The sequence below is a fragment of the Haliotis rubra genome, unplaced genomic scaffold (genome assembly GCF_003918875.1).
Source record: "Haliotis rubra isolate DU_JTF1 unplaced genomic scaffold, ASM391887v1 Scf32, whole genome shotgun sequence".
Lineage (NCBI taxonomy): Eukaryota > Metazoa > Mollusca > Gastropoda > Lepetellida > Haliotidae > Haliotis > Haliotis rubra.
In genome coordinates, this window is record NW_025766991.1 from 320,851 (window position 1) to 392,939 (window position 72,089).

Sequence of the window (72,089 nt, forward strand, 5' to 3'; positions counted from 1 at the left end):
TTTGTTTCTTAACTTTCACAACCTCTCACAAGATGACTGATGTACAGATTCATCAATTAATTGTGTTTATATTAATTTGTAGATACATTGTATTTCAACAGAGGTACTGAATTTTATCTGATTGTGTCATCACTGTGACATGCACCTAACAAGAAGCCTCTTTTGTGAACCCACGCCACCTAACGTCTTTGCCTAACGTCTTTGCCTGCACAGGCACACATTGCTTTCACTAGCTCTGAACCAAACATGAGGTACAGAACGTGCTTACTGAGTAACTGTTTACTGTGAGTACACATCTGTGTCTGACACGGACCGTGTTTGGGTGCATGTGGTAAGAACCACGAGATAAGCTTGTCGTGATCACCCATGAAAGTTGTCAAATAAAGCTCAACTTCTTTTTCAGCTTTCCACTGCTAGTTTCAAACTTGTAAGTGACATTGTGAACCTTATCTTCCAGAAGTATGTTAAGGTTTGTTAAATGTGTTTCCGGAATTTTGATATTGCGAGGGTCTCTTTAAACAATTGAATAATTTGAACATAATCTTCATTGAGTTAAACACTTATTTGCGGAGAAACAGATATATTAGGCAAAATTGACACACTTACAAAGTCGTCTCCAATATTTTTTCATTAAATTATGATATGTGAATATCAGCGCAGATTATAGTTAAAGTGGTGATAAAGTATATAACATACATACATGCATGCACACACACACACAAATATACACACAGACAGACACACACACATGATACATACATACACACATGCATGCATACATACACACATACACAGAGACACACACAGACAGACACACATACATACAGACAGACAGACATACACACATACACACACACACAGACAGACACATACATACATACACACACACACATAGACACACAGACAGACAGACACACATATACATACATACACAGACACACATACATACATATACACACATACAGACATACATACATACAGCACATACATACGTACATACATACATACATACACACACACATACATACATACACACACATACATACACATACACATACAAACATACACAGACATACATACGTACGTACACACAGACACATACACACATACACACACATACATACATACACACATATATACAGACATACACATACAAACGTACATATATATACATACACACATACGTACACACACATACATACACACATACGTACACATACACACATACATACATACATACATACATACATACATACGTACGTACATACATACACACACACACACACACACACACACACATACATACATACATACATACATACATACATACATACATACATACATACATACATACATACATACATACATACATACATACATACATACATACATACATACATACATACATACATACATACACACACAGACACACATACACATACACATACATACATACTGGCATCCTTGTTATGTTTGGGAACACTTAAAACATTATTGCAGACATTTGCATAGAACCTCGTTAGAAAGCGATAACATCTGTGTGAAGTGAATACGTGGTATATTCACATATTTACTATGCACAGATATACAAGAAGCACGGTCTGCCAGGTCAGCAAACAGTAGTGATGTGGTCTGTGGATCAAGGGTTACACAGTCAAGGTCACGTGACAGCGAGTAAGTCATAAACATAGGTAATGGAAATTAATGGACACTGTGGCAGAGTTCGTTCTGTCAGAATGCAGACGATGGTTAGTAACAAAGTAGATCAGCGCCTTTCAAGTAATGGCAGTCCAGTGACTCTTGACATTTCCATGTACTGACTACATATTCATTAGTCTTTGAAATAAATGGTCAGTTGTCCTGAATCGGTCGCTGTGATACAATATAGGATGCATGCGTATTTTTCACAAGAAATTTAATTAACCTGGATAATTGTTCCTATGTTCCTCAGTGTAATAGTGTTTTTAAGTGACTTTTCATACTAAATTCTATATTGAGGGTAATATGATGAAAATACATTTATGATCATGTATTTTGGGAGGCTGCCAGACGTAGATTTAGAGGGGATTCAGACACTATCGTGGGAAGGACAGTTACAATTTGTTTACTACCCACACTCATCATCTGAAACATTATAACGACAAATGTAAATATAAGACATAAAACCTAGAGAATAACCAGTAGCACAACTATCTGCATATACAGATAACATTGCGCGCGCGTCAGTTGGGTTTGTTCAAACTGCGGATCAGAGTCCAGAGAGAATGGTTGTTACATCAAGGCATTCTCCATTGTCGCTCTTTGATGTTACCTCTGATGGCCGAACCACATTTATTGTCATATCATCTACACAGTTTCTAAATATGTATCCTCTCTCTTGACCGTAATATAGAAATATTTCAGTTGTACGTTTTATATCAAAAGTGTATAACTTTCCATCGTAGCTATTCATGTCCGTGCTTTGTACCCGTCCCCTTTGTGTGTTTATGTACAGTACATTCTTCTCAGCTATACAACATCTCTGAGTACAGTGATGAAATCTTCAGTTTGCACAATTTTCATGCAATTAATACGATCAATCTCAATCTGGATACCTGTCTGGATACGTCCTCATTGTCTAAACCGGGGCGGTTGGTTACCCACGTGGCTAAAGCGTTCGCTCGTCACACCGCAGACCCGGGTTCGAGTCCCCACATGGGTACAATGTGTGAAGCCATTTCTGGTGTCCCCCGCCGTGATATTGTTGAATATTGTTAAACCCGGTGTAAAACCATACTCGCATACTCGCAAGTAACACCGTATGTTAGACGGGGGCTGTGTGGGCCAGGCAGTGAGGTAAACCTTGTTTGCTGTTAGTAACCTGGTCATTCTGTGGCTAGTTCCATAGCGACAAGAATTTTTCGATGGTGAGAGGTACACACTAGTTATTGGCTAACACGTTTACTGATGAGATATTCTACAAGGTATGCATTTTTCTTGCAGTTGGCCTAGGCAAAATTTATTACATGTCCTACCAGTGGGGCTCGGACACCACCCGTGTCATCAGTTTGTAGTTCCTGAGATTTTGAAAGCGTGCCATCTGGCAGACATCTATTTAGATTTTGGAAAGCATTTTGTCGCTTTTATTAACTGATGAACATGAGATAAACAAGACTGCACTTCTACCCGAGACTACTGTGGCGATTCTATTCAGCCTCCTAAATAACAAGGATGTGGTGCGTATTCCTTTGCATGGAGCTCAGGTCACAAATCAGGTGAAGTTACGCAACGTTGGGCGCGGACAGTCCTTGGATGGGTGACCGTGTTTGGCAGCCTGGCTCCCGGGGATGTCCAGGACTTCACTCTTGCCCCACAACAAAGCACATGTGATACGTGTGGTCTCACCTTAGGCAAGTGAGTTTGTTCAAACTTGCCTCTGTTCACCCAGCAGAAAATGGGTCATGTGACTATTAACAGTCTAGCGCTTCACAGGCCACTTCCGTTATCCGGGGAAATGCTATTCCGATTCCGTAATGCTTATTCCGATTCCGTGGTGCGGAATTCAGCGCATTAAAATGCCCGTACTATTACTATTAATAAAAGTTCAGCCTCATGGACAACTAGAAAAAATCAGCCTCTTGGAAAACCAGAAAAATTCAGCCTCACGGACAACAAGAAAAGCGACACAGACATCACCCAAGTAGATTTTTTGGGAAACTTGCTTACGAAATAGATAAACTTCCATACATAAATATGATAATTAACAAAAGGCTGAGGCAAAGGCCAGAGCTTCTATTTGGGGTTTGAAATAAGATAGTAGTTATGTAGGAACAGGGAGTTAACTCTAAATATACTTGTTGAATCACATCATTCGTAACTACTCGTCCCTTTCCGTAACCTGAAGGGACGAGTAGTTACGAATGCCGCTACGTCAGAAGTGTTTTTTTGTAGAATAACTGTTACGAAAATTCTAACAATAACGACGGCAGATAAGATAAATACCCTTCAACGGTTTAATGGTAAAATTAGTCAATATGATATTTTTTTAAAATTTCTGTTTATTCGTTTTCCTTCACTCCGTTGAACAGGAAGATGGCAAGGCTTATGGAGGCGAAGAACGATTTGATATGCCACGAGTGGCGCTTAAAATGTTGAATGCAATATTTTATATGTGAGTAATTATTAAATATGAGGTTGGAAATCTGAGAATACAACCCTGTGAGGAAATGGGTGTCTACCTTTGATGATGGCGATATTTTATTTTGATATTAAAAATATTTTTCGAAACGAAGCGAAGGCTAGAGTTTGCCGTGCTCTTTAGCTAACCTAAAACAGCAATTGGTGGCATTGCTAAGCCTGAACGAGTTGTGCTGCTATTTAGAGACACCAAACTAACCATTTTTTTCTTGATGTCTTTCAGTGGCATTTAGAAGTTGTACATTGATGTCCAAGATATTTTTATGGATTAAACTTCTTTTTTAATTTCTCTCACGACGTTTCGAGACCATTCCAGGTCCCTTCATCAGGCGAACTGGCAGTTAGGACTATGACGTCGTCACTATGACGTCATAACTGAGTTATGACGTCACAATGCAAGTGACATCACAGTACACTAGGGAGAGTACTGTATAAGTGAGTTTGAAGAGTTAATTACATAATGATGAAAATTCATGCTAAATAATAGAGTTGAAAGTTGAATTGTCAATACACAACGACTGCTAATTACACAAAGGTTACTTGATAGCAGGCTTTCCAAAAAGAATAGTAGACTCGTTTTTCTTTTATCTAAAGTTCATCAAAAGTTAATCAAGAGGTCCCACGCACTTGGCAGGTATACACCTTGATCACGATTAATTGCTGGTCAAGAGGTCCCACGCACTTGGCAGGCATACACCTTGATCACGATTAATTGCTGGTTTACTCCTTATCTCGTTGTTATTTCGAAATCGTTGTTATTTCTCGAAAATATCATTCCACATGATAACATGACAGGTTATTTACCTTGTGAACATATACAATGTGCGAGATCCCGATATAGCTGACTTATCATTTTGTTTGCATACTGATGACTTGTGTTCAGCAACCCGGGTGTTAATGGGCCTGAGAGTCTCGCCAATATATTGATCGCCACAGCTGCATGGTATTTGATATACACATCCTCTAGGGTTGGGGCTTCTAATGCTAGATCCTCTACCATTTGCCTCGGAGGAGTAGTTCTTAATTGCTGTACCGCTGATATAACTTTCTCTAGCGGTACAGCAATTAAGACACTCCTCCAAGTTCGATTCAGCACATGACTACAATGTGTTAAGCCCATTTCTGGTGCCCCCCACCGTGATATTGCTGGAATATTTCTAAAACTCACTCACTCACTTTGCATGACGTATGAGGGTCATGTAAACTAATACACTTATGTAATACCATGCAGTTTAAGATTTGATAATTAGCTTATTTACAATGACTTAATATTTCTTGTCAGTAATTTCGTACAGTTAATGTTAGTGTATATTCCCTGTGACGCTGTGTACATTTTTATCCGAGTCCATTCTGAGCATGTTCTCAAATTATTCCTTAAATATCCCATTCCCTGTACTTGAAACAGGTACCTGTTACATACATTCTCTGACACAGTAGAGGAGGCAATGAATCAATGCATTTGTTTTAAAAATAGATGCTTTAAAACAGCTGCAGCAGAACCATATTCCACGGCGGCCATTTTGTAATAGTTTTCTGAATAGTCTACGGGACTAACTGGGTGGAAATTACACGTGTGTCTGTTTAGGAAACAAGTATTTAACAGGCCATATTTGTTCAACATGTTCTCAAATGTTTCGGTTCGTTGGTCAGCTTTCTTATTTTAGTTGCGGTACTCAAAAGAGTTGCTGTACCCAGAAGGGATTGTACGTACGCTTCAATGAGTATTGCTGCAATAAAGATTACAGTTTTTGACAATGATCTATATAATTGTAAAATCACAATTGTTCTGTACATTTTGTAATACTGAAGAGAATGAATTACACTTTTTATTTCTTTGTCCTGTATATAATGATTTAAGGCAAATGTATTTTCCACAATGGCTACAGTCAAATATTAATGTTACAAAACTGTATTCAATACTTTCCTGTAAAGCATCCTTATGCGCTCGCATTGAGAAGAGATTTAGTGTAACGTGTGTGTCGTATGTTGTATATGCTGTACATATTATTCATATTTATTGATTTTGTACATGGGCCAATATTCATATTTATTGATTTTGTACATATTTTCACCTTTCTTTAAGATATAAACCGGATATTTACTAAAGTACCACTGTAGATGAGATACCTTTTATTTCTATTTAAACCCAGATCACAATTCAAAGACAATAGGTATATCTAGATTCTACCATGCCAAGACATGTTTCAAAGTGCAACGCGCAATTACACCTGGGTCAGCGATCTTGGAACTTTCACAGGAGGTAGAATAAGGAACAAATATTACCCTTTGTTAAAGATTATTTACTTTTATTACTGACTGGTTTGAACATAGTGGTTACACAACATGTAGTTTTCCGAACAGAAGTGATGAAAGCCCTCCATTGAAATGTGATTGAATTTCATAACGACCTGTTGCATGTTAATATTACTTGGACTTAACCAAGGCATCATGACAGCTGCTTGTGTTGCTGATGACAGGTTGTAGAAACAGTGAAAACTGTGATGAACGAATGAATATATTTGCATTTGTTTGTTTGTTTGATGTCGTACTCAGCAATATTCTTCTGTAAATAATCGAGTCTGCATCCAGTGGTTGACACCATGAGCACCAATCTGGGACAACAGGGACACGATGATATGCACCAACCAGGTCGGGGAGCCAGACCACCCAATCCCGTTAGAATGTTGTATGGTTTGCCGGAGACTAGTTAGAGCACGGATCTTCAAGAGGTCAGACTATTTTAAACTGTATGTAGCAGGTGGTTGCATTTTCCCCAACATTATACTACATATTAGGAATGGTCATCTCCCGTTATCTTGGACTTCGACCAGGTTGAACATGACTGAAGTTCGTCACACAGTGCTGTCCGTGGTTGCCAGTGTCCACAGTGACAGTTTATATGAACAAATATTCTTACGACAGTGAGTAAGTCAGTGCGTTGGGTTTTACACTTCTTTTAGGAATATTCCAGCAATATCACGGCGGGGGACACGAGAAATGGGTTTCACGCAAAGTACCCATTTTGGGAATCGAAAGTAAATCTTCGGCGTAACTACACTACCCCGACGCCCTATTCTGACAAGCACGACTGACCAACCTAGATCCTCACTAAGTTAGTGCCATGTCAGATATATTAGCCTCTAAACCACATTAACTGGAATTCCAGCTGCGTTTTATACCACATTTATTGTAATCTGATCCAAAGAATCGGTATCTCCGCATAATAAGGGCGTCACAACATGGTACGGGATAGATATAGGAAATATATACTGGCGCTCAAAAACCGGGTCAGTAACATCCGATATTTAACCCCGAATCAATATCTCTCTCCATGATCTTAAAACATACGAGAAAATGACGTTGATATTTATTGAGCTTGTCGGTCACACAGGATTAGAGTCAATTCGTTATTGGTATAGAGGTCTCCAATGTTTGTGCGACATAATTTTGTAGTAAACGTGTTCTCCACTTGAGATGAATACAGCGGGGCAAGCCCATATTGTAAAAGTCGGTGTGTCAACTCGCCGTACAACCAGTCTAGTCACGGTCTAGTACTACCCCCACGGTCTACTTCCCCCGTAATGTCCATTATCCTTCGCCCTTCTGCAAAGTGCGGTGGTCGTCATCTTCTATTTCAATTCTTTGTTTAAGAACTGCTGGCCCGTGAATTATTTTGAAGACATGTGATATATGCTCATATATGCTTGCTACATTATTCATGTATTGAATACATTTTTGTAACTTTGATTTTCAGGCGTTCGCATTGTTATCTGATTCTGGTAGATATGTCCTATGTATTTATCGTAATTTTTGCCTGCTCAGTAATTGTCCATATCTGAATGTAAATCTTTAGTGTACTGTTAGACATCTGATGTCAAGTGCTTTATTGTATACTTACATCTTCCGTAATACCAAATGCAGCCCGGCTTGGAAAAAGCTGCATTTTTCATGGTCAACAATGGTAGGAGTGTCATATATACCCATGATCATTAATTAACAACCACCTGAATCCAAGGGTAATTATTCCAGGTACCTGGGACACTCTGTGGTCAACTTTATCAACAGAAAGTACAGGATCACGACGTCCACACTCCGGTGCAGTGATGACCTAGCACAACATCACTACCACAGACCAATTTGCCGTGACCGGACTGTTCACTTGTTTGTAAACAAACGCGCATATTCGCAAAATAAGAAGAGACTGGCCCAACGCAAGCGATTTGACGCGGTCTTCATCATGTTTCACATTGTTACATGTGGACTCTGTCAATACCGGCCTCTCTTAACACCGGCACTCTGTCTACATCGGCACAAAGTTTCAGTCCCGGCAGAAATGCACGTTATTATCATTTAGAAACTTCTGTAAACATCGGCATCTGTCTATTCAGGATATCGGCATTGTTTTTCAGTCCCAACGAACAAGTTGTTATGAAAACGAATCTGTAAAAACCGGCACATGAAAGACGACGTAACCCTTTGATGCAATTAGGTCCAAATGATGTAACAACACAATTCGCTCTGACTCCCGAGATTATTCAGAAACGGGAAGTGTTAATCAGTATCTTGTTAATCAGTGAGTGGTACGTAACACTTACCCAGAGTAATTAATACATATAGTGGGCAGTTTGACTGTATAAACAAGCAAGTGTTTACATTTTGTTGATTCGCGGGTATTGACTCCCGAGATTATTCAGAAACGGGAAGTGTCAATCAGTTTCTTGTTAATTAGTGAGTGGCACGTGTCACTTACATAGAGGCGAATCGTTTGATGGCGTGTATCGTTCGAAAGCTCTGAACATCAACAATATCACTGTACTCTTGCCGAGAGTATTTTCACATTTGTAAGAAGCGATTTTATTGGATAAAGATTGGTTTCTAACGACGCTTTTTCACTACACTCTGCTTATAAGGGTCGTGATTGGTCAAAATCAGACACGTGACCTAAGCAGCCAATCATATTATGGAAATGGATACCGTCCTCGTAAACGAAAAGTTTTAGATTAAGACAAAAGTTTTTGGGTAAATAATGCTATTCTGAACATATTAAGAAAGACATCGCTACCTATACGTAAATCATGGAACGTATTGGACATATCGTGCTAGGTTATGGCCTATGACAAAAATGCTTCACGCATATATTTTCACATTAAGCATCGTGTGAAAGCCGAGATGTAACTTGTCAGTGACTTGACTTACATTGCATGATCGCTCAAAAGAATGGAAATAGTAATTTTATATGTACGTTTGACAACTTTTATGAATGTTATTGTTGATTTCAATTTATTTAATGATTTCCTCGATGTTTGAAACATCGTTACTTTGCTCTTTGACAATGCTATTGTAGACCCGCTGCCGAAGCATAAACAAGAATCGTTGTTTGCAATAACATTGCGAAAAATAGTTTATAATTTTAATTCTGCCGATAATATATGATCAGTTGAAATTTAATAAGAGATTTCAGACATTTTTATTTGATTTAAACAACATGAATGTGCATTCAGACACTGCCTTGTTTCTTATTCAAACATCTTGTTAATGCTAACGTGACAGTACGACAGCGAACTTCCGTGTGCGCAGGCGTCATAAGCGAACCTAGCTAAACCGGCACTCTGTCAAAACCGGCATTTTTACTTGGTCCCGACTGATGCCGGTATTGACAGAGTGTTACACGTTTTCGGATATTTTCTCAGTGAAACTAAACCATTCTAACAATGATGTTTAATTAGATGTGTAGACTCATCAAACATAAAAGAGCTAAGAAATATGTACATTATATTGAATACGTTGTGTAAGATGTGACGAATCGTCACAATGACCCTTAGGTAACAGCAAAATTGAAACAATACAGTAGTATGGCATATTTACGCCGTAGGCATGTGTATCGTCACAGAGACTGGCAAAGGTAATTTAGAAAACCGCAACAATGAAGTGAGCTGTGATCTCACTAGCTTGGCCGGAAGATAATGGGATACGGACAAGGAAGTGATGGCCGGAGGGTACGTTAACAAGCTGCTTACGCCGTGGTAGTTGCTTTGACACACCGAGAGAAGTGATGGGATATAATTTATGTTTATGGGGTGTGTTTACCTTTGCCAGATATCCATGTAACAAGTGACTTTTATAAAATAACATTTAATATACACATATATGAAATGTATGAATTGCATTCATTTGAAACAGTATAAAAATGTATAAAATAGTATAATACATAATACTCTATAACAGTTACACTGAATTCCAATTCCTTGTTTCATAAGAAAATGGTATTAACAAGTTCATTTTAATTTTAAACTTTAATAACATGGTATTTCTATTGTTTATGGCGAGGTGTAGGCAGCATGAACTTAACTAAGACGTCACAGACTGCCCCTGTTTGATGAGATCGTAAAATGATTCACAATTCATCTGGCTCACTGGTTACATCTGTTATGTGTCCTTTGCGCTTATTCAGTGTAGTTTCGTAACGCACAATGTGACTGATATAATATCAAGTCCGTACCAGACCGTCAAACGTTTCTAGCGGCAGACCCTCGTTTTGAGATTTCCACGATTTCTAGATTTCCGCCTGTCAGAGCACGCTGTACGACAGAGCACGCTGCACGACGTGTTTGTAAGGATTAGAAGGAGCGTAGTGTTGCAATATACAAGTGCTTAGATGTATCAAACAATACTGATTAATATTTATGTATCCAGTTGAATGAATTGGTCTCAAAATCCTGGACTGGTTATTGTACTATGTTGCGCAATAGGACGAAATCCAGTCAACAGGAAACGAGACTGTTGTGTAATCAATGTTTTGACTTGAGGAGACAGGCGGGTGATATCCGCGCGATGGATAGCTAAACCTGGTACTGATATGGTTGCCGGTTTTGGTAAATTCAGTCACCACTAGGAATGTCACGATACATAAGTTTCATGGATCGATACGTATCACGATACCCATTCCCGATTCGATACTTATCACGATACCTATTTTCGCGGCATTATTGCGTAAATTTAGTTACGTATTGAACATTAATATTACATGTTTTATAATTGTCCATGAAAAGATCAAAAAAATTTATTCTCAGAGATTAAAAAGTTCCAATTTCCCATCTTCCAATAATCATTTATAACTCTCATAACATAAAAAACATGATACAATTGAATAATGTAATAAGCATAAACATATTTAAACCGATACTTTCAAAACTAAAGATCGATACAGTTTTGAATGTACCGATAATTGTATCGTCTTAGAAAAAGTATCGATGTATCGTAGCATCCCTAGTCACAACGATAATTATGTGAGAACTGTGTGACGTTCATTGTGACCATACTCTCCGGCATTGTTGCTATTCTTGTTTTTGTTTACTTCTTCCAGATTGCAAGTCAACTGTTATCAAATTTCAATTTCAGTTTTGTTATTCATCAGAATATAATATGTTACAGTTTCCATTTTAATACACGGATTTTTTCCAAAGTATATACAAGAACATGCAGTGGGTGGTGCTTGATTACTGCTCAAGGCAGTGTGTAACCAACAGCGTGAGGACCAGATGGGTAAGTGGTTCGCTCACCGCAAGACACAGGTTTCTTATATGATTCAGTAACGAGCTGGTGATGTTGTGATGTAGGCCTCACTTCCTACACTACCGGGTGTAGGTGTACATACTACCAATGGCAGCGATGGAGCAGTGTTATTGCTTGGTTTAGGGGAATAGGTGACCAACAGACCCCCACCCCACCCCACCCCCCGGTAATAAATGACGGGCTCTAAACGAACTGTTTTTAATGTAGATCAAAGTACCTGTAGATTCTAAAGCGCAGCGTGATGTTTTAAATATTGCATTTTGAGCGTTAAAATCTACAGGCAACCCCGCTCCACACTGAAATATGTTGCATATGTATCTCCATTCTACCATGACGAAAAATAACCCCATATAAACCGTTTATTGTCAGCAAAGGTGGCTCTGTATACCTACAAACAGCTTTTTCACAAGCACGCTTATGTCCCGAAAACCCAAAGTACATTCTCTTCATAGATTTCTGTCGTGTTTTTTTGTACAAAATGTTTCGCCTTAAGTCCTTTGAATAATGTAGTAACCGCAACATTGCATTTTATTACATATAATTGTGCTATACATTTAAAGAGTCCTACCAACAATGATTCTAGAAAAATATTAGCGTCGATACGGCCGCCTTTTCGTCTGTTTCAATCAGAAGAAGTATATATAGTGATTTGATAAATATTTCATAAATAGGTTTGATGTCATATCTTTGCAAGAAACTAAAACTGACAACTTGGATGATATATGCATAGAAGGCTATAGTTTGTTTCTAAAACATAGACAATCTGGACTTAGACGTTCCGGTGGCCTGGGTCTAGCGGTAAGGAATAAGTACTCCTCATACGTTTCACCTATTGAAGAGTATCATAGTGAGTATGCCATCTGGTTTAGAATATCTAAAGAACTCCTTAATGTCAGCCAACATATGATAATCGGTGTTGTATACCTACCGCCGGAAGGGTCAAGGTATGCTTCTACAGATATGTTTGTGGAGTTAGAAAGATCGCTCCTGTACATGTTATGAGAGACAGAACTGGTGTCGGTTGTAGGAGACTTTAATGCCAGGACAGGGGCCCTGATTGATTACTCTAAACTGGATGTAAACATCCTCGATGCATTAAACTTGAATCTTGACGACATGACGCGTGAATTTGATCCCGAAACTAATCTAACCGATCTGAATATACCCCGTGTACGTACAACAAAAGATAGCGACTAAATAATTATGGTAAATTGCTAATAGAACTTTGTCAGTATTTCAATTTTTTCATCTGTAATGGTCGAATCGGAGATGAGGCGTCGGCCGGAGATTACACTTGCAGAGACTATCTTCTTGCGTCCCCGAAATGTTTACAGCTGTTACAAAATATGAAGGTCGAACTTTCTCTTCGCTTTACTCCGACGTTCATAGTGTTATAGTGACTAATTCAGGACAGCCATCGTCCAAATATTTAAAAAGTCCAAAACTATGTACCCAAGACATGTGAGACCGTATTGTAATATATATATGACGCTAAGCTGTATTTTAATCACTACTGTACATCCTTATCACTACCGCATTGTAAATTAACTTGTCAGCCCATTAATTATTGTATAAGACATTTATAACCTCCATTGGTAATCCCCCTTGGCCGTGTCTGCCATCCCAACAACTGGTCAAGGAAGTACTATTGTTTTTCTGCCTGTCTATTGATGAGTCGTCGCCGGACCATTGTTGTCAAAAACTGTATATATATATACTAGGTATGCTCACATGTAGACAGTGAATGAGGAGAGGGAAGGAGTACGAGTTCGGTATTTGGACTGTCTGTTGGGACGACCACGAGCAGGATAATGCCGCTCGTAGGAAACGCCCTGGGGTTGAGCAGGTACACCGCTCGCCTCGCTCATGTCTTGTGTATTTGTTTGTCATCAACTAAAGACGTTTGAACTCAACTATGCCTTCGTCATCATCAACGCACACTTCATCTTAAATATGAGCTAATTCCCCAGTTGACGCGTACACCACGCGTTGACAGTTTGGTGTTAGAATCCGGCCGGAGTAACTTTTAACTTACTCCCGATCCTGAAACCTCTCTATGTGCCTACCATCAACATTGTGTATCAAGGATGATTCCCCAAGTTCTACATATACCTGAAGAGATTTCAAGCGTCTTCATCAACATGGATCCTCAACGCCGCCATCTTGAATGGAGCATCATACAGAAACCATCTAATGGACAACCTACAAGTTAAGGATGAAACAGCCCACAGAGATCTGATCACAGCCATCAATATGAAGATCCTGTATTCATACAGAAACTACCTCAAGGACATCTTCAAGATGGACAATGTGTACAACAGAACTCACCAGGACCTACTTATCTGTGTGTTCTTAAATGGACTCAGTTCAGCATATACAATGTGTTGTTGTTGATAAGTGCAACCAGGTATGTTAGATCACAGGCCAGTACATTATTACCTTCTTATGTCTATACCATAATATATTAAGTGCATGTGAACAGTGTGCACCAAATTACTTCTGTAAAATGAAGTCAGAATAGGGATATTCTTGGGCCCAGCCATCCACAAACACACATGTATTTTATGTGTCAGTATTAAGAAGACATTAACAGCGAAGCAATAGTCAGCATTTTAGAGTTTTGAAGTCAGAGTAGGATTATTTGTTTTTTTCATTGGGCATAGCACCCACAATATATGGGCAAGCTCTGTCAACGAAACAGGAATAGCACCCATTGTAGGATTATTATTTTTTTATTGGGCATAGCACCCACACTATATGGGCAAGCTCCGTCACAGACACGGGAAGAGCACCCATCGTACTTAAACGGGCAACAGTACCCACAAGTACCGTCTGAGTCGCACGGTAAAGTTTGACTCCTGGTTTCAAATTTCTTAATTCGAAATAGTTGCTGAGATGTTTATGTGTACTTTTTATGATGTAATTACATGTATTGTCATTATTTGGTACTGAGCCTCTAAAACTCTCAATTCTAGCTTATTACTAAAAATCTAACTTCTCACTAACAACTGTAATTTAGCAATGGGATACGATAGGTCTCAACCTCAACATGTAGGTGTTATTAATAGTGCTAGGAGATAGAGACGGCCGCTCTACTTCATTCAGACTTATCTCACCCCTGATTTCAAAGATCTTTTTAATGAAATGTTTATTGAATCTGTCCAATGCAGTAAATACCTGCATGTGAAATGTACATTACAACACATCAGACTGACAAGATGATCACTCCTATACTGTCAACTGTCATCGTTCCTTTGTGATTATTTACTGATCTGAACTGTTGGTATTTATATAGCTTCACTCCTATCAGTTTGGACTCAGTTTATTTAAGCTTGGGGTCCAAGCTTTACGGAGCAGAGGGACGTTGTTATAGTGACTAATTCAGGACAGCCATCGTCCAAATATTTAAAAAGTCCAAAACTATGTACCCAAGACATGTGAGACCGTATTGTAATATATATATGACGCTAAGCTGTATTTTTAATCACTACTGTACATCCTTATCACTACCGCATTGTAAATTAACTTGTCAGCCCATTAATTATTGTATAAGACATTTATAACCTCCATTGGTAATCCCCCTTGGCCGTGTCTGCCATCCCAACAACTGGTCAAGGAAGTACTATTGTTTTTCTGCCTGTCTATTGATGAGTCGTCGCCGGACCATTGTTGTCAAAAACTGTATATATATATACTAGGTATGCTCACATGTAGACAGTGAATGAGGAGAGGGAAGGAGTACGAGTTCGGTATTTGGACTGTCTGTTGGGACGACCACGAGCAGGATAATGCCGCTCGTAGGAAACGCCCTGGGGTTGAGCAGGTACACCGCTCGCCTCGCTCATGTCTTGTGTATTTGTTAGTCATCAACGAAAGACGTTTGAACTCAACTATGCCTTCGTCATCATCAACGCACACTTCATCTTAATTATGAGCTAATTCCCCAGTTGACGCGTACACCACGCGTTGACAATAGTCCTCTTTTATTTTCATTTGCCAGCAATACCCAACGACAAAATAAAACTGCACAGGAACCTGACATGCCCCCGAATAAAAAGCCACGCCGTTATGATTGAGCTAAAGCCAAAGAGTATTGTACACATATTGATGCAGACCTGATGGGAGAACTTATGATACTCACATCAGAAGCCTTATCCGGGAGAGCAAATCCTGCTGACGTCATAACCGAAACAGCAACAAGACTGACTAGTACTCTCGTTGAAGCCGCGCGTGTAACATTTGGAGTGAAATCCGTGAAACGTGGCTTATCAGAAAAGGTAAGCCGTGGTTTGGAAAAAAATGTCGTTCCAAGAGGAAATGTTATTCTAAAGCTAGAAAGCGTTTCCGAAGAAAAAAAGGTTTCCTAAATCATTCGTACTTACGGCATGCTAGTAAAGAATATAAAAAGTGTATGAAAAAGCATTTACGAAAACACAAAGAAAATGTTTGTAAGATGTTAAGAGAACAACAATTCAAAGCGCCTAAAGAATTCTGGCGCGCTCTCAACAAAAAACGAACAAATACCAGCAATGAAAATACACCAAGCCTTGACGAATTCCATTCATTCTATAAACACTTAAATTCGAACCGACATTCTGATGATGTTGAACATAGTAATCTCAAATCCGAAGTTGATAATGATATACTTAATAAGGACTTCACCCTAGAAGAACTGATAAAAGTAGTAAAAAAACTTAAACGAAGCAAAGCTGCAGGATTAGACCAAATCGAAAATGACTTCATCATTGATTCAGTAAATATAGTAGGCCCTTGCCTTGTAAATCATCATTGATTCAGTAAATATAGTAGGCCCTTGCCTTGTAAATCATCATTGATTCAGTAAATATAGTAGGCCCTTGACTTGTAAATCATCATTGATTCAGTAAATATAGTAGGCCCTTGCCTTGTAAATCATCATTGATTCAGTAAATATAGTAGGCCCTTGCCTTGTAAATCATCATTGATTCAGTAAATATAGTAGGCCCTTGACTTGTAAATCATCATTGATTCAGTAAATATAGTAGGCCCTTGCCTTGTAAATCATCATTGATTCAGTAAATATAGTAGGCCCTTGCCTTGTAAATCTGTTCAATCTCATAAGTGTTACCGGCATTATCCCCGAACAATGGTTAACAGGGATCATCAAACCAATCTATAAAGGTAAAGGTGCGAAAACAGACACAAATTCATATCGCCCTATAACCATCCTGAGCTGCCTGGGTAAACTATTTACAGGTATACTCAATGATAATCTGTTTGATTGGCATTTAGAAGTTGGTGACTAATAAGAAAGTAAGAAAGTTTATGGATAACAACTTCTTTATTATATATGATGCGACGTTTCGGTATGGATTCTTATACCGTTGTCAAGCAAGAGTGAAGTACTACAGCACAGAACAGACTTATATACATGAACAGGGATTAAGTAATAACAACATGTAGGACTGAATGAGGGGGATTAACAATAACAACAAGGCACGGTGGCAATAATGTAGTGACAATAGGAAGCCAATGGTGGTGGAGGTAAAAACAAAATATACATGCTGATGAGATTAATTAACAATGATGGCTGAGGTGCTCTAATCTGTTGTTTTTATGAGATCATTGTATGCAGAAGGGATGAGATATCCCTGGTCTCTGTTGATTGAGGGCTTGTGTCTCCGGATTTGAACTGCTTCTGCAAGTTTCCTTTTGGTGAAGTCCTGGTGGTTTTTGGATAATATCTCCACATTGTCCCAAATTATGTTGTGATTGGGGCAGTTGATGATGTGGTCTGATATTGCTGATTTTCTATCAGATTTAGTGGTAGATGATAAGTGTTCTTTGATTCTAATATTTATGGGCCGGGAGGTTTCGCCTACATAGGCCTCGCCACAGTCACAGTTGATTTTATAGACAACACCTTTGGGTTGATGTTGTCGTTTAGAGGTGTTCCTGTCATTCGCTTTCAGTAGGGTTTTTAGTGGTGTAGAGCTGGTAAAGTAGGTTTCGATGCCTACTTCTCGCTTGAGGAGACGGCTGATGTAGTGAGAGGTTTTCCCTATGAAGGGGAGGGAGATACGAATAGGTGTCTATAGAAAGCCAACCCACTCCGACCAATACATTCATTTTGACTCCAACCACCCTCTGAGAACCAAAACTGGCATTATCTCCCCCCTCACCAGACGAGCCATCAACCTTTCCTCCACCAGTCTCACTAAAGAAATACAGCACCTCCGCCATGTTTTCACCAAGTTCAACCACTACCCGTCGAAACTAGTCGATAAAATTATCAGCACCACACTCCACCCAACAAGAAAACCGGCCTCCAACAAACCTGAACCTGCACCTATTCGTATCTCCCTCCCCTTCATAGTGAAAACCTCTCACCACATCAGCCGTCTCCTCAAGCGAGAAGCAGGCATCGAAACCTACTTTACCAGCTCTACACCACTAAAAACCCTACTGAAAGCGAATGACAGGAACACCTGTAAACGACAACATCAACCCAAAGGTGTTGTCTATAAAATCAACTGTGACTGTGGCGAGGCCTATGTAGGCGAAACCTCCCGGCCAATAAATATTAGAATCAAAGAACACTTATCATCTACCACTAAATCTGATAGAAAATCAGCAATATCAGACCACATCATCAACTGCCCCAATCACAACATAATTTGGGACAATGTGGAGATATTATCCAAAACATACTCAATGATAGGCTTACGGAATATCTAGAGACTAAAGCAATTGTGTCAAAGTGTCAAGCGGGTTTTAGAGCCGGATACTTGACTATTGATAATATGTTCATAATGACATTGCTAACAGATATACTGAAACATAGTAAAAAGAAACTTTACTGTGCTTTTATAGATTTGTCCAAAGCGTTCGATAGTGTCTGGAGAGTTGGACTCTTGTCCAAGCTATACAATAACGGAATACGTGGTAGGTTCCTCACCCTAGTAAAAAATATGTACCAGAATATCAAATCATGTGTGCAACTTAATGATAATATATCAGACTTTTTCCATAGTTACTCAGGGGTTCGATAAGGTGAACATCTTTTCCCATTATTATTCTCTATATACCTCAATGACATTGAAATGTGGCTGACAAGTGAGAACTGCGAGGGAGTGAGTGTCTCTGGTTTGACAGACAATGCTTTGATATATGTACAGTACTAGTTGTTGTTACTACTCTATGCTGACGATACAGTCTTGTTTGCCACTAGCCCTAAATCTTTGCAACACTCACTAAACTCTTTCAAAAGATACTGCGACAAATGGAAACTCTACATTAATATCGTTAAGACTAACATAGTCATATTTGGAAGTGGCAAAAGTAGAGTTAGTAAGCTATCAAGAAATTGAGATTGTTGACCATTATTGTTATCTTGGATTTGTATTTCACAAAAATAGAAAATTTACCTTCGGTTTGAAATCATTAGCTGTGAGTGCCACAAAATTTATGTATATACTTTTAAGAAATGCTCGTAACCTTGATCTACCACTTGACTGTACGATTAAAGCCTTCGATGTCATGATATTCCCAATTCTTTTGTATGGTGCAGAAATTTGGGGGTATTCAAACTCAAATATAAATATTCTTGAAAAAGGTACATCTGAAGTTTTTGAAGTTAGCATCAGGTCTTAAAATGTCTACATCTAACTTTATGGTGTATGGCGAGCGTAGCTAGCAGAAAACCATTAACAATTCCGATAGCTAAAAGAATGATAAGCTACTGGCATAAACAAGTGTCAGGAACGGAAAAACTATCGTGTGACCTTTTAACTTTTATCACATCAGATGTATCTTCCAACTATCAATCTCCTTGGGTTAGCCACAATGAATCAATATTAAACAACTGTGGTCTTTCATATGTATTACTGATGCCAAGCTTATATGACAGACAGTGGTTGGTTAGTATGATCGACACGATTCTCAGTGATCAGTTTTTTCAATCATGGAACAGTTCAGTTACTAACAGTTCAAAAGGCTTTTATTATAAATATTACAATAAATTACCTAAATTTGAAAATTACCTTTATCTACTAAAATCTATTTCTTATCCCTTACTTAAATTTAGAACTACAAATCATAAACTACCAACTGAAAAAGGTCGCTGGACCAATACACCAAAAGAAAATAGAACCTGCAACCTTTGTAATTCATCAGCCATAGCAGACGAATTTCATTACATTTTTCGATTTACATCACTTGAAAGTCATAGAAGAAATCTTATAACAATTAAATATACCAAAAATGCCAGCCTCCATTCTTTCAAATTACTCTTTTCATCCAGTAAAAGAAAGGAACTGAAATCCTTTGCAACATTTATAAATATTATTGCAACACGAGTGTCATAACCTCTCACTATCATGTTTGTTGTACCCATTATATGTACTGCCATCTTGCACATCATACTGTAATTCACTCTTATACCACCTTTGGTGGTCCTATTGACAATAAAGAATCTTAAAGAATCCAATAGTGTGCGTGTTTAGTCCCATCCGGGATTCGAACCCACGCTGTAAGACTGAGGCACCTAATTGTCCCCACACAAACTCAGCAATCTAACCCACACAACCACTGCGGATGGGACTCAACCTCCAAAAGTATTTGAATCCGTACTTTACTGAGGAAGTGTAATCCCAAATAAAATAACACCCAAATGGCATTGTGTATACAAAATTGTGGAAGAAATAACTTTACACAGCGCACAGACCAACCCTTTCGATCAAACGTACATGCCACACAACGGCCGAATTTGAGAAAACAATACTCTCTTTATGATAACATAAATAGGTATACAATTCCATCGATCAAAATCGCTCTAGTCAGACATTGCCGTGCAATGTGATAGTCGCGTGAACATGGATTCCTCCCATTGCAGGCCGAGGCGACCGAGGTGGCAGATTGGGCCGAGCTTAGCCGAATGCTTGCTGGCCTATAACGAAGCACGACAACAAGCAGGATGTGACCTCAGGGTCAGGTGACGTCACTGGATAGGTCATGTCATTTGCAATCCAACCTTCGGTTGCGAGTTTTATTATCCATTAAACAGTCTTGTGGTATACAGTTTGTTTTCTTTGTGTGTTTTCACAGACACATTCCATACGTTTGCATGTCCTTATTACGGGCCCTTGGTATACTAATAACTGTTGATACAAGGGTGTATATGAATGCAGCGCTGACATGAAGGGAGCGGACTTCTGTTATGTTTGTAGTTTACTGCTACAGTCATCTGAATTACGAAGCAGCCGTCTCGTTAAAATAGTTTGCCTGAGGCTGTCTATATGGTGGAGCCGCAATAGATATTATAACGTCTATCTATGTGAACAGAAGGCTGTCAAATCGTGTTGGAAAAATTGAAATTCAACACATTCCTCAACAACGAATGTCCATGTCGAATTTGAACACGATAAAAATGAGTGACAAATAAATTCTGAAGGAGCTAACAAAAAAGAAGACGTTTGACACAGCGTGCCTATACTTGTTTTGCAAACCTATCGTTTATTCCCGATTCACGAATATTGGTTATGACATAAGCTAGTAGAACGGCGTTATCTGTTGACATGAACACTGACAAGAACATTGACATGAACATTAACTATAACGTTGACGTATGGCGTATTGAACACCTTCATATATTCCTGGTAGCTGAGTGAATGTTGTTTTATGTCGTACTCAGCAACAGTTAATTTTGTTACAGCCTGAATAAAATACGAGGCGCGATCTGACAAGTTAGTGTCCCAAAACTGGAGTCGGGTACGAGGGCACGCAATAAACCAAGTCAGTTAACCTGTACCTGTGCAAGCATTAGGAGCGTAGGACCAGTTTTCACAAAACTCTGCTAATCTGCACGCCAAGGCCCCCTGAACGATATATGTTTTTATACAGTAATGAAACTGGTCTTATGGATGAGGTAGATACATTCTCATGCTGTACTGTGTTGAGAACACAATTCAGGACAGCGACAATATACATGAAACATTCCTGTCTGGTTGGGCAAATGTGGATTTATACAGTCATTTTATGCCCTTGCCTCGGGATGGTCAGACATGGAGTTGGTACGACGTTAACTGTTTGACATGAACATTGACAAGAACTATAACGTTGACAGTGTTTGACGTCAAATAAGGTCCAGTGTGATACTAGCTGGAACATATAAAAGGACGAGAGGCTCCGTAACAAGGTGAAGTCACTATTGCTATTGAACACAATCACAAGTGAATCACGCATACCATAAAGGTGACTTACACACAGTATTAAAAGTCATAAGGATTTCTCTCTGGTGAGACCTGAGTCTTACTCTAACTCTAAACTGCATACCGACATGGGTGTGTCACTGCTCTGGGTGCCCTGAAAGAGAAGTAAATATTTTCGAATGTTTACGTATCATAAAAAACCGCAATTAAACACATTCAAGCCATTCTGAAATATGTACTAAATCATATTAACTAGTGATCTTTTATAACAGCATTCCTTTCCCGATATTTTCAGATGCAGCTCATCGTTTACTGATAACTAAGGAAAGTTGAACTGTCAAACAAAACAGGACATACATGACTCTGAGCATTAGGTCTGTATATATTTTAAAGCTTGCCCCGGGGCAGTGTTTCAACACATTTCCGACTTCTGAGAAAGTATTCATACTTACGAAGTTGCATATAATCTGTCTCAACGCTGGAAAGAATACGCCAAACTAAGTTCAGATTTTATCGAAAGGACTTATTGACAGAACTTCTGCAACGCATTTCATATCTCTTTGGAAGACACAAACACGTATTTATTAATATATTTTAAGTTAAAACAAACATTGCGTAATCAATTATATTTAACAGTTATTTGAAAGGTCAAATCTAGTTACCACCACTTATTTCCTTCTGAACAGAAGTGTGCAGAGCGTGCATCGTCACATACAACCTGTATGTATATATATTTGTATGGAGATATGCCAACATTAAAGATGTCGTGCTCGACTAGCGAGCGAGAAGCACGCACTGCTTAGAATAAACACGCAGTACACGTTATCCACCTCGTGTAAACATCAGCCCAGGACTCTTTCTGCTGCTTTATATTTAGCCTGGGTCGTCAAATCGGAATTTGAATGTGATTTATTTGCAAATTCGGCGAGGATTCATGTTTCTGATGCAGCGTTACAAGGCCTCCCTCCTGCTGTCTCCCGCCCATGTACAGTCTCAAAAGGGGCTGTATACATTTCCCCTGGGGCTTAGTGACATAAATGCGTATCCATTTCTATTATAAAAGGCGTGTTTCGGTCGGTGAAACGTCATGGCTCTTGCGTATTAAGATAGCAAGCTGTTAGGTCTTCGGTATGTTGAAATCTGACTTTCATCCTGTAAACAGCTATAATATTGTTGAGATTGTTTCGGGGGCGGGGCACGCACGCACGCACACACTCGCACACCCATCCATCTGCACAGATTGACTGACCCGCTCTCTCCGATCGGCAGCCAATGGCCTACCTGTCCCCAATGACGACAGTACATCGTGGCATTATACGTTGACGAGACTACGCCGGGCATGTCTTGGAAAATATATGACATAGTGGTCACTTCCTGGTTCTACAGCTACTGTCAGGCTTGAGACTCCTGTGGTTTGAGACAAGCATACATCATTGTCGCACACGAGTCATCGTGACGATTTACCTGAACACAACAATGTCACTGCTGTCAAGACGTATAGAACATCCGTGTGATGATGGATTCTCACCCTGGCTTGTGACTGTGTCCTCCTCATCCACGTCATAGGTGAGTTGAGGTGAGGTGAGTTGAGGTGAGGTGAGGTGAAATGGCGTTTAACGTCGCCCTTAAGAATATTTCGCCCATATGACGACGTGCATGCGTGTGTATGTGTGGCTGCTTGTACTAGCCCAGCCTTAGACTGGTTTTATAGTGCTAGATCACTGAGATACCATACCGCAGCTTAGCATGAATACCACACTCACACACATTATACTGACTCCGAGCCGACCAGTCCTTGTTGTACCCATTAATGCAGAGCGCCAGGCAGGGGCCAACAAGTACCATATTTTAACGTTTTTTGATATGACGCGACGGAAGCTCTAACCACTACACCACGGAGGCGGTCTCATCCACGTCATAGGAATCTTTTTCCAATGTATTGTCTGGTTTGAAAGAGTTAGTGAGTGAGTGCGTGAGTGCGTGAGTCTGATGTTACAGATCAGCCGTCCACCGATGCCTCGTCCCCCCTCATCTTTACAGTTCACACTCTTCAATGTCCTCACGGCCACACACAAAACATGACTTGCGTTTTCGCAAACAGCTTGTGGCATTTCTTTTTAATAGACAATCACATATTGCTCAGCTTTTAGGAGAGATTTTTTTATGATTATGTTCTTTTGTTGCTCTTTTTTGTCACATGATCTTTCATCCGGATTACACTATTGTAACACGGTGTATTTATACCAGCGTGTAAAGGCCTACTGAATGGACTCACCAGACCGTCCCGTGTCATGGATGAGAACATTGGCTCTACCATATGGTTGTTATCACATAAGTTTATTCAGGGCAACAGGTTGGTTCAAGGATAACGATGCACGGACGACAGAGGCTAAGCGATAAAAATGGATCTTGTCCACAGGAAACAAGAAACACCCGACCCTAAATTTTATGTAAAATACATATTATTAATTACATACGAAAATCGTCATTTGCAGAGTATTTAGTAATTCAGCTGAACTTTGTATGTTATCATCAGTGAGTGGTTTTATTCCATTCCTGGTGTTACCCGTTTATGTTTTGCTGGATTATTGTAATATGCTGCATAAAACCATACTCACTCATTAAGTCAAGACAAATGTAATATTAAAAGGGGGCTGTGAAATGTGGGCAAGAGTTTTGGCACCATCTTTGGAAAAATCAGTAATTCTCAGCACCTCAACTGTTTCCTTATGCTTACGAGGCAGAATTTCTGCCAAGATTGGCATGATTAAAATGGTATAAGTATAACCTCCACAATATATCGACGGTCTGATATAAGACAATTATAGTCAAATCACCAGTTGCCTTCCGTTGACTTATCCAACTGCGTTAGACACGAAAAGAGATCTATGCGTGAAGACTCAGAGATTCGCAAAAGCCTGATTTCACCACTATTTTATTGTAATTTATGTTTAGAAGGTTAAGATATAGTCGGAATCGTGAAATGGACGCTGCTTTGAGATGATATTTCGACACCTATTACTCCCAAATCGGCGGATAAACTACACTGGTTATTTTCTGACATTGACGTTTTCTATCATGATTATTCTTTCGAAAATGTTTTTGTCACATTTTTTTAGTTAGAGCCTAACGTATACTTTTTGATTGTTATGTCCATTCAACCGTCAGTCCTTCATGCAACTGTGTGAAGGCTGTGGTTGTGTAATTTTGATTAAACATAGATTGGTTAAAGAAATGAATTTGCAATGAGAATTCATAGATGAGCGTTTATCGAATTTGTCTTTTAAGTTTTTAAAAGTTTTAAAGAAAATTTAAAAAAGATAAAACAAAATAGAAGTATTGTGTAAATGCTGACAATAATCCAGAACATTCTTTGGATACATTATAGTTTCAGATACATTCAAATTAAAATCAAACACTGGTTAAAATCAATTAAACGGCAATAGTTTTTCTTTTTCGTTTCCGAATTCTTGGTTAGTTGCCTAATCATCAAATAGTTTTATGTTTTCAAAATGTACGTGCTTAGTCACTCACGTTTACTGGCGGTATATATGATCATCTGGGGTATTGATCCCAATCCGCCAGACCAGTCGCCAGTGAGTGAGTGAGTGAGTGAGTGGGTTTAGTTTTACGCCGCACTCAGCAATATTCCCGCTATATGGCGGCGGTCTGTAAATAATCGAGTCTGAACCAGACAATCCAGTGATCAACAGCATGAGCATCGATCTGCGCAATTGGGAACCGATGACATGTCAACCAAGTCAGCGAGCCTGACCACCCGACCCCGTTAGTCGCCTCTTACGACAAGCATGGGTTACTGAAGATCAATATTCTAACCCGGACCTTCACGGGTCCCAGTCGCCAGACCTCCTAATAGTGGTTTTGTTGCTGCAGTGTGCAATCGGCCCATTGAGCTACCATACCCGATGTAGGAGGTCGTCGCCCATACAATCAACCACTGGTTTGCTTAAGATGCGTTCTCGTCGTGCGGCTTGTAATGGCAGCTTGTAACACACGACTTGTAGTAATGTTATAGGGACTAATTCAGGACAGCCATCGTCCAAATATTTAAAAAGTCCAAAACTATGTACTCAAGACATGTGAGACTTTATTGTAATATATATATGACGCTAAGCTGTATTTTTAATCACTGCTGTACATCCTTATCACTACCGCATTGTAAATTGACTTGTCAGCCCATTAATTATTGTATAAGACATTTATAACCTTCATTGGTAATCCCCCTTGGCCGTGTCTGCCATCACATCAACTGGTCAAGGAAGTGCTATTGTTTTTCTGTCTGACCATTGATGAGTCGTTGCCTGTCCATTGTTGTCAAAAAACTGTATATATACTTAGTATGCTCACATCTAGACAGTGAAGGAGTACGAGTTCGGTATTTGGACTGTCTGTTGGGACGACCACGAGCAGGATAATGCCGCTCGTAGGAAACGCCCTGGGGTTGAGCAGGTACTCCGCTCACCTCGCTCATGTCTTGTGTATTTGTTTGTCATGTACTAAAGACGTTTGAACGCAACTATGCCTTCGTCTTCATCAACGCACGCTTCATCTTAATTATGAGCTAATTCCCCAGTTGACGCATATCCACGCGTTGACAGTAACATGAAATGTCGTAACGTTGCTGTTGTTTTCTTTAAAGTGTATTTTAAAGTGTATACAACTCATTTCATGCGAGATTCCCAAGAAGGACATGCGACATGGATTACCAAGCGAATGAGGGACGCCAGCACTAGTATCCGCGTATCCATCGCAGTCACTAAAGGATGAAGAGAAAACTACATTGGTGTCAGTTCGCAGCTGAATTCTCTGTCGACTTCCGCGTTTAATCCACTGCTCCGACAGCTAGAACAGGAAGATCATAGGTCGTTGAAGAATATTCCCCGCATGAACAAGAAACATTTTGAAAGAGGGTGGGTCTGGTTGTATTGACATTGTGAAGATTCACTGAAGATATATAACGATTAGCAGACACACATAGGGTATAGAACCCGTGTCATCTGCGTTACATGCGTTCATTACTAGACACCATATAGGTAGTTATGGAGTCAACGGGGCTCCTTGTTGTGCACGGTGGGGTTGTGTGTTGGCTGACTCACATGCCTGATATCACACGTGCTTCATGCGGTGATACCGTGGCCGTCTTATTGTTGGTCACGAGGACTAGCCGCGTGTTCAAGATATGCCGTATCACCCTGCAGCCACATTCCAAGGTTCTCAATGTAACGTGGTTCACGTATTATACAAGAATGATGAATTGAATGCATTTGACTTGCATTTGGTGACTTATGTTAATAAGGGCATTTATTCGTTATACCTTTTAAAGGAGATTTGTTATTAACAGGTTATAGTATAACATTAATTTATTGAATATGTGATATGTTAATTTCTCAAGTTACGCAAAAACTTATCGAAAATGTGTCAGAAACGCGAAAACACACCCACGTTGGAGCGTGGCAGCCAAAGACACCAAGACAGCTACAACATAGGATCCCTTTCAGCTCTTACAACTGCAGGACAGGCAATGAACCGTTTCTCTGCGATTTCAGCTCAGACAGCAATGAACCGTTTCTGCGACGTCAGTGGTGTCAAGGACACATACAACAGCGATGGAGACGTTTTTGGTCAATTGACGAATCACGTTTTTTGCTGCTCCATAGAGACGGAAGACGTCGCGAGGAACGTTACGCTCGAAACTGCATACACTAAGTAGACAGGTATGAGGGCAAAGGTGTAATGATGTGGGCTGTCATCTCCCATCCCGATAGAACTGACTTGGTACACGTCCGGGCAACTTAATTCCCCATTATGCAACTAGAAACGGCATTTTCAGCGCGACAACTCCGATCTCACACGGCAAAACTGACAACGGTCTCTTTGAGGATCCACAACATCGAAGCACTGTTGGGGCCCTCAGATCTAAAGCCCATCGAACATTTATGCTATGCTCTAGATCAATGTTTGCGATCACGTCGGCCGCAATTTGTGATCTGATTAGTTTCATAGGGCAACGCTGCCAGTCAGTTCTGGACTCTAATGGCGGTCATACAAGATACTGATAACAGATGACCTTCGCTTTGACATTCGATTTTTATCATGGCTTTGACGTCGATTTTTTTCATGTAAACTTCGGTCAGTGAAAAATGATTTGCGCCAAATCACAACAAATGATATTATGATTTCTTGATTATTTATATAACACATACAGTAAGCATCTGAAAACGACCTTTGCGTTTATTGTTTTGCAGAGTATATGTAAGCTTCTTTTCAAGGGGCTGCAAAATTGCTGATGCTGGGTTAGGCTGTAATCACCTAAGTTAACGCATTCGTTCAATGTATGCAATAATACAGCACAAGCATTCCAGTTTATTAGCCGAGTAAGTTTCTCAAAAGGAGTTAAGGATCACCCAAATCTTTCATATTAACGATAGTACGGGTGCTCCTTATTTACTTCATGTTGTATGTTTGTGTTGGTATAACGGTACTTGTAATGGACTTATACGTCTGATGGTTATGGAAAACGTTTCTCGTGTTCATGACAAAACTTCAAAGGAGCTGAAACGAGGCGTTTGTTGATGTTTTTATGGGTTTGGCAATTGCCATTTCTATAACGTCTTGCATGTGAAGGCTTTTGTTTACATTGTAATTATCATTGTGGAGAATGCTCTAATATTTTATGGAATGTAAACATTTCAGTCTGTGGGAAAAGTGTTTATTTATGAGGAAGAGAGTTTTTATGGATGTCAACTTCTTTATTATAAGGAACGTTTCGGAGTATATCCTTACTCCTTCATCAGGTGGTGAAGAAGTAAGGATATACTCCTTATAAACTCTCTTCCTTATGTGTATCACTTCTTAATTCCATTCAAAGACCTGTTTCTTTAAGACTGTGAAATCGAACAGGAGCCATTAATTAAAATAAAATAACGAATACACGTAACATGAAGGGTATAGATATTCACAACCCACACAGATACTTAAAGTCAAAGTATCTTATGTTGTAATATTGAACAAAGGATCAAGGAATCTGGCATCGAACTCATGCTCTCAGGATTCACGCATAAGGAATACAACTCTTTTACGGCAAACAGCGCCACCTGTGCCACCATTCTGTTTTAAGTCTAAAATATAATACCTTCATGACTTGTAAGCTCATGATATGTGACGTAGATCTTAAAAACTAGATTTGAACGTTCATCTGAACAAAACAAAAAGGATAGGAATCATGAACATTTTTGTGATATATTTCAAGTGAAGGCTGAGCAGGCAATTTGTTCAGGTAAGATGGGTATATTTACAATGTGTTGCTAACATTAATACAAATCGCGATGTTACCTAGTACATATTGAACCATGGCAAATAAACCAGATAAAGGCCCACACATATGTCCATGACTGCCCGTTAGGACTCGATACAGCACACGTATTACACACGCATTGGCGTATGGTGATGGTGTGTCTTCACGAATGTAGCGGGTATGTTTCACGTGTGTCTAGCGGAGCATAGCAAACTTATCAGTCCCTGGCAGTCCGTTGATTTATTGTTATCTAAAACCCTCCTAGGGCTCCGTCTGAAAGAAGTATTGACAAACTGAACGTTTAATGCTATTTATGTGCATGGCGCCAAAGTAATAGCGCAATGTGTGTACCCTTGAGGAGAATTTCTTTATTATGTTTATTAATAACTGCAATATCTCTATATCCCCTCTGTTGATGTTTTTGTTTATTGGAAGGGAGTGACACGTCTGAACCACACACCAGTACTTGTCTGCACGGTTATATTTGTAGAATAAAATATTTGTGCAATTTATAGTCACCTCTCGTATATTTTCGTTTTCGGTTGCAAAATCCCATTAATATAACCCGTTGAGAACCGAACGTTTTTCTACCATACGAAAGAGTCATCGGTCTAGAGTGGCGTTGTGGGATAGCTTATGTGCACGCAAATAAATATAAGCCTGGTTGTTGGAGAAGTTTGTACATTTGTTACGTTCAACAAGACCATCCAGAATCAAACTAGATGGTAGGTCGCGGTGGTTTTGCGCTGTTCATGTTCATGCATGCTTTGTAGATAAGGGTGTTGTTTTTGAAGTGATACAAACTTAAAGGTCACATGCAACCAAAAAATCAAACATAATTAAAACACAATTATCACTTATTCATGACATATAATATACATTGCTGGTTATGAAAAAACATATAAACAAAATTATAAGCGTACAATCGCAAATCAAATGTGCAATATTGTGTACTTGGGTTTACTTCCCAAGAAACGAAGCAGCCGGGATACCGAACCCAGTCAGAGCGGGTGGGTGTGCACTCAAGTGTAACGGCAGGTTCATTTGCAGATGCCCTCACGGCTCATTGTGTGTGTATATATAGAGATGTTGGGTTTTGTAAATACATGCTCATTTTTTGTGTATAACATTTTGCAATCAACAGACATCATAACATGTCATGTGTTCAAGTATCACACCTCCCTGTCTGTGTAATTACATAATGTGACAGAGACCGAACTCGAGCCATAAATCAATGCGTTTTGTTTATGGTGTATAGCCTGATTGGTGTTAAGTTCAAATTGCATGTGGTCAGTGATCGCAGTTGTGTATTGAATATTGTCATTAGCAGACAGGCAGGCAGACACACAGGTGCCAATAAAACAAGACATTGAGTTTTGTTTGTGACACCGACATATCTATATCACAGTTAGAAATTCTGTCAACGCTAAATAATGACATTGCTTTTAAGTATCGAACTGAGAAAGTGACTCGGTAAGAAGAACGTGTGGTGAAATAGACAAATGAAATTATATAAACAGTTTATTTACTGTCATAACATATAAAAAGCTCGCGCCTGTGAGATATCAACAAAACATTAGGAAAATAGCTCACACCAAAGCCTTCACCGAGTATATATTCACCGGACAGCCCGCTTCCAAGTTGCGCGAACCTATTTCACTGCGCACGTGCTATGAGCGCAGCCCAGCTGTTGAAACCAGTTTTCCCCCGAAAAGTCGGGGGAAAATTAGTGAATCGTTTGAACTCCGATTTCGCGCGGTTTTTTTCATCGCGTTATTTTTCAACTTTATAAGTTGAATTTGCATTTATGATGATTTGTTTCGGTAAGTCCATACCGAAAGGTAACAGAATCTGCAAAGTTGAGTTTTACGTTGCATGTGACCTTTAAAGCACAACCATCATTTAAGGAATATTGACAACAGAGGTGTCTGTCCAGTATGACATTGCACAGAAAACGACAGGTCAAGGTCACGAGGACTCAATGTCCATCAGTGTCTGACCCCAGGGATGAGAGTGAATCACACGTTGTGAATGTTACCAGCCAAGCCTTTAGCTGATATGACCTTTGTTCCGGTGGTTCAGAATGACGTCCGATGTATGTATTTAACGTTGTAGCAAAAGAGGATAGGGGATCAGTACTGTGTCGCGAACTAGCAGTTGAACAGTAAAACAATACGTGTTTTAAACAGACAGCGTTCAATGCTTGACGTTTCACATGCAAAACATAAACGTGCATTGATCCCGATTTTTGAGGTACTACGTAGTTCAGCCGTTAGAGGGTGTTTCAATCCGAGTGACACACCAGTCTAAAATGTCAGATAAATGTAGTACACAGGCATAAACAAGATATTCTTCGGCCGTTAATCACATTAACACCATACTCAGACCCTCTCAACCTTGTTGGCACGTGATCAGTTTGACCTAGCATCGACGCAGTGGATTGGGGTCAGATGTACTGAAAGTAAACATTTGACCAACCGCTAGCGGAGATACGAACCAGTCGCAAGGAGCGCGTATGATGCACACATGCCCCCAACAATAAGCACATTTCCCTCAATACGTTGATAATGAACCGTGATAAGAAACGTGATAAGACACGACGAGTACATCTACGAATTCATGTGAATATACGAACAGAAAATGTTGCATGCTCGGCCACGTTTTCACTCGAAAGCATTCGGATATTTTGCAACTAAACTAAAAAAACCCACAATCCACAGGTGAGAAAAGCTAACGTAAAAACGGGCATAACAAAATGGACTGGGCTGGTGGTGGTGGTGGGAGTGGTGTCACTGGAGGCCATTCTAAAGCAAAAATGAATAATATTGATTACCAGTGGAGATAATCTCAGACATTTACAAAGAGTCAGTTGTCAAGGATTTGAGCAGATACGTTTAAAAGTTATGTATTGCCTACATTCAACAAAAGAACACGTCATCGGTCAGTTTCTTTAATATACAACCGGGGAACAAGGTAAGTATTTAAACGACGACTCTAACATACATTACTCTGACTAATAACAACTTCAAAATTAATGCACTGTGCATACTTTATCTCTTTTGTTTTCAGTATCAGTGAAAGATGACGTAATTGGAAAATATGCATCCCTCATCCCTACAACCTTCAGGAAACCTGTATTACTTAGCACGAGGGTGGTGTGTGTCAATGCCAACAAGTTGTGGAGAAGGTGCAAAGGCCTTTTTGGCTGACGTTTCATAGCAACCAGCAACCCCTTTTCCCGGAAAAGATGAAGCCGACCGCCCAACCTACAACTTTTACGTCCCCCCCAACTCTGATGGTGAGAATAATATTATAAGCTAATGGGTTTTAGTGCAATCGTTGTCCCAATTTCGGCATTGAACGCAGGACAATCAAAGCGAGCAAAAAGTGTGGCGTATATCCCTGTACGTGCGGTTGCTTTGGTAGCTAACAGTCGCCGTAGGATGGTGAATAGCTATGTTTGTTACATCACCGAGTTTGCAGGTATTTGATTAAGTCTTTTTTCTTATGTACAAATATACAAGAAAGCATGTTTGGGAAAGAAGTTGTTTACATAACTGTATCTGCATTACTGAGCCAATGTTAAACGTCACACATTCAAATAATGTATGTTTGAAAACGAAAGAGGACAGTTTGATCAGTAAGGAACGGACCCTTATCATAAGATTAAGAAGTTTGAACTTCATAATTTCCCAAATCGAGATGAAAATGGATTTATAATAGGCCAAACAGAAGCCCCATTTTCAAACGTCTCCATGTTGTCTCCTTCGCCAGTATGTACTGAGATCACGTCCTAAAGCTCTAAAGCTAAAAACACCGGGTGATGTTACATACGACGCAAGCCCTAAATTACATAAAATGAATAAACTCTGAACACCATCTTGGGGAAAGAAACTTAAACAATGAATCAAATAAAGCAATAGTAAAGTGAAAAGCCTTACCACTGGAATTATAAAACAGTATCTTCTTGGGCGGCAAAACCTACATCGAAAACTATATATAATCAGAAGTTCGCCAAAGAAAACACATCTTTATGTTCTCTCAAACCTTACGTTTTCTCCTTTAAACCTTGTTTCTGGCCTTGACACATGCGACTGTGTCACGTGATACCCGTTGCCGTGACAACTCAGCCAACAGGTAAATATTTGTCAGTTTAAGTCCATTCTGAAATGTGTATTTAGTATTGCTATACACGTAGGTCATTCACATCTTTCAAACGGTGTAGAGTTTGAATGTAGAAGTAAAGTTGTTGTTGAATTTTTCATTTGTGACGGATCCTGTTGTAGGCTGACCTAATTTTCTTCGAGCATGAAAACCGAATTAAGCTGTGTTTGAAAGCACGCACGTCTGACTGTCACTGGGACACACGGCCATGTCATGTACACAATGAACGTTCTTATGATTGTGTATATTTATAAAAGGAACAGAAGTAGTTCGTGTAATGAAACACGTCTTGAATCAAGACAAATGAAATGGACTAAGTTGACACTAGATGCACAGCCCCTTTGCACTACATGCAGTTTGCATAAACATATGCATAAACGTAAGCATAAGCATAAACCCTTTGTATAAGCATCAATGTTTGTATAAGCATCAAAGGCTAATCAAGTGCTGCCTATGGTACCAGGGGCGTAGCTACCATTATAAAAAAAGCCCCGGCTTACACATGGTTGTTGCTAAAAGGTTGGGCAAGTCCTCAATACTATCTTAATATAAAGCTTTGCAACCTGTCGGGCTTACACGAAAACATTGGCTTGCTACGCGCCTGGGTACAGGTGAAAATTAGGAAAGTGCCTCATTTTGTCACCGATGCATCAAATTTTGAAATTTCTTCCACATGTCTACAAGTAAACGTTTTGTGTCAGGAACATGTTCAGAACACTTTAAACATTGAAAAAGGTTTACAAATTAATACTTGATTAGAAATGAAATCGACCACAGTTGAAGGATAGTAATGGTAATGGATCGATCATAAATGGTTTGATCAGAGTAAGTCGATCATGATTAAAGGATAGATGATGAACATTCGTCGATCATAGTTAGATAGATGATGATAATCGGTCGGTCACGATTTAGGGATAGATGATGAGAATGGGTTTATGGAGGTTGGTCGATCATGATTTAGGGATAGGTGATGATAATGGGTCGATCATGATTTAGGGATAGATGATGATAATGGGTCGATCATGATTCAGGATAGATGATGATAATGGGTCGATCATGATTTAGGGATAGATGATGATAATGGGTCGATCATGATTTAGGGATAGATGATGATAATGGGTCGATCATGATTTAGGGATAGATGATGATAATGGGTCGATCATGATTTAGGGATAGATGATGATAATGGGTCGATCATGATTTAGGGATAGATGATGACAATGGGTCGATCATGATTTAGGGATAGATGATGATAATGGGTCGATCATGGTTTAGGGATAGATGATGATAATGGATCGATCATGATTAAGGATAGATGATAATGACAATGGGTCGATCATGATGGTTTAGGGATAGATGATGATAATGGGTCGATCATGATTTAGGATAGATGATGATAATGGGTCGATCATGATTTAGGGATAGATGATGACAATGGGTCGATCATGATTTAGAGATAGATGAGATAATGGATCGATCATGGTTTAGGGATAGATGATGATAATGGATCGATCATGATTAGGGATAGATGATGATAATGGGTCGATCATGATTTAGGGATAGATGATGACAATGGGTCGATCATGATTTAGGGATAGATGATGATAATGGGTTGATCATGATTTAGGGATAGATGATGATAATGGGTCGATCATGATTTAGGGATAGATGATGACAATGGGTCGATCATGATTTAGGGATAGATGATGATAATGGGTCGATCATGATTTAGGGATAGATGATGACAATGGGTCGATCATGATTTAGGGATAGATGATGATAATGGGTCGATCATGATTTTTAGATGGATAGATGATTAGGGATAATGGATCGATCATGATTTAGGATAGATGATGATAATGGGTCGATCATGATTTAGGATAGATGATGATAATGGGTCGATCATGATTTAGAGGATAGATGATGATAATGGATCGATCATGGTTTAGGATAGATGATGGATAATGGATCGATCATGATTTAGGGATAGATGATGATAATGGGTCGATCATGATTTAGGATCGATCAGATGATGATCAATGGGTCGATCATGATTCAGGGATAGATGATGATAATGGGTCGATCATGATTTAGGGATAGATGATGATAATGGGTCGATCATGATTTAGGATAGATGATGATAATGGGTCGATCATGATTTAGGGATAGATGATGATAATGGGTCGATCATGATTTAGGGATAGATGATGATAATGGGTCGATCATGATTTAGGGATAGATGATGATAATGGGTCGATCATGATTTAGGGATAGATGATGATAATGGGTCGATCATGATTTAGGGATAGATGATGATAATGGGTCGATCATGATTTAGGGATAGATGATGACAATGGGTCGATCATGATTTAGGGATAGATGATGATAATGGGTCGATCATGATTTAGAGATAGATGAGATAATGGATCGATCATGGTTTAGGGATAGATGATGATAGTTAGATTTGGAAATGTCTGTCACGTGTCTCCATAAAGGAGTTACTGAATGATTGACATTTATAACCTTGTCCTTAGCATAGTGTTAATACCCCCGTGACGCCCTTTGACATTTTCGTTGAAGAGACATGCGAAATAATAGTGTACCTCAGTAGTTGTGACCGAAGAAAGGTAAAGGCGACATCCCTACATGAAATGACAATCATACTAATTAGACGTTGGCAATAATAGTGTCATCACTGGTAGGTAGACATTCAACCTTCTACAAGATAGGCATGGCGTGTCAGGTGTAGTCGCCCGATCTGTAATAATATGACATCCACGTAACTGTCTCTTCTACTGATAATGCATGAGTGATAAAGGATGTGCCACATTTGGCAGCTGCTCATAGCACGTCAGAGAAGCAATCCTGAACTACCGGGTTTCAAGAAAGATTAAATATATCATAAACCGACGAAGTGCGTGTTATTGACACAGATAAGCTCTCTAACCTAGGTCTCTAATGTGATCACTCTGATCAGAACAAGCTCAAGACGCGCTAAGTAAGGCTTATGATGTTTGCTATTTTAACACAAACGAAAGGTCGTAGTAACTTTTTGGGCTGAACGCTGACGCGAGTAGGTGCATACCCACACAACTTCCTCGACAATTTCTATTCGACTAGATTCTCTTCACTGTAACGTTCATCAGCCTATTTAGGCGTCCATTTTAGTAATCGCCAATGGTATATATAACACTTACAAATTATCACAGTGTATGTTTTCGATCGATCGATCGATCGATCGAGAGAGAAGAGAGAGAAGAGAGAGAGAGAGAGAGAGAGAGAGAGAGAGAGAGAGAGAGAGAGAGAGAGAGAGAGAGAGAGAGAGAGAGAGAGAGAGAGAGAGAGAGAGAGAGAGTACGTGTCTTTGTATAAAAATAGATAAATAGATTCGCCCCTTTTCTGAAGCAGTCAGCGTGCTAGGAAACTTTAGTTCGTGTATTTTCAAGGGACTTGTTCATGAAGGGTTCGAATCCCGGTTTGCCTATATTATGTTCGTGGGTTTGTCAGCACCATAGCTGTGTTCGTGGTTTGTAAGTAGTAAATCGACCTGCATCACTTCGCCGCTTTGAACAGTATGCAAGTTATATCTCGGCGTGCCACCAAGATGAGAAAACTCAAGCTGACCACAGACCTTTACAACTTTGGTATAAACACATGGGCATGTGCATGGTGCTATATGATATTATGACTTGAATGTCAGGGCTTGGCTACGGGGGCAATCACTGTCCCAACCACACATCCAGTTTGCAATATTTAAGAATAAACACCTGCTGTGATGTAATGAATTCAAACTAAATCCAGGACCCATTGCTATGTAAGTGATGCACTCAGTATGCAAGAAAACACGAAAACCGTCAGCGATGAATCTGAAACATGATTTGACACCACCACAGAAGGAATAGCTATACGTGCACTGTCCAACAATGGCAAAAGAGGTAGGTACAGAATTGGCCAACTGGTTGTAGAATCTGTAGCAGTGATGAAAACGATCGAAGGAGTACATTACAATCTAACACATCTTCAACATAGGAACCAAGGCAGGCTTGGGAACGACATAGCAACACCGGACAGCTCAAGCAAAGTTATAATGATAAGACGCCACAAAACGACATTCTGTCTTTAACATGGAACACATCCCGACTGTGAACTACAATCAGTCAAGATATAGTAACCATGATATGCAAGAACGGGATATCTTAAAGATGTTATCAACGACGTATATAAATACATGGCAGATAACTATCTTAATCTTGGTCGCTGTCTGATAATAAGCACCAAAAACACAAAAACAAAACAGGAAAAAACAGAGGTAAAAGCTTTATATAATGGCGGTAAACTCTCAAACACTGAAACAGTGTCTATAAACGTTCTCCAATTGATATTACTACCTCATACACTTATCAAGGTATATCATTTAGAAGATATCTTTCTTGGCAAGAGTCTGTGGTATGTACTTCAAAGTATTTGATAATAAAATATTACTTATATTGATGTATGGGTGTGAAATATAGGGTTCTACGTAAATTTTAAGGTATAGAAAAAGTACATTTATTTGCTTTACAACGTTTTATGGTTGTAAGAAGAGCATATTGTCGAATGTTGCAGCTTCCAATACATGTTTATACATTTAAATGTTCTAGTTTTTATTGGTTAAAATTTGTATCCATGCAATCATGTCGCTACCATTATGATATAAAATGCAGAGTAACCTTGACCTATATGGTACTGAAACTAGAAACAAAAATAAATGAGCTACTCTCTTAAAACTCACACTTCGTAAATTTGGACTTGGTTCGGCATGGATTGAACAAGGGATCCTATCACTTGTACTTCAGAGACGTAAAGAGGACTGGAGCGTCAACTTAAAACAAAATACATGTTCGTACACATATTCAAAGAACAATTTATCTGCAAAGAGCACTTCTATTCTATAAACATTAACTCAGTGAGAACTAAATTAGCCTAGTTTCGATGCTGTTGTTATGATTCAATGTTTCATGCAGTTGAAATGTGGGGAATCGAACCCGGGTCTCCGGGGTGACGAACGAACGCTTTAACCACTAGGCTACCCCACCGTCACGACCACACCTGGAAAATGTTAAAAGGAGTTTAGTTTTACGCCGCTTTTAGCAATATTCCAGCAATATCACGGCGGGGGACACCAGAAATGGGCTTAACACATTGTGCCCATGTGGGGAATCGAACCCGGGTCTTCGGCGTGACGAGCCAACGCTTTAACCACTAGGCGCCAACGCTTTAACCACTAGGCTACCCCACCGCCCTTCGTATATCTGATACAGTGATTAAGTGTGAGAGAGTGAGAGAGAGAGAGAGAGAGAGAGAGAGAGAGAGAGAGAGAGAGAGAGAGAGAGAGAGAGAGAGAGAGAGAGAGAGAGAGAAACAGAGACAGAGAGAGAGAGAGAGAGAGAAATATTTTTCCTGTTGATTAAGTTTGTGGTATTATTTTACTTTTTTTTGTCAACATGACCATTGTTTTTTGTTAAAAAGGGGTATGTACTCAGTCCTTCACTCAATCCCCCATTTAATCCGTGCATGAGATATCATTACGGTTAAGCCATCTGAACAACCCCTGCTTGGTCATTCACGGTTACGCGAGGAACTGACTCTTGACAGATGCGAGAAGCGTCTCTGACTCAAGTGAAACATACACAAGCTTGTCAATCAAGTGCGCGCGCAACCCCTCCCTGAGGGTAAAGCTCGTTGCAGACATTCAACAGGTAGTAGACTCGCAAAGACAGGCGAGGATCAGGACGCGTACTCGAGAGGGGGCAGCAATACCTTGTTGCATTGAGAAACAGTTTCTCTCTAATATCCATCAGGATGACGTCTAACGGCCACGTTAATGATGCATATGACGGTTTACCAGAAAAGGTAAGAAGTTTACTTTGTTAGATCATGGCCAACGATGCTCGTACTTAACACCCAGCTGTTAGCCGTGAGAACATGTGTACCATCAGCCCAGCAACAATCGGTTTATGCCCGGACTGTCGACAACAAGAAATAATCCGTCCAAAATACTTGTCGACAGTCCGGGAAAAGGAGGTGATGTTCTACATGAGTGACTTCACTCCCAGTGTTCTCGAATTAACAAACTAATTAAAACAGAGTGTGATATATATAGTAGACAATATATTTATTCAGTCAATATAACAACATGCATGTATCATATGTCACATAATATAGCATATTTGTTCATATATTTCATAAAGCTCACACAATATATTTGTGTGTGTGTTTTATATAAATAAGTAATTTCTGCAGGTGTATAAGTAATAAATAAACTCTGTCAAAAAAGAAACGCAACCCCTGTCCTCAGATATGAAAAATTCGTTTGAATGAAGTTATTGCTTCCAAACTAAATTTTATTCGAATGTATTGAAATGATACACGTAATTAATGAAGATTACCATCCAAACAACTGCATTTGTACGCATAAGTGTATTTTATTGCTTATTCCGTCACAACGCATGAAATGACCCTCATGGTGACTTCGCACAAAAAAAACACATGCAAATCATGAAATGGCAGTTAATGTAGGTGTATAAAAGCCCATGTGCTTCCGTATTATATTCATTCATTTGTCGCCGAAAAGCTGTGTTAAAATGCCACGATTGAGTGCTGCCGACCGAAATATCGCCATTGGTCGTGTTCAAGCCGGAGAAAGTTTTGGAACTGTTGCACGGCACCTAAATGTTCACAAAACAACGATATCCCGACTTTGGAGCCGCTACAACAACTTCAATTTGACCAACGATCGCCCGAGAAGTGGAAGGCCAAGAATCACGACCCCTTCAAGATCGGTACATCCGGGTCCATCACCTGCGTAATCGGCATGCCCTACCAACCGTGACTGCCACACAAATACCAGGTTTGAGGAGAGTGTCAGCTCAAACGATTAGGAACCGTCTGAAAGAAGCGGGTTTACGTGCCTGTAGACCAGTTGTTGGACCTGTACTACGCCCCTACATCGACGCCGACGACTCAGGTGGTGCAACAACGTAAGGATATGGACTTTACAAAACTGGAGGCGAATCTGGTTTTCTGATGAATCACGTTTTCTTTTGCAACGTCACGACGGAAGACAGCGTCTGTATAGGAGACGTCATAACGTTTTGCGCCCATCTGCGTCCGACAGGTGGACAGATTTGGCGGAGAAAGCGTCATGGTTTGGGGAACCATCTCATACAACCAGAAATCAGACTTGGTGATCGTTCCAGGGAACCTGACAGCCCAACGTTACATCAACCACGTGTTAGAGCTTCACCTTCTCCCGATTATTGACCAACAGACACAGATTTTTTCAACGGGACAACGCCCGGCCTCATACTGCACGTGCAACAATGAACTTTCTGCAGAATTCCAACGTCAATGTCTTGCCATGACCCTCTAAATCACCAGACCTCAACCCTATTGAACACCTGTGGATACTCTGGATCGACGCGTACGTCAACGTCAGCCGCCGCCACAGACGCTGCAACAGCTCGCCGTTGCACTGCAGGAGGAGTGAAGAGCCATTCCCCAGGAAAGAATCCGGCGTCTTATCCGTTCTTGTCCAAGGAGATGCCGTGCAGTGATTGCAGCGCGTGGTGCTCATACGAGATACTGAGAAAGACGCCCCCCTGGTGACAAACTGGTGTCTGTGAGATGACTTTTGAAATGACAATTTTAAACATGCCCATCTGGGTTATTATTCTGCCAAATTTCAGACTTCTGTCTTAAATAATAAAAATGCCGTGTCGTCCTAAAACTTCAGATCAAAATCTCTAAAATACAGGGGTTGCGTTTCTTTTTTGACAGAGTTTATATAAAAGATGAGTCCAGTTATTTCTTCTTGCCAAAACACCTTTATATCTGCACTAAAGTAATCTGAATGTTCAGCCAAGATGAAGCAGCTCTGACACATGGTCTATGTAATGCAAGTCAGTAAGTCTGTCGGCAAGAAGGTCGGCCTTCAAGGATCGAATCCTAGCGTCGATGATTCGGTAGCGACGTCTACGGACGGGATCTCTCTGCTGTCCTTGGATCTGCTGAATTTTTACTTCAGTAGATGACTGTTCTCTTTGTAGCATTCGCACAACCTCAAATACATTGGGATGTGTCTTCATGGCATACTTGTTGATTTTGTTGTGCCAACCTTCCAAATTATTGTTAGTTCTGTGTCCATCATTTTCAAAATGATTCCAAGTTGACAGTGTCCATGGACCTTCTACCCAGTTGGTAGTAACGTAATCCATCAGCTGTGTCGCCTTTTCACCTAGTGGTGCGTCTGCAATGGCATCAAGCCAGACATCTTCAACTTTATCATTTACTCATGATACGAGCATAGCTGTAGCCGCCATGGCCACTTGCAACCACTAAGCAAACATTCTCTTTCATTAATTAACACCGTCACGGTATGTTGACCACGCGATGTCGACATTCCGGGTTTTTTGTTTTGTCGACAGTTAGGGACATCCTATTTTTCATTTGTCGACAGATCGGGCTGACACCCAACAATCAGTGTTATCCAAGCAGAAATCTCGTATTGGTGCTCACAACACACTCGGAGTTCATGCCATAGTGTGACCAAAACAATGCTTGATAGCAGAGATTAAACGAGCGTGCATATATAGCTACTCCCCAGGGGTGACAGGTGCCTCAGCTTTAAGTAATATGATGAACAATGCCCCCGGGGCAGCAATATCTTAACAATGATATATTGTTAAGGTACTACTTACATACTCACGCGTTTGTGGAATACAGAAAATGGACAGGTCAATGCTTGGGCCATTTTAGTCTGCCGGGGAGTTCACATTGGATTTGGAAATTATGATCTTAAACATTATTCGATGTTTTCTGTAAATATCAACTGTCAACGATTTATTTCTTCTAGAATTTCAACTCGTGACATGGTCAAAATCATAATAATGTCTGTAGAGGATGTGATCAAACAGACTCTAGATCACCCTTGTCATCATAAGAATGCAGTGTAACTACCTACATCTCGCGAGAAAGCCCCGAACAGCACGCTTTAGTCTTGCCTCAACAGTTAGTTAACTATTGCTATTACTTCAATCCGTTTGCAAGTAGTCTGACTCTACCTTAACGTATCCTTTTGAACATGTATTCTTGCCGTAGCCAGTTGCCGTCTTTTGAAATAATGATCCGATTGTGACCATTTATAGCTCATTTTGTAGGGAAATCATCTCGCTTTTGATCCGTAGGCCTCGACGGGGGCCTTAAAAATAGTTTACGTGGTGAAATCTAACTTAGATTGAGGAGGGGGGTGGTTCCGTCGTTACATTCCTTTCCTTTTATATAGTACTAGGGTAGGGTCTATATACCTATATGTCTTTCTAACGCTGTTTCTAAGCGTGACACGCCCCTGTGATGTCACTAATGATTACCTCTAGCTCACGACTAGACAGTATAACCATGTTCCTCTTTAAGGAGTGCAGTGTTTATGGATGACTAGCGCTGGCGGGATTGGTGATTGTCTCATGTTAACACACCTTTGAGAGCTATGTAAATACCTAGGAGCAGTTTATTTCATAAGAATCAGAATAGATTTTTGTAAACAGAAGCATGATCTTGGTAAATGAGTGGAGATTGCATGTTCACGGGCCCTTTGAATGACAACCAGTACGTGCACATGTTGACCGAATCTACGGTTTTACAATTTCTTATCCCCTCCGAACAGGTACCTTCACATTACATGTGATAGAAACTGCTGTAAGGCTCCCTATTGAAGCTGCCCCATTCTAGGTCGTCTGGCTGAAAGGAGTTTTGAAAAGTCTTTCATACGACACGCGTGATATCGCCATGATAGTGTACCCGTTACCGTTCTGCACATGTCGGTGTCAGTTCATTGTAATGGTCCAATATTTTCATATTCAACCATATTTTCTCATGGTCTACGATCAAGGCTCAACACTGGGTAGTCCCTCCGGGATGAAATGTAGATTCAAAATACAGAAAGAACTACGTTTATAACGAACACACTTATGACAAACTGACGGATATGAGGAATTGTATTTGGTCCTGACCACGTGATGTATATCTTAGTCTTAATGTGCATGATGAACACGGTTATAACGAACTCAAATCTGTGGTCCATTTGAGTCGGTTTTACGGTTAGTATTGATATATAGAACGCATGTTCTGGGGGCTTGTGACTTAAGACTAAATCAGTGCATTTTCTGAAAGAATCAACTGGAATCTGCAATGCCATTGGGAAATTATGTACACAACTGCAATTACAAACTATCAAAACCAAAAGGCCGTCATAAGAACGCTTCTTCTTACTAACTAGATGTCAAAGGTTCAGACATAGTTTGCAGAACCAACTTAAAATCAAAGCAACGTGCAACCGTGACCATCACCCGTGGCCCCAGCTGCTTGTGCCTGCTGTTATATCTTTTTTTATTTTGATATAAAAACAATAAAATAATGTGTACATGCTTGCACAGGGAACACGAGGAGAATGAACAACTACATTTGCCATTAAAAACTATCTGACGTCATCCCATAACAAATGTCTCTCGCCAACACCACAAAAAGCGACGTGTTTACCCGCTTCTGATTGGATAGGGACAAATTTACATCCGGGTCAGATTATACGAGTGCTATATCGCTGTGACAAGTGTGTCTGGCAACAGCTTTGCGCAGTCTCATACACTTGCCCAGGTGCATTATGCAAAGAGATTAGAAGGGAATACTTATGTGTGATACAGCAAGAGCGTCTGTTTAAATGCTTGATTTGTTGTGGTTGATGGCTCTTCTCCCTTTAAATTATTACAAATTGAAGAAAGCGCATATATAATCTTTGTAAAATCTCTTCCCCAGTATTTTGAAAATAGATATTCCTTTTGATTCGAATCTTTTGTAAATCACCCATGAATTGCTTTCATTTCGACTTTTGATTTTCAACAACGAAAGTTCCTACCTGCAGAACGAAACTCGGGTGGGGGATACTTGTGGATAATGAAATTGGAACGTATATCCTATATTCAGGGGTGGAAATAACTTTAAAATTGATAGTGTACTCCGGTACAGTGGCACATGTAAAGTCACTTGTCCTGATAATTTTTCCACTATACCGACCGTTTTCTTCTTGATTTTTTAATAAACAACATAATTAACATTGGAAAGTCAACTGGACACCGGTACAGTGTGATATACAAATTTGCTTGCCCGACAGAAAAAAAACACTGGACTCGGACATCGGGCAATGGGTTATTTCCACCCCTGATATTGCGACTTCTACTTATTCCGCCTGGTACCCGTTAACGTGTCTGATGTGTCAAACTGGTACAGGGACGTAATATTCAAACCATCACAAACCAAACTTATTTATTGCTCGCCCCCCCCGCCTCTTCCCCCATCCGAGTTGTCCAGGTCCAGGTTGGCTTGACACTGTCGTCATAGCGATGTGAAAGTCCGTCACGGACCTGTGGCTTGTATTGTCCAGTGTACGCAGTTTATCTCGCGATGGCCCAGGACTGACCAACCAATTGCGAGGTCATGGTCGGAGGACGTTTTTATCTCACCGCAGGTTAACTCGACACAATTTCACAATAATAGAGAGTGACACGTGAAGATCCGGGTTTAAATGGTCTACATCAGGCGACTGTAGGGATCCGGTGGTCAGACTCGCTGACTTGGTGGACTTGGCATGTGATCGTACTCCGAACAATGCTCATGATGTCAATCACTGGATTGTCTGGTCCATACTGGATTATTTACAGACCGCCGCCACATATAGCTGTAATACTGCTGGTTGGTACACATATGTCAAAGGGACCATCAACGTTAGTCGTTAGACCCTTAAGTCGTTAAATGCAATCGACTAATATAAAGAGCAAGTTGTCGGGAAAAAAACATAGTTTGTTATTCCCGTCAGCTCGGTATGAGCGTGTTTGTCGTATAGGTAATTTACTGTATACACGTAACCTCTGTCGAAATCTCCCGTATGCAAAGACACAATGCACTTAACAGTTGAATAGTCACACGCACGACGCTGGCGTCACACTTCCCCCACGGATATCACTGGTGTTCGGGTCGACTCACACTCGTGTACTTGGTATGCCTGAGGTGTATTTACATGCACCCGTAAACCGAGAAGAGGGATTTACAAAACTGGTGTTCCAGGGGACCGATCCACAAAGCGTTCGTAGCGCTACGACATTCGTTACCCTATGATAAACTATACGACATGTCGTAAACCTTACCAACGCTATATTCATCGGGTACGAATAATTGATATCAAGGGCATTTACATGAACACCCTGTTAAGTAACAAACTGATGTAGTCTAGTACTACTGTACTGTAAGATAATTACTCATTAATTTGGCACAATGAATGTTACTGCTACACGAGTAACACACTATACGTAAGTTATGTGTCTATGCTATACATATGTAAGTACACGACGCAAATTCTGCTTCGTGGGAAACCCTGTGAAACACGCACACACACACACGCACGCACGCACGCACACACACACACACACCTAATCACTGTATCAGATATTTGATATATGGGACAACCACATATTTCCAAATCCTATTATCATTTTCCGGGTGTGGTCGACAAATACAAAGTTTACCATTATATACGTAATGGAGGAGGCTCATATCTTGTCTTAATAACTTCGCTCCGAGGGTGGCATATTCGTCTGTAGAAATTCGCCGTGCAGAGTTGCATACATATATTATATACTGACGGAAAAGGAACTGTGCATAACATAAAACTGCATAAAAATACACACACGAATCCCAGGCTTACAAGCAGACTGCCACCCTCTGCGTCCCTAGTCAGTGTGTTATAGGACTGGTTAGTGCATGCGAGTTGATTCTGAAATTATACTAGAAATAAAACCCCAAAATACATAACTACAATGTTCGAGTAATTTGCAAGTTGTTCAACGAAGCATTCAGCAATATTTCAGCAATATTGACAATCCTGGACCAGACAATCCAGTATCATATTTCTGAGTGTGTTATTTTGAAACTCTATATGTCGTCATGTCTACGTGTAAGGCTGTTTCACAGATGTATTGTATTGAGATATGCTCTAACGTTTACATTACGGGCACTGTACACTGACTTTCTGTTTCACAGATGTATTGTATTGAGATATGCTCTAACGTTTACATTACGGGCACTGTACACTGACATTCTGTTTCACAGATGTATTGTATTGAGATATGCTCTAACGTTTACATTACGGGCACTGTACACTGACTTTCTGTTTCACAGATGTATTGTATTGTGTATTGCATTGTAGATATGCTCTAACGTTTTGACATTCTGTTTCACGGAGATATTACGGGCACTGTACACTGACATTCTGTTTCACAGATGTATTGTACGTTGCTCTAACGTTTACATTACGGGCACAGACTGTACACTGACACTGGGCACTGTACACTGACATTCTGTTTCACAGATGTATTGTATTGAGATATGCTCTAACGTTTACATTACGGGCACTGTACACTGACATTCTGTTTCACGGATGTATTGTATTACGGGCACTGTACACTGACATTCTGTTTCACAGATGTTTCACAGATGTATTGTATTGAGATATGCTCTAACGTTTACATTACGGGCACTGTACACTGACATTCTGTTTCACAGATGTATTGTTATTACGGGCACTGTACACTGACATTCTGTATTCTGTTCACAGATGTATTGTATTGAGATATGCTCTAACGTTTACATTACGGGCACTGTGTACACATTCAGATGTATTGTATAACGTTTGACGGGCACTGTACACTGAATTCTGTTTACATTACGGGCACTGTACACTGACATTCTGTTTCACAGATGTATTGTATTGAGATATGCTCTAACGTTTACATTACGGGCACTGTACACTGACATTCTGTTTCACAGATGTAGATGATATTGTTTATTACGGGCACTGTACACTGACACGGATTCTACGGGCACTGTTGACATTCTGTTTCACAGATGTATTGTATTGAGATATGCTCTAACGTTTACATTACGGGCACTGTACACTGACATTCTGTTTCACGGATGTATTGTATTACGGGCACTGTACACTGACATTCTGTTTCACAGATGTATTGTATTGAGATATGCTCTAACGTTTACATTACGGGCACTGTACACTGACATTCTGTTTCACAGATGTATTGTAGATGTATTGTTTACAGATGTATTGTATTACGGGCACTGTACACTGACATTCTGTTTCACAGATGTATTGTATTGAGATATGCTCTAACGTTTACATTACGGGCACTGTACACTGACTTTCTGTTTCACAGATGTATTGTATTACGGGCACTGTACACTGACATTCTGTTTCACAGATGTATTGTATTGAGATATGCTCTAACGTTTACATTACGGGCACTGTACACTGACATTCTGTTTCACAGATGTATTGTATTGAGATATGCTCTAACGTTTACATTACGGGCACTGTACACTGACATTCTGTTTCACAGATGTATTGTATTGAGATATGCTCTAACGTTTACATTACGGGCACTGTACACTGACTTTCTGTTTCACGGATGTATTGTATTACGGGCACTGTACACTGACATTCTGTTTCACAGATGTATTGTATTGAGATATGCTCTAACGTTTACATTACGGGCACTGTACACTGACTTTCTGTTTCACGGATGTATTGTATTACGGGCACTGTACACTGACATTCTGTTTCACAGATGTATTGTATTGAGATATGCTCTAACGTTTACATTACGGGCACTGTACACTGACTTTCTATTTCACGGATGTATTGTATTACGGGCACTGAGATATACACTGACATTCTGTTTCACAGATGTATTGTATTGAGATATGCTCTAACGTTTACTATTGAGATATGCTCTAACGTTTACATTACGGGCACTGTACACTGACATTCTGTTTCACAGATGTATTGTATTGAGATATGCTCTAACGTTTACATTACGGGCACTGTACACTGACTTTCTGTTTCAGGAAAGTGGATACGCTAACGGTATAGATCCAATTGTAAGTATCAGCGTGACGTTCATTAGACATGGGTATGGTGCGAACCTATACTGTACAAAAATGGTTAGGGATCATAATATTTTGTGTTCAGTGATCCCTTACCTTTATGTTCAGTGTCTATAAAAACTGAGGGACGAAAGAAAGTTATCTCTGAGTCAATCCCGCCAAACAGCAGTTCTTTGATTTGGAATTATATGAAAAACAAACATGCTTTCTTATGCCCCTCAGTTTACCTACTATATCAGGGGTGCCTCGGCAGCAACGAGGTCCAAATCGCCTATGTTGTTAACTATGGAGGTGTTCCTCTTTTCTGTGTGCTCTATTGATTATCGGTGCTAGTCCCATAATGTCCATGTAATGATTATTGTTCTCTCCTTGCCATTGTTATAGTTGTTACGTCATAAGACTTAATTAACTCCATGCCTAATGTAAATTATCACGTAGATGTTTTATTAAAAATAGAAAACATAATTACTGCAGTGACGTGTTTCGAACTGCTAATATACTGAGTCAAAAAAGAAACTTCACATTCTTTCTTCAGGGCACTATAAAAGAACAAGAGATGGTAAGATGGTTAAATTGTTATTATTTCATTGCTGAGATCTGTGTGATGTACTCGATACACCGACAGTGCCATAATCAGTTCCATTAGGCTACACCGCCGTTCCAAAACATGGGTATACAGCCGGCAGAAATCTGTCACGTAGGTGACGTAGGACGATTTGACGGTCTTCTGCTCGTGACGTCACATGTGGACGACCCAACCTTGGGCGATCAGAAGTGGTGCCAGTTTGTTGTAGACGACCTCGCAAGTCATACACAGTACGACGGCTGCATCCCATTGCTCTTGCGACGTCAATAACTGATCTTCCCGCTTGCAACATGCCAACGGCACGTTCACGTTGCACATTTGACAATCGTGGCATTTCAAGTACCGTTAGAACTGTGGTTTAAAAGTGTATTTTCAATTCTTGAGGCCAATGCAAACACGTGCATATGAAGAAAACTTCGATGCGAAGATCACGTGATCGACTGCACGTGCAAAACCTGATTTGGCACTAACGTCATTTGCACGACGAATGGATGGGTTTGAGTGGGTTTTGCTAACGTTTTTCTAGAGTCGAAAGATAGGGATCCCATTTCGGATACATAGATGTATCATCAGAGAAAAATTATTCATTATTTTTCAAATTACATTTTGTGAAGTTTCTTTTTTGACTCAATATAATAATAGCAGTTAAAACCGTGCACATCAGCCAGCATCTTTATATCTGTTAATTATACTGTTTGTATGTTGTGTTGTCACCGCACTCAGCAATATTATGGCTTTATACCTGCGGTTAGTAAATAGTCGTGTCTGGTCCGGTGAATTCAATGATTGACATCATGTGCATCGCTCGGGGTAACATACATTCCATAATGTGCAGCTACCGGTCAACAAGCTTGATTACCCGATTCATTCTGCCACTTGTTGCAATGCGCATGGGTTGCTGAAGACCAGTCTATCATAGATGTTCCCAGGTTGATGATGATATGATACATTTTGACCCAATGCCTTTCCGTGTCGTTTTAGGACAACAAGGTGATAGAGGTGGAGGAAGAGTATGACAAAGAAAAGGAAAAGGAAGAAGATCCATGGAAGGTGACAACAATTGAAGTGGAAGAAAAACCGTGGGCAGGTCAGTGGCTAGACAAATTGTGTAAAACCTCGTTAATACGAACTTCAAATTATTGAAGTATCGTCAAACATAATGTAACGTTATGGGTTCAAATGAGACACATGAACCTAAGCTGTCTCGAATTACGCATAATTCGACATACTGTGGGTTTTTGTTGATTTGGAGCTAACAAGCACAGGCCCTCGTGTCTTTGCGAGGATTTAATATTTATAAAAAATATATAAAAATTTGAGATGACCCCCGACTCGAAATGCTTCACAGTACAACGCATCGTGACAAGGCCAGACACTTCCGTGCTCCCCACCCTACGGCCGTGCCGAACGCTACGCCACCATCGCCTGCAATCGATTAAAACTTAATGTAAAATCTTAGATGATAGGCCTATCGAGCGCCACTCATGACACCTACCAATTCTTTATTGTTATTTCTGCAAGTCGATTGAAACCCGATTTTGACTCTCAACTAAACGACCTTGACACAAATGGATGGCGATATATCGCTCAAACGGGGTGTGGTCGAAGCAATCACTTGATGAGTAAAATTCTGAATTTTCTTTTAACACAGAGTTGAACTGCGCAGAGCTGATTTTCCGACTGTGCAAGTATATACTTGGAGTCGCTCTCATCCTGGGTTTCCTCTATATGTTCATCTGTTCCTTGGACTTCCTCAGCTCGGCCTTCAAGCTCCTGGGAGGTAAGTTCCACTACCCATGAGTGAGTGAGTGAAGGGGTGGGTGGGTGGGTGGGTGAGGGAGGCGGGGAATTAGGGGAGGAAACTGTTTTAAAAACTATTCAGCTTATTACAGCGTGTCAGCTTTCTGGGGAAACCCCGAAGAGCTGAAGATCGCAGACATATTTCTATGTAATAATACAAATGGAGAATATGCGATTAGAATTTGCTGTCTTTAAACTCAGCATGAGTGAGTGAAGTAGTGGATTGGGTTAAACTGTTTACGGTATTTAAGCCGGAAGTGATGTATGTCACAGACGCTTACTACTTTGGGGGGCGGTGGGGTACCCTAGTGGTTAAATCGTTCGCTCGTCACACCGAAGACCCGGGTTCGATTCCCCACATGGGTACAACATGTGAAGCCCATTTCTGGTGTCCCCCGCTGTGATATTGCTGGAATATTGCTAAAAGCGGCGTTAAACCACACTCAGTCAGTTACTACTTTGATGAAAAGTGCGGTGGGGTAGTCTCGTGGTTAAATCGTTCGCTCGTCACACCGAAGACCCGGGTTCGATTCCCCACATGGGTACAACATGTGAAGCCCATTTCTGGTGTCCCCCGCTGTGATATTGCTGGAATATTGCTAAAAGCGTCACTTTGGTGAACACCACGAGGAAGAGCATGACGGTGACAAACGTAAAACATAATCAAGGCTTATCTGGATTCGAACCAGCAATGGTGGGTTTCTGTCATGTCTACGGGGCGCAACGGATGATGACCAAAAGGCTTGGTGTAGCTTCTGGGCGTTGTTGGGATTGTGATCTTGCATTATATAAAACATAACATTACTTCCTACAGGTAAGGCGGCAGGACAGGTGTTCCAGAACAATGAAATCCTTTCGAATCCTGTGGCCGGGATGATGATTGGCGTCCTTGTGACTGTCCTAGTGCAAAGCTCCTCCACGTCCACCTCCATCATCATCAGCATGGTCGGTGCCGACAGTAAGTACATTATCCCTGAATCTGATTTAATATGAGAAGCTTGAGTGAGGACTTCTCTACCATTGTAAACATTCCAGTCATATCACCTGATTCTGTTTTTCTAAGGTATGTGTGTATGGGTGAATGCCTTGAGGGGTCTAGAAAACAGTTTTTTTCACTTTACTGGGAGTAGACCGCTTTCACATCTACTTTTACCTCACCTGTCCAACGGGGCGGTGGGGTAGCCTAATGGTTAAAGCGTTGGCTCGTCACGCCGAAGACCCGGGTTCGAATCCCCACATGGGCACAATGTGTGAAGCCCATTTCTGCTGTCCCCCGTCGTGATGTTGCTGGAATATTGCTAAAAGCGGCGTAAAACCAAACTCAGTCAGTCAGTCAGTCACCTGTCCAACAGTGGGATACAAGTATACTACACAGCTATCGTGGTTGGAGTTAGCATGAATTAATACCTCTAATGCGTAAATGTGGAAAGCGTAGGGGTATGAATAATATCAACCGTTCAAACCGAAACATGAGTCTCATTAACCTATTCAGACAATGACCTACTTTTCAGCCGATCCGAATTTTCTCGTGTGAAAGTGAAAAGAGACACCACAAACAACTATGGTTACACTGAATTCTAATTCTTTGTTTCATAAGAAAATGGTATTTACAAGTTAATTTTAATTTTAAACTTTAATAACATGGTATTTCTATTGTTTATGGCGAGGTGTAGGCAGCATGAACTTAACTAAGACGTCACAGACTGCCCCTGTTTGATGAGATCGTAAAATGATTCACAATTCATCTGGCTCACTGGTTACATCTGTTATGTGTCCTTTGCGCTTATTCAGTGTAGTTTTGTAACGCACAATGTGATTGATATAATATCAAGTCCGTACCAGACCGCCATAACTTTCTAGCGACAGAGCCTCGTTTTCAGATTTCCACGATTTCCAGATTTCCGTCTGTCAGAGCACGCTGCACGACGTGTTTGTAAGGATTAGACGGAGCGTAGTGTTGCAATACACAAGTCCTTAGATGTATCAAACAATACTGATTAATATTTATGTATTCAGTTGAATGAATTGGTCACATAAATTCTGGACTGGTTATTGTACTATGTTGCGCAATAGGATGAAATCCAGTCAGCAGGAAACGAGACTGTTGTGTAATCACTATTTTGCCTATGTACAGACAACACCCGGATGTGTTGATGATGATGATTTGGAGATTTAACGTGATTGTTGTTTTGGACATAATGCGTATGTCGCACACACGGTTACTTATATTTTCCTTAAAACTATTCCAATGTTCGCGGTGGGCTGATCCAGATTCGGTATTTGGTTTCATTCGAAATTCGTAATTAATCAAGGACAATGTTTTAGAGACTTTGTATACGTTCATGGAAAAACAATTTGTAATTTCCCTGAAATAAAATGTCCTTTCTTCTAGTTCTGACAATCCCCATTGCCATCCCTATCATCATGGGGGGCCAACATTGGAACGTCTGTCACCAACACCATAGTCGCAGTAGGACAGCTCAACAACAAGTCCGACTTCCGACGTGCCTTCGCCGGCGCCACCGTGCACGACATGTTCAACTGGCTGACCGTTATCATCCTCCTGCCTCTGGAGGTCATCACGGGTAAGATTATAGCTCGAAAATCTGGACATAAGGTCATTAAAATTTAGATATGACATCAAGAGCACGCCTCATTACAGGTCATGTCAAAACATCGTTACGCAAACTTTCACCAACCAATGAATTAACGACAAGCCAATCAGAATAGCACTTCTGTAGTTTTCAATGGCAACTTTGATTTCGCGACCTTACTACAAATACTTTACCAAAGATGTCTATTCAGATATAAATAATGTCAAAAGAAAATTTCCATCCCAGAGATTATATGGCAGTATTTTCTAAAGGCTTTGGAAAGTCTTTTGCGTTTCAAAGGTTTATTCTGTTGAATTTCACTTGATCAGTTGTTGACGATCCCGATAGAAGTTTCATAGATATATCCCGATACTACAACATGTACATAATTCCGGCGTATCAACCTATCGATACACATATCCCATACACATGTATCATCTAAGACAGCAGGGGGCGGCGGGGTAGCCTCGTGATTAAAGCGTTCGCTCGACACGCTAAAGACCCGGGTTCAATTCCCCACATTGGTACATTGTGTGAAGCCCATTTCTGGAGTCCCCCGCCGTGATATTGCTGGAATATTGCTAAAGGCGGCGTTAAACCTAACTCACTCACTTGACCGACCCATTATCTTGACCCGAAACACTAGCAGGTGCTCTCTGATGGAGTGTGCAACATGACATCTTTATTCCAGGCTATTTAAGCAGGCTGAGTGGTCTCATCGTGAACTCTATCCCTGACCTGGCACCAGACAAGAGCGCAGACCGTGATTTCCTGAAAATCCTTACGAAGCCTTTCACCAAAATGATCATTGAGGTGCGTACATCGCAGAACATACGTGGAGAGACTTAAAGGTCACATGCATCGTAAAACACAACTTTGCAGATTCTGTTACCTTTCGGTATGGACTTACCGAAACAAATCATCAAAAATACAAATTCAAACCTCAAATCGTAGTTCAAACGATTCACTAATTTCCCCCCAGCGCTTGGGGGAATTGAAGTGGTTTCAACAGCTGGGCTGCGCTCATAGCACATGCGCAGTGAAATAGGTTCGCGCAGCTTGGAAGCGGGTTGTTCGGTGAAGGCTTTAGTGTGAGCTATTTTTCTAATGTTTTGTTGATATTTCACAGGCGCGAGCTTTTTATATGTTATTACAGTAGATTACCGATTTAACTGTTTATATAATTTCATTTGTCTATTTCACCACACGTTCTTCTTACCAAGTCACTTTCTCAGTTCGATACTTAAAAGCAATGTCATTATTTAGCGTTGACAGAATTTCTAACTGTAATATAGATATGTCGTTGTCACAGACGTTTATAGGAAGTCTATGTATGTTCCAGGTCGACAAAAGTGCCATTACTAAGATTGCCACCAACACACACAAAGGCGAGTCTCTACTGAAGACGTGCTCTGATAAAGTCACTCCATGGACTTGCTGCTCCGACGAGCTCAAAGACATGAACGTCCACAACAACGTATCATACTCCTTCACGAAACAGATCCAGGTTTGCAGTGCCCTCAACTCCTGTGCCAAGAAACACACTTGCTCAGTCGATTTCTGGAAGGATGACACCTTCAGCTGCGACAACTTCGCCCTCAACAATACATGCTGCGAAACCTTCAGAACTGGGTATACATTTCCCAACACCATCAATGATACTGTGAAGAACACCTTCTGTGGCGAACTTGTGGCCAACTGTCAGAACAATTACCTTGTAACAAAAGACTGCATGGAATCAGCATGGTCTAACAACACTGCCTTCTCCTGTGACACGTGGATCGGCATTGAGACAGAATGCATCAAACCTAGTAAGTAACTAGTACTAGTGATTAATATGCACATGGAATAAGGCCCGTAAGTAGGTCACGACACTTCGCGAGACCTTGGTACTTCCGGTTACAAACAACGTTCCATACCTTTTCGAATGGTCTCATGGTTGTCAGTTGACACTAAGGAACCGATAATCCTTGCAGGAATAACAAATTTCCGATTTAACCATCCCCAAATTTGCTAAAAAAACTATGACGACTGGCAACAGCTGTGACAGCCAACCATGCTTGTACACTTGGTCCGGTCTAGTAAAGTCACATTTGGCGGTCGCGCGATTTGGAACCAGAACTGGTTCTTGAAAATACGCTTGTCACCGGAAATCTGGTACCGGAAGTAAGCTGGGCCCCGTCTCGCATATCGCAAGTTTGCGGGCGCAAAGGGAGCCGGGAATCAGCTTAGTGCCGGAAGTAGCGCCTCGCTACAGGCCCTAAACACATGCCATAGCTACGTAAGAGCTCAGTCTGCACTGTAAATTGGCAGTATGCCTCAATGCTCTGTGGGATGATTAATACTAAACATGGTAAGATGGCAATACGTTTGGCTGATCTCTCGGCGGTAGGCAATGTTTGTCAAACCGTTCTCGCCGATCACCCCATCATCACAATCTTGATGTAAGAATTCTCTAGTATGATCTAACATACGCTACCTACCGTCACGAGCATAGCCGTTTGCCGTTTTCAAATCACCATATGATCACATTCTTGGAGTAAGAATATTCTGGTAGGATCTAGTATAGCTTGATATATGTTCATAGATAATAACATTACAACGTATAAATATTTTCTCGTATTTACCCTTCTTCGTGTGTAATGTTTATTGTAAAATGGTATTCTGTTCTTAATCTCATTGATAACTATTCGATGATCCTCAGTTCTCAAATAATTCCTTATCTTTTACAGAAACTCACCTGTTCATGGGCCTGTATGGGAAGATTGATGATATCTATATTGGAGCCATCCTGTTGGTCATATCGCTGGCTGTGTTGTGTATCTGTCTCGTCTGTATTGTCAAGCTCCTCAACGCTCTGCTCAAGGGCCAGATTGCACTCGTCATCAAAAAGTTCGTCAACGCTGATTTCCCTGGCAAATGTTCGTATTTCACTGGATATCTGGCTATCTTACTAGGTGCTGGACTGACCATTCTTGTCCAGAGCAGCTCCATCTTCACCTCCACGCTAACACCCCTCGTGGGAATCGGAGTGATTGAGCTTGACCGTATGTACCCTCTCACCCTGGGTGCCAACATTGGAACCACGACTACCGGTATTCTTTCAGCTCTTGCTCAAGACGGTTCCAAAATCAGGGATTCTCTCCAGGTTGCCCTCTGCCATCTGTTTTTCAACATCAGTGGTATCCTGATATTCTACCCGTTTCCATTCTTCCGCCCACCGATTCCAATGGCCAAGTTTTTGGGCACCGTCACCGCCAAGTACCGATGGTTTGCATTCGCATACCTTGCCGCAATGTTTTTCTTCTTACCAGCTGCTGTGTTCGGACTGTCCATCCCTGGTTGGTACGTGCTTGCGGCCGTGCTCATCCCTATCGCCATTGTCGTCATCATCATCTGCATCGTAAAATTGATACAGAGGAAGAGACCCACTTGTCTCCCTCCGAAGTTTCGGAATTGGAAGTGGCTCCCTGAACCCATGCGCTCTCTCCGCCCTTATGATAATGTGATGCAGAAGGTATGCTGCCCCTGTCTGCTGACCGATGATCTAACGGAGGAAGATGACGATTCCAAGAAGCCCATGTCCAATGGGACAGCCGTTGTTAAGCAGCCAAGAGGGAAAAATGTAGACACACGACTTTGAATTTCCCAGAATCAGTGTACAGTGTCTTTTTAAAAACTTTTAAAAACAATCTCAAGAAATATTGTATTTTACATTACAAGTTGTTAAGCTATTACTATTATTGCGTGCAGTATGGTATGTATCAGTACATCAAATCATAACACTTTGAGTACATCGTATTATCATATAGAACGTAACATTATACTAGATACTTGGTATGATATTGCAATACGGTAGCTTAGAAAGGTTATCGTCTACCGTAGCTACAGGAGCTTCTTTCAGATGTCGTATATCTTGCACAGATCAATGAAGACCTAGGGTTAGAATTGGCAATCCATATGATTCTCATAAGAGGCGACTAACGCTATCGCTGATTAATGCACGTCTTCCATCAGAATTGCGTAGATCGATGCTCGTGATGCCAGTCACTTGATTGTCTGGTTCAGGTTCAATTATGTACATACCAACGCCATATAGCTGGAATCTGAGCGGCGTTAAACAACAACAGTATATGTTACAGTGTTCTGTTTCTTACATACACCCTAACATCGCACTATTTGGTCACAGCCGCACATTAACACATGACACATTAGTTATGAATGACTACTTGCTTCTTTATACTCACCTTGTGTGACAATCATCAAGAAAGATTCAGATATGTCTGAGGGACGAGAATCTGTGGTAACTGAAGCCTGTTTAGTAATATAGATGTGAACAAAAGTAGGGTACATGAAACTGCATGTTGGTTTATCACCTTAAGAAACACCCATCGTGACCGTGGCTTCAGTTTTCACCTGGGGAAGATCAACTGAATACATTTTAAAGGGTAACTTTAAGGGTAATATTTATGATAACTTAATATATTTGTTGTTAACGGTTCAGCCCATATGCTGAAAGATTAAACTGATAGGAAACCAGACAACAGTACTCCTCTTTGACATTCATTCTGATCATCAATACTACGTGGTTTACCATTGTACATAATTTACAAACTATTTTTATATTTACGCATAAGTGTTCAGACTCTGTGATTAAGAGAATGTTTGTCATTTCTAATGAAACTACCCTTATGATATTTACATATCATTCCATCGTCATATGTTACATCATTTAGCATGTGTAATATGTGAAATATATTTTTCATTTGTATGTTATTTGATTATTTGATATTTTACATTAAATATTTTTACAAATGGATTTCTTTGTGAGCTTTTTTGGTCGATTAAATGTTATATATATAACACTTGATCATTTAGATTGGGAAATGTTGCTCTTAAGTAGGTTGTGACATTCAGCCCAGCAATTTACCTTCCGCATAGGTACTATTGCCCACTACGGATTTGAGCTCAGCAGCAGTACTATTTGGATACAATTGTATCATGGTAATGCCGCGCTGATGAAGGAGGTGAGCTGCAGTACCCTGGCACCAAACTAAAGAGCGTGTGCCCCAGTCTTATAGCTCGAAAAGGTTGTCAATGGGATTTGAATACCATCAGAGGAGCTATTGATCTAGATGATTTTTCTTGGAACTGAGTCGTTCATTGGGAAATCTCACGGTTTTCAATGGCTTTCTGCCTCACTCATGTACAAATCACTGAGATAAATGTCTTCTGAAACAATTATTTCACAAAATCATACGTCTCTCTTTCTCTCTCTCTCTCTCTCTCTCTCTCTCCTTGAAGACATTCACTGTGATAATTGTCTATCATAAATCTTAATTTTACATTATGTATCGTATATATATTTAAGTGTTATATATACCATTGGCGATTACTAAAATGGAGGCCTAAATAGGCTGATGAACGTTATTTATTCCTAAATATTGCAAACTGGATGTGTGGTTGGGACAGTGATTGCCCCCGTAGCCAAGCCCTGACATTCAAGTCATAATATCATATAGCACCATGCACATGCCCATGTGTTTATACCAAAGTTGTAAATGTCTGTGGTCAGCTTGAGTTTTCTCATCTTGGTGGCACGCCGAGATATAACTTGCATACTGTTCAAAGCGGCGAAGTGATGCAGGTCTCTCTCTCTCTCTCTCTCTCTCTCTCTCTCTCTCTCTCTCTCTCTCTCTCTCTCTCTCTCTCTCTCTCTCTCTCTCTCTCTCTCTCTCTCTCTCTCTCTCTCTCTCTCTCTCTCTCTCTCTCTCTCTCTCTCTCTCTCTCTCTCTCTCTCTCTCTCTCTCCGTTGTTTTGCACGAAGCTTGTACCTCCTGAATAACTTCACCCAACTGTGTGCTTAAGTCACACTTCATTCAGGTTCAAAACATGCACAGTAGATTCTAGCAGGTCGCGAGACCACCAGTGAGCAGGTCCACGTCACGAGTGCACCGTATGGACCATCAACAATAGAGAGTGAACGCTTGACTAACTCCTCCGTGGTGTTTTGGATACGTGTCGTTTCGATAACTCCATCATAGGCAGTTTCCACTACTATTTTCTAATTTCTGATCAGTGAATTTGTCATTACCAGCTCAGTAACGGAAGTGGCGAAACAGAAAATTCAAAAAAAAACAAGAAGAAAAACAAACCCGTCTCACTTACCTGGCCTCAAGGACATCAGAACTTGAATGTATGCCTATCATTCAAACTACACACAGAGACCGTATACTTTACTCTTTGCACCGTTTGCACACGCTCCATGTTTCAAATGTAGATGTGTCTGTCAATAGCGTCACAAGTGTTAATAACCCCCAAACAACACACACACACACACACATACACACACACACACAAAGAAAAAACCCCAACAAAATACAGAAACAAAATAAAAAAAAACCCCAAAAGAACAAAGAATCTAACACACCCCTCCCCCGCACACAAACAAAAACCAAACAAAAACAATACACACAACACATACACACACACGCACGCACACACACCACCACCACCAACAACAAAACAAACAACCAAAAATAAAAAATAAATGAAAAAACCTAGCGAACAGAAACAAAACAATTGAACAGAAACAAAACTATTAGCCGTTGCATATGTTTATGTCGGGTGCCACCGGTAGGGCAGGATACGCTCACGCAAACACCTGGTATCATCGCTATTTTGATGGTGATTTATAAACACTTGCTAATGATATAGTCGTACATTCGACTTTGCTTTTAGCAGAGATTTCTTATGGATGTGGGTTTTGTGCTTTAGATTTTTTAAGACACTGGTCAGAGCAGGCTAAAACAGTTACTCAAATGAATATCTTTCAGTTCTATCTAACAATATTCAAGATTTGTTTTGTCTTTAAGCAAAGCGAAAAGGGTAACCATTCCCTGCCCTAGAAGTTGTTGAGCAAACAACGTGGGACGGTATATCACTGTAAGAAATTATACTTAGGTGTGTATATGTCTGTATATGTCTGTATATGAATTGACCCGTGAAGATCCGGGGTAGAATAGGTCTTCAGCAACCCATGTGCTTGCCATAACAAGGCGACTATCTTGTCGTAAGAGGCAACTAACGGGATCGGGTGGTCAGTTTCGCTGACTTGATTGACAAATGTCATCGGTTCCCAATTGCGTAGATCGATGCTCATGCTGTTGATCACTGGATTGTCTGGTCCAGACTCGATTATTTACAGACCGCCGCCATATAGCTGGAATATTCCTGAGTGCGGCGTAAAACTAAACTCACTCACCCACTCACTGTATATGAATTTATTGTTTGTTGTCATTGTATCTATGTGCCATGCCTTTGTTTGGCCAATTTATGTTTCTTGATCGCTATGATCGGGTAATTTGTTTGTTTTTCTGTAGGTTTCTGTAAACAGTTGACATGTGTCATGCGTGATCAAGGGACCTGACCATCTGATCCCGTCAGTCGCCTCTTACGGCAGTCAGGGGTTACTGAAGATCAATTCTAACCGGGTTTTTCGCCGTGCAGGGTATTTTGCAGGGCTACCACAGAGATACCTGAACAGTGTTCATATATATAGTGAAATCTCTAGATATAGGACGTTGAAATTGTGGTATATGCATACACAGCCTCTATAAAACCTAACGAAGCATCAAATCACATACCCCCATGATTCTGATGCAACTGTTTTTTTATGTAGATAATTCAACAGCTGAAACATCACGCTGTGCGTTTGATTCTGAATACATTTAGCCTGGTGAAATATGTTTGTCATGATGCATGTTATCCTATATTCGAAATATACACGTGGAAAAATGGAAAAAAGTAGCGCAACACCCTATTTTCATAGTATCAATGTGTTGCCATTACCTGGCTCTCCAGGAGTATCAAATGGTAAACCCTAACGTAAAAAGAACGAAACACTGTAGCTCACTAAGAGAAGCAAGCAGACAAAAATTGACTCTTTTTAAAGTGCTGATAACTATGGTAGGTACTTTTCAAGATTCTGGCATACGATCCTCAAGAAATCGCATATAGTACTAATAACTATGTCAATGCCTAGTGTAGCCTCCGGCAACGTTTAGCATCCCTGACCCGCTTCCTCATTGACTGTATCAGACATTCTTCATGGAGGGTTTATTCCGACAACTCAAGATTATGTACTGGAGGATTTCCCTGGCGCATTTAGCGACCCATTTGTCCCAGACATGTTCCGTGAGATCTAAACTACTGGCGGGACAAGGTAGAGTTGCTGCCGCCTCTCGACGAAAGACATGACCAACGGGACATGACTAGCTTTGTCTTCCATGAAGACAGGCCTTGTGTTCAGAGGATGATGATCGAAATGTTGTACAACAACCTTGCCTCGGATGCTGTGCCGTTGTCCCTTCAGATTGTGTCTGGTAGTCTCAGTTCAGTCCTGTGAGGGACACCCCATACAATCAATGCACGCCCGCCAAACGGTGCTGGCTCCAAGGTATTCCGTTGTGTACGCGTAGTGTTCTGTGGCGCCCCGAGCTCGACCATCAGTTATGAACCAGGGTCCGACCAATGAACCCTTCTCCATTACCTCAAAATTCAGTGACAGTGAACTTGATGCGTAGCTTGTGGTGCTGCTTTGTACTCTGGGGATAACAACAGACATCTTACAGGTCGTCTGGCTCTATATCCGGTAGGCGGTTTCAGACTGTTCTGTCGGACAAACGACGATGTTGAAGTCGCTCCGTTTTTAACACGTCACTTGACGGATGAAGTCTTTTTCCTACCTAGTGGATGTCGATAACGTCATTACTTCGATGATGTTAAGATCGGCTTATAGTCGCTGGATGACAACCAACATCTCTTGCAAATAGCCCTCAACGACTTGCTCGCATTCCGCATACCAGTAGCAAGTCATCTCTGAGTAGTTGTCAGTCGAGGAGGCAGCGCTGATAGAACAATTATTTGCTTAATGATAGGTGCACGCATTGCACTTAATGCTCGCCTTATTTAAAATCAATGTATGGCGCGCTTGAAGGTTAAAACATATTTATACAAACAAACATAATTATGATGCGAATATAAATGGTTAAAATAATAGGTGTTACGATATTTGTTTCATGTGTATACATCTCAAGGCCTAACAATTTGGGTCAAACACATTCCATCCTCAATTTACTTGGTCGGCTGGTTTGTTGTGTAACGTCGTACTCAGCAATATTCCAGCTATATAGCCAGTCTGTAAATAATCGAGTCTGGACCAGACAATCCAGTGATCAACAGCATGAGCATCGATCTACGCAATTGGAATACCGTGACACGTGTCAACCAGGTCAGCGAGCCTGACCACCCCATCCCATTAGTGGCCTCTTACGACAAGCAAGGGTTGCTGAAGACCAATTCTAACCCGTATCCTCAATAACCTGATGGAGGTGTTTACGTTTGCTACCTTTGGTGACTCAGAGAACATAGGTATAGAGCAGACAAACGAAGAAACATTATTAAGGAGAAAAAGGGATCCACGAATTTTCTTGCACAGGGACGAAATTGTACAACAATTATTTACGAGCTGAGGTAACAGAGACATATATCTGTGTCGCTTGTGGATACTGGTTTGTGATCGATCCATAGTCTTTCCGACAATTGCAAACAAATTCTAATAAGACGCATTCAGACGGTAGAAAAAGTCAAAGGACCAACCATCCAGTGGGCCATATAGTCCATATCATTATATTTGTAAATATTTGTCAGTATTCAATAGATTTATATCCCCGTCAAATTCCGATCATCGCACAACTGAACCTGTTTTTAATCAGTTATCGAAGTCCGTAATTCATGTTTTGTCATACTTCAATAGCTTACTCACTCTATCTTCCCATCGGCTGCTGAATCATAGTGCAGAACCTTCCCATGTAGTGTACCGTGAAATCCTAATAGTTACATCAATGTCAGAATGTGGAACAATTAAAAAAATAACAATAACCAGGAATAAGAACGGTGATCACAATGCCGACAATCCCCTGAATAACACCCACTATGATATCAATAACCATCACGTATACCTAACAATAATGATGATGGTCTGGAGCGGTTGAAAATGTAACTGATGTCCTTGACATAAACCAATCTAAACATCATACAATTATCGATCGTACAAAATATTTAGACATAGTAAATGAACATTAAATACACAATATAGACCCAAACAATCAACCCTGATACACAATCCTAACACCGCCGATGGAGAGGTTCCACTGCGTTTAGATATTATCGCAAAGTTCATACGCGAACAGTGCCGTACCCAGCGAGACCTAACCTACACAGTAATTCAGCAGTACACGGAAAGGCATGGTACCTACATATGGTACTGTGGCTCATCTGGGATTCCATTCCATACCATAATGACACAAAGATTGCCGGGGCACTGAACTTGACGAAACACACTCCATACAAGTATATCCTCTACAAATCACAGGCTTAACAAATGGAATTAGAAACTACATGTATCTATACATCCACATAGGTTTTAAGAAATTCGTACAAGACAGTGATAAAAAGGGTTTGTCCTGCGATTGTACCCCCGTTATTTAATTGTTTGATAGCTAAGCAGGGCGTCTTGAAAAACCTTGTTATAAAAAAAGATGATCGTCTTCTCAAATACAAAACCCCATCGTGTCATTGACTCCACTTGAGAGTAATAACAGTGAAACACTAAAAAATAGTAACATGATTTTGTGACTAAATACATCCTGACATTTTGTAGTGTGGACAGCAGCTGTTCAGTCACCTCATGCCCGTGTGACGTTGACGGCTCAGACACAACATTACTTCATTTTTATTGCACATTCGTGGATATCTAGAACAACATTCCCATTCTCTCCCATTCGTTTCTTTTTTCTTTGAAGATTGCATAAATCTCTCTCCCACCTCTCTCTTTTCCCCCTTCTCATGCTCTATCTCGTTATATTACTTGAGGGTTGAAGTTTGAAAACATTCACTGAACCGTGTGCTTAAATCACTCTTCATCCAGGTTCGAAACATGGACAACAGTTCCAAGCAGGTCGCAGGACTTCAAGTGAGCAGGTCCACGTCACAAGTGATCCCCTTTGGACCATCCACAGTAGAGAGTGCATGCTCTAGTAGCCCCTACATAGTGCCTGACGATAACCATATCGCAGGCTTTATTATGTTTCGGACATTTTGTCATCCGTTATTTTGTCAGTAGCATTGCTCATCAAGGGGAGCAGGCTGCACACGGGGACCGATTGCATACATTACATTGCACGGCATGCTTACATGGCGTGTCTCAAACGTACATTTGGCTGTCCGCAGCTTGATTCGGAGTTGAATTCAGAATTCATTAGTGACGCTACTGACAGCTTACTTATGTTTATCTTCTAAATACATCTCAAGGTCTCACATGCTGGGTCATGTCGTACACATTCCTTCTGCCAACTCCGTTTTCACTTTCACTACAGACCTTGCAAGGATGCAAGTTGGCTTCATCCAGATATTGTCGTTGCCCCACACCCGTGTAAATTGGGCAATCAAGTGTATGTAGTTAGCATTACGCCGCTTTTAGCGTGTTTCAGTTATAGTCATATCGCGGCATCTCAGGTTGTAGGACTAAAGCAAGAAGTGATGTCGGTCTTAAACGTTTGCCATCTTCGGTGACACCCACAGACATGGGTCTGGTGCTGACAAGCGAACAAAACACTTTCAGGGCCAATAAGGGATCCATACTGTGTTGTGCTTGATTCATAGTGTTTCTGAAGACTTGAGTTTTAGAAATACCCGGTATTCAAATGTCATTAAGCAAGTAGTTTGTCTTTACAAGTAGTTAATTTTGGGTGTTTTGATTATATCCCCGTCAAGAATCGGCCTTCAGAAACCAATGTTTGTCTTAAGTGACCTTACAGGATTGTATGGTCCAGACTAGACCACCGTCATATAGCTGGAGACCGATGAAGATCCGGGTTAGAATTTGTTTTCAGTAACTCATGCTTGTCGTAAGAGCCTACTAACGGGATCGGGTGGTCAGGCTCGCTGACTTGATTGACACATATCTGATTGTCTGGTGTGGACTTGATTATCAACAGACCGTCGGCAATATAGCGGGAAAGTTTCTGAGTACGGCGTTAAACAATATACATGTACAAACAAAACCTTTCTTTGGAATGACACTATAAACTTGGGCATTGCATGACTCAACGAATTCTACTCTTCCACCTACTAGCACAAGTGATTCAAATCCATCACACATGTTCTGTCACACTCTGATAGCTTTCACGCCATCTTCCCTTTGGTTGCTGATTCATGGCCAAGGGTAACCTTGACACATAAATCCTTATCGTTACATCAATGTCAAAATCTGGGAAATGGTCAAATATTGCTGAATTTCAGACTACGATCACAATGTCTCCAGTCGTCTGATGGCGATGATGATATAACGACAAGGTTAACGAAAGGTGATGATAACAACAGGGATGAATATTTTCTGTCGGAAAAGACACAAGAACGAAGATGCTAGGCCCATTATACACTCCCAGTTGCGATCGGACAGAAAGCAGTTAGCGTATAATTCGGGGTTTCAGCGATGACTGGCTGCCTTTGTCGAATGCTAATGAAAAGGAACCACATTGGATGTGCCTGATTGAAGCTACCCTGAGCATGTTAAAATATTCAACATTCTAGATCTAAACACTAGGTATATGTCCATCACAATGAGACTGAGTTATATTCGCCCAAGAAAGTCCGTTAATCCTTTTCCCAGTGTTAATCACGGTACTGTATATAATGATTTATAAAAACAGCTCCATCGAACGCCATGTACTAGATGAACCTCACTTTAGGCTAACATGAATAAATGCGTATATTAACAGGAATTGTCTACTGGACTATCTATGCCTCTAATATTTCAGGATCAGCAACAAATGGCAGGCTACTCCACAATACTGTCCTATTAGCTCACCATGCTCTGGGTATTATACTCATACCTACCAACCCCAACAACCAACCCCAATAATGCACATAGCACAACCAATCTCGGTTCCTTTGTGGTCGACGTGCTAGTATCGACAGAACCGTTACACAATTAGCAGTCAGGGGCAGGCTTGAACACCGGCTACTATTTGCAGATGATCCAACACATATTCCAAATCTTGGAATAACATTGTTTTCAATGTACCAGATTTGTATAATAATTCTTAATTTGAATTTAATCCATTTATCATTATTGATTGAATCCTTGTTGATTGAATGTTGAACGTTGGCATGATTTAGGGCAACCTGATGGGAATACCTTGTTCTCCTACAGATAGTTAAACATATTGTTATATGATACCCTATACAGATACTGATATTCTATCGAGGCCTCACAATAATATACTGAGGTAATTACGATGTGGTACTCAGCGTTTGGAAAAGGGAATTGGCAGATCTCCACGTCCCATGTCCAGTAGTCACAGCAATGGGAAATAGATAGTGGTATTGAGATTAGTTTGGGATGTGACCCCATACCATTGCCATGGCGGCATCACTTAACGTAACATGCTCTACACAATCATAGCCTATACAGATAACAGTCTTAGAACATGAAGTTACTGTTTATACATACACATTGGTTTAAAATCATTTTCAGAACCAAACTGAAAAAAATGAATTGGAATCAGGTTCTACCCTCAAATATAATAATTCGCTGTAGAAAATGAATTCTTCTGATTCAGTTATAAAACATCATAGTGGGCAAATATGCGAGATAAAGTTCCACAAAACAAAATAACTACTCCACTGAAACACTAGCTAATTAGGGGTTTAGGACTTAAAATAACCTACTAATTAGGAGAAAATATCCATCGACTGATCATATATCTTCACTTGATATGCTATTATTCAAAAGTGTCTATCTCGTAGAAAACATAAATTATATGTTGCATTTGTAGACTTAAAAAAAACAACAACATTCGATACAGTTCATAGGTTCAAACTCTGGAACTGCTTAAGAAATACTGGTCTGAGGGGCAACATGTATTCTATGCTGAAGGAAATGCATTCAAACATAAGGCCCTGTGTCCATTGTGAGACGGGTACAACAGACTATGTTGATTGTCCTATAGGTTTGCGACAAGGTTGCATCCTCAGTCCCATCCTACTTTCATTTTTTATCAGTGAATTATATAATGATATTGATTCTTATGGAAAACATGGTATTCAACTGTTTCCAGATTACTTGGAACTTTTAATGCTTCTCTTCGCAGATGATGTGATTTTACAGATACAGTGGCGGGGTTACAAAGACAACTTAACATTCTAGATAATTACACTAAGGAATGGAAACTCTCAGTAAATCTTGATAAAATCAATGTAGTTATTTTTCGGAGGGGTGGTCAAATTTCTCAAAAAGAGAAATGGTTTCTTGGTTATCAACTTGTGAAAACAGTTGACGGCTACACGTATCTCGGTGTACGTTTAAATCATACCTTCAGTATGAGAAAAAGAGTGTTTATGATCTCTCCCTTCGCGATAAGAAAGCTCTTTTCCAGTTACTATCGATTATTTACAAGACTGGAATAATAACACCAGGTCTATTTTTAAAACTTTTTGATGCAAAAATACAACCGATTATATGGTTAAGAAATATGTGGATTTCAACGTTTCGATTGTTTAGAAAAATATACATTTATTAGCCAGTAAAAGGTTTTGGGGAGTTGGATCGTCAACACCAAATATTATGGTATATGGGAAGTGCGGGAGATACCCACTTTACTTACATTCATAGATAAGATGACATTGTTTAAAATACTGGCTTAAATTTCGTAACATGTCTAACCATAGCCAGTATTGGCAAAGTAACTTGGGCATGAAGCATAAGATATTTATTATTTTATCACGGTTATGGGTATGTCTGGTTAAACCAAACTGTTGATCATATTGATGTTTGTATTAACGATTTTCGCAATCGAGCTATTAATATGTTTCACAACCAGGAATGGCAATGAAGTTTGAATAATAGCACACGCTATGATTCTTATAGGACATTTAAAACTCTACTACAACCAGAAAAAATATTTATCTGTTCTTAGATGCAACGATTTAAGGTATAAGTTAATACAATTTAGACTAGGTTTGCTAAATTTGATGGTAAATGAAGGAAGAAAAATGCCCATTGAAAGGAATCAAAGAAACTGCAAAGAAGCAGTAGAAAACGAAATTCACTTCACTTTTATCTGTAAATCATATGCTGACATTAGGAAGACATATATACCAGACCATTACTTGTCAAAAAACCCCGATGTAGCTTTTAGATCATTATTATGTTCGTGCAATGAACAAAATATCAGAAACCTGTCATTGTGTATAAAACGCTCCAGTAATTTAAGAGATGAATTGCTGAAAACTTAATTACAATTGACCTGTAAAAAATACTTATGTATAATTCTGTAAACTGTATGTGGGTCGGAGGCCTTGAATACAATATAATTCTTGTCTTGCGCATGCCTTGTCTTGTTATAAAACATTATAGTGTCAAAGGAGTGGTGGGGTAGCCTAATGGTTAAAGCGTCCGCTCGACATGCTGAAGACCCGGGTTCGATTCCCCACATTGGTGCAATGTGTGAAGCCCATTTCTGGTGTCCCCCGCCGTGATATTGCTGGAATATTGCTAAAAGCGGCGTAAAACCATACTCACTCACTCATAGTGTCATTGAAGCCAGTTGAGAGTAGTCACATCAAGAAACTGTTACAGTGACAGTAACAGATTTTATCACTAAATATATCCTGACATATGTTAGTGTCGACTGCAGCAGTTCAGAAACATCAGACCTGTGACGTTGACGACCCAGACTCTCATGACATGACCCAGACTACGGACATGGTGCTCATAAATCAAGGTCAATTATTAAAGATCCGCTTAGATTCGAACCCACGATCCTCATGTCACTCGAGAATCACTAAAGTACCTCTCAGAATGTTACAATGAGTAGACAAATTGAATGGTTAGCTGGATCGCCTGGTGTGGTTTGTTAAAGGAGCAAATGCGCCTATTCATGTGCACCACGATGAAAGTACACTCTTTCGTGAATAGATACATATCTAAGACTAGACACCTGTGAGTCATTTGTGAGACATAACTGAACCACGAGTGAGGCACGGGACATACATACTTTAAAACCGACATCAATACGAGATTTTACCACCCAGTCGAGCGTGTTGAACAGAGGGATTATATGAATGTCAAGTGCGTGTAAAATGCTTGTCACCATCATAAGTGTCCAGCAGTATTAGTAACCAGCCAAGCAGTTCATTGTAAACCCAGCTTAGTACAATCAGGCATCACCGTTCTAAAGGATGTCATAGATACGGTTAGTACAGAACCTCTTCTGACTGTTGGGATGTGAAAGCAATCATCTTTCAGAAATAACTGCTATATCTATACCTCTACTGATGGACCGACACACACTCCGTTGAAAACGGAATATATCCACCCGAGATCAAAGGATTCCTTATGTAACAAACTTACTTATCATGTGAATAAAAAAGCTTTGTTTGAGGATGAACTTTTAGAAACATTTAACAAAACAAACAGTGAAAACTTAAAAAATGTTTATTTTCCATGTGAAAATTCTCTAAAATAATCACATTGGTGAAATCAGGATATAAATAAACAGGATGTTCATGTATTCGGCCAATAGTTGGTGTTATATGAAGCCACATAAAAATAAGAATGCGTTATTGTTATTCACCGTGTCTTACGTTAGACATTTAGACGAAACACATTGAAAGATTGCAATCGCTACAGGTGTCGAAAATACATACCTGAATATTTATGGCGAACCAGACCCAATATATAATCATGAATAATTTATGTCAGACATACACATAACATTTGAAAGATAATAAGGTGTCGGGTACATTCAGTGGCCACTCAGTAACCTTGACCTTGATGTATAACATATTCGTGACTGCGAGATTAACAGCGTCACGGTAGGATCCTGACTGGGATCTTCAATAATTACATAGAGAGAGGTATCGTTACTGTCTATTCCATGCGTTTTAACATTAATCAGAATATTAGAAACGACAGGGGAGCCAGGACTGATCCCTGGAGCACCCCAGCGAGAACAGATTTCTCAGAACTTATATCTTGGATTACTACTTGTTGTGTTCTACAGTTCAGATAACGTTTCAACCATGTTAATAAATTGCCGTCGTTATCACTGCCCTCACATTGTTAATGAATTCATCCGCTTTACTCATATCACAAAATACAACAATTAGTTCTGTATCCTGATCAATGGGTTTCGCGATAAAATCGTACAAGAACGTACGTTGATTAGTTCCGAATGTAAAAAATATCTCGCTATGGATTTGCTTATGTTGCAATTGAGTTTCAGCTCATATTTGTATCTTGTCTCAGTGTCAATTCTGTTCAATGTCATCTGAATATCTGAAAATATTGCATCTAACATTAGCTATTCCTCAATGTTTCATTATTTCTACACTTCTTGGTTAGGTCTTTAAATTCTCCCTGTTGCCTGTCCTTTGAACAATCTTTTGACCTGGGTTATCCGCCCTTGGTAAACTACCCTTTGAGTCAGCATTAGCTTATAATTAGATAATCAAGAAGAGGGGAAGAGAGGACAAACACAAACGAGCCATGGCGTCAAAATGACAATGGAAGACATTTTAGATGATCTAAAAAACCAGAAGGCCAATGCAAAAGAAAGTCTTTTCGACATTATTATATAATAGGTCGTTTTTTAACTGACAATAGTTGTCAGTCATTGCGATGTGTTGCCTAAATACTATGCCATTTGTCATTGAATAAACAGCATTGACATTAAATGTGGTGGTAGTATTGTACTAACTTCTTTCTACATCATCAAAATTGACCTCGGTAAATAGCTCTTCGTTTACTGGCTATTTCAAAGGGGCATAAAGTTGTTTTAAAATTACGCAATTCTAAGACAGTATGACAATGTGAAAATTGGGTAAATATGTTAAAGTAAGAACTATTAAGCAGGAAGGAAGATATCCATATTGATACAATGTAGTTCGTGATCTCCACATGATGGGTTTCCAGGATTGACTCGTAACTTGGACAAAGTACTGTGACTATGTGTCCCAGTCCACCCAGCTGTGAACGGGTACTTCGTTAGGATGAGAAAGCCACAATAACTCGGTGCACCTAGTGGCTGCAAGAGTTGTATACTCCCCAGGGAGTAGAGATTGACATCCAATGATCGAGGGAAAAATACCAGCGCCTTGAGCATGCACTAGTTGCCTGGACATGTGCGCTATTCTCCGGAAAGTTCTTGTTGGGTTCGACTAGGCAGTGTTTCCTGGGAGAAGTCCCATTGGCTGTCTTGGCTGCGTGTAGAGGGGGCGAGGGCCCTGAGCTGATGATGAGCCTTACCAGCCTGACTGTGCCAGGATCACCCGAACCCTCTCTGCTGCATTTTCATCTTTAATCTGTAAAAAATAATAATAACTTAACTAACATACTTTTGTACTGGGAACCAACATGCAAGGACCTGGGGTGGATTTTGTAAAATCAAGAGTATAAGCTTTTACCGTCGGGCCGCCGCTACACAGTACCAATCACCAAGACTAAACGAGCTCGAACGTCTTTTGTACCTCAAAGTATTACAATTTGAAACAAATGTTGAATGTCCAGTTATCATCTTATTCATTTCATA

General features: G+C 40.2%; 1 protein-coding gene and 1 long non-coding RNA gene across 2 annotated transcripts; one reads left to right on the plus strand and one right to left on the minus strand.

Annotated features, from left to right (window-relative positions):
- Window positions 1-16,815: 16,815 nt before the first annotated feature.
- On the minus strand, window positions 16,816-18,591 carry LOC124283758. Its single transcript, XR_006900393.1, has 3 exons — window positions 18,455-18,591; window positions 17,957-17,961; window positions 16,816-17,000 (listed from the first exon to the last, which is right to left on the minus strand). It is a non-coding gene; the product is annotated as an uncharacterized LOC124283758 (long non-coding RNA).
- Window positions 18,592-39,123: 20,532 nt separating this feature from the next.
- Window positions 39,124-58,252, plus strand: LOC124283659 (sodium-dependent phosphate transport protein 2A-like). The gene is given in 10 exon segments (XM_046719650.1): window positions 39,124-39,306; window positions 48,415-48,447; window positions 50,021-50,126; window positions 50,691-50,819; window positions 51,654-51,797; window positions 53,232-53,266; window positions 53,268-53,424; window positions 54,125-54,246; window positions 54,776-55,244; window positions 56,166-58,252. Coding segments are annotated over 10 exon segments (2,157 nt in total). The 5' UTR covers window positions 39,124-39,255; the 3' UTR covers window positions 57,077-58,252.
- The last annotated feature ends 13,837 nt before the right edge of the window (window positions 58,253-72,089 follow it).